Source organism: Equus quagga, chromosome 9, assembly GCF_021613505.1.
Source record: "Equus quagga isolate Etosha38 chromosome 9, UCLA_HA_Equagga_1.0, whole genome shotgun sequence".
NCBI lineage: Eukaryota > Metazoa > Chordata > Mammalia > Perissodactyla > Equidae > Equus > Equus quagga.
Window position 1 is genome coordinate 88,734,188 of NC_060275.1, and position 72,089 is coordinate 88,806,276.

The 72,089-nt window shown below is 39.6% G+C and overlaps 1 protein-coding gene and 1 long non-coding RNA gene across 3 annotated transcripts; one reads left to right on the forward strand and one right to left on the reverse strand.

Annotated features, from left to right (window-relative positions):
* Positions 1 to 2,864: 2,864 nt before the first annotated feature.
* LOC124245002 (uncharacterized) lies at positions 2,865 to 10,336 on the forward strand. Its single transcript, XR_006890160.1, has 3 exons — positions 2,865 to 2,956; positions 5,326 to 5,388; positions 10,316 to 10,336. It is a non-coding gene; the product is annotated as an uncharacterized LOC124245002 (long non-coding RNA).
* Positions 10,337 to 11,045: 709 nt separating this feature from the next.
* C7 (complement C7) lies at positions 11,046 to 60,609 on the reverse strand. Of its 2 annotated transcripts, XM_046672078.1 has the most exons (19): positions 60,431 to 60,609; positions 55,380 to 55,448; positions 55,009 to 55,064; positions 53,148 to 53,223; positions 49,901 to 50,042; positions 46,972 to 47,119; positions 45,784 to 45,922; positions 38,674 to 38,844; positions 37,155 to 37,398; positions 36,105 to 36,215; positions 31,647 to 31,813; positions 28,395 to 28,623; positions 25,860 to 26,031; positions 23,772 to 23,859; positions 21,459 to 21,591; positions 20,634 to 20,825; positions 16,368 to 16,458; positions 13,759 to 13,943; positions 11,046 to 12,299 (listed from the first exon to the last, which is right to left on the reverse strand). In XM_046672078.1, exons 1-19 carry the CDS (start codon positions 60,434 to 60,436, stop codon positions 12,118 to 12,120), a joined length of 2,601 nt encoding a protein of 866 aa, XP_046528034.1. In that variant the 5' UTR covers positions 60,437 to 60,609; the 3' UTR covers positions 11,046 to 12,117. The 2 variants fall into 2 exon arrangements, with proteins under 2 accessions (XP_046528034.1, XP_046528035.1); XM_046672079.1 differs by lacking the exon at positions 55,380 to 55,448 and having other exon boundaries at positions 60,431 to 60,608.
* Positions 60,610 to 72,089: the final 11,480 nt, after the last annotated feature.

Below are 72,089 nucleotides of genomic sequence, written 5' to 3' on the forward strand. Positions count from 1 at the left end.
ATGGCCATTTTCCTGTCTGTAACATTTTCTAGAGGATAGAATGAAGCCCCATCTGACTATAGCAAAAAGGGTTTAATAAGAGATAGAGATGACTAAATAGCAAAGGGCCAAATATTGAATGACAAATCAAGTTACACTGTATCTAGAAGACAGTGGGTAGCCAAAGGAGGTTCTTGATCAAGATAGTGAAATGATAAAATCAGTACTTTAGCATGTGATTAACAGAGTAGATAAACCAGTAAATCAGACAATAGGTGACGGGCTTTTTGGACTAAGGAAATATTATAAGAAGAAATGACAGGGCCAGAAAGGAGATTGAATCAGTAAGCAAAAACCTCCCAAGAAACAAAAGTCCAGGACCACATGGCTTCAGTGGTGAATTCTACCAAACAATTAAAGAGTTAATACCAATCTTTCTCAAACTCTTCCAAAAAATAGAAGAGGGAACTCTTCCAAACTCATTTTACGAGGTCAGCATTACCCTGATAGCAAAACCAGACAAGGATGCCACAATAAAAGAAAATTATAGACCAATATCCCTGCTGAACAGAGATGCAAAAATCATCAACAAAATAGTAGCAAACCAAATGCAAACAGTACATTAAAAGGATCATACACCACGATCAAGTGGGATTTATGTCATAATTTAGTTCACAGAGATCTTGATTACCTTTCCCTTTTACAAGATATCACACTGACTTGTATTGAGGACATGATGCTGATTGGACTGAGTGAGCAAAAAGTAGCAACTATTCTAGACTTATTGGTAAGACATTTGCATGCCAGAGATTGGGAAACAAATCTGATGAAATTCAGGGGCTTCTACCTCAGTGAAATTTCTAGGGGCCCAGTGGTGTGGAGGCATGTCAAAATATCACATCTAAGCTGAAGGACAAGTTGTTCTTCTGGTCCTTCCTACAATCAAGAAAGGCACAACAGCTGGTGGGCCTCTTTGGGTTTTAGAGGCAATGCATTTCTCATTTGGGTGTGTTACTCCAGTCCATTTACCAACTCACTCAAAAGCTGCTAGTTTTGAGTGGCGCCCAGAAGAGAAGGCTCTGCAAGAGATCCAGGCTGCTTTGCAAGCTTCTCTACCACTTAAGCCCCGTGATCCAGCAAATCCAATGGTATTTGAACTGTTGATGGCCGATAGGGGTGCTGCTCAGAGCCTCTGGCAGGTCCCTATAGGGGAATGACAGTGCAACGCCTTAGAATTTTGGAGCAAAGCCCTGTCATCCTCCACAGATAACTTTTCTCCTTTTGAGCTCTTGGCCTGCTACTGGGCCTTAGTAGAGACTGACACTTAATCGCAGGTCATCAAGTTACCATGTGATCTGAGCTGCCCATCATGAACTGGCTGTTATATGACACACCAAGCCATAAATTTGGGTCTGCACAGTAGCACTCCATCATCAAATAGAAATAATGTATGTGTGATCAGGGCTGAGCAGGTGAAGGCACAAGTAAATTATATGAAGAATTGACCCAAATGCCCATTATCCCTACTCCTGCTACATTGCCTTCTCTCTCCCAGTGTACATGTATGGCCTCATGGGAAATTCCCTATGAACAGTTGACAGAGAAAGAGAAAACTAGGGCCTAGTTTACAGATGATTCTGCACAATATGCAGGTACCACCCATAAATAAAGAGCTCTGTAACTACAGTCCCTTTCTGGGACATCACTGAAGGACAGCAGTGAAGGAAAATGCTCCCAGTGGGAAGAACTTTGAGCAGTGCACCTGGTTGTTTACTTTGCTTGGAAAGAGAAATGGCCAGACATGTGATTATGTACTGATCCATGGGCTGTGTCCAACGAGTTGGCCAAAAGGTCAGGGACTTGGAAGGAACACGATTGGAAAATTGGTGACAAGGAAATTTGAGAAAGAGGTACATGGATAGACCTCTCTGAATTTGCAAAAAATATGAAGATATTTGTATCCCGTGTAAATGCTCACCAAAATGTGACCTCAGACTTTTAATAATCAAGGGGATAAGATGGCCCATTTTGTAGACACCAGTTATCCTCTCTCCCCAGACACTCTTGTAATAGCCCAATGGGCTCATGAACAAAGTTGTCGTGGTGGCAGAGATGGAGGTTATGCATGGACTCAGCAACATGGAGTTCCACGCACCAAAGCTGGCTAAGGCCGCGGCTGAGTGCCCAATCTGCCAGTAGCAGAGACCAACACTGAGTTCTCATTAAGGCACATTCCCAGAATGATCAGCCCAGTAGCTACCTGTTAACAGGTTGATTACATTGGAGGGCTTCTATTATGGAAGGGACAATGTTTTATTCTTACTGCAATAGACACCTCAGATATGGATTTGCCTTCTCTGCACCCAATTCTTCTGGCAAAACTACCACCTGTGGACTTACAGAATGTCTTATCCACTGTCACAGTATTCCATACAGCATTGCTTCCAATCAAGGAACTCACTTCATAGCAAAAGAAGTTCTGCAATGGGCTCAAGCTCATAGAATTCACTGGGCTTACTATGTTTCCCACCATCCTCTAGCAGCTGGCTTGATAGAATCATAGACTGGCCTTTTGAACACTCAGTTACAGTGTCAGCTCGGTGGCAATATCTTGCAGGCTTGGGGGAAAAGGGCTATATATGCTCTGAATCAGCATCCAATATATGGTGTTGTTTCTCCCATAGCCAGAATTCAGAGATCCAAGAATCAAGGGATGGAAATGAGAGTGGCATCACTCACTCACTGACATCACGTCACTCACTCACTGGCATCATTCACTGTTACTCCTAGTAAATCATTAGCAAAATTGTTGCCTCCTATTCCTGAGATCTTATGCTTTGCTAGCCTGGAAGTCTTAGTTCCAGAGGGACGAATACTTCCACCAGGAGACACATCAGTGATTCCACTGAACTGGAAGTTAAGGCTGCCACCTGGCCACTTTGGGCTCCTCATGCATCTGAATCAACAGGCAAAGAAGGTAGTAATTGTGTTGGGTGGGGTGATTGATTCTGACTACCAATGGGAAGTTGGACCACTACTCCACAATGGAGGCAAGGAAGAGTATGTCTGGAATACAGGAGATCCCTTAGGGTACATCATAGTATTACCATGCCTTGTGATTAAGGTCAATGGAAAACTACAACAACCCAATCCAGGCAGGACTACTAATGACCCAGACCCTTCAGGAATGAAGTTGTGGATCACTCCATCACGTAAAGAACCACAACTTGCTGAGGTGTTTGCTGAAGGGAAAGGGAGTACAGATTGGGTAGTGGAAGAAAGAAGTTATAAACGCCAGCTGCAAACACATGACTAGTTACAGAAATGAGGACTATAATTGACATGAGTATTTTCTACTTATTTTGTTATGAAAATGTGTATTTTGTGTATTAAGCAAATATCATTTTTTTCTTTCATCTCCTTATCATGCAACATGAGATCATTTACTTTATATCATAGCATTTAAGTATTGTTGATTTTATATCATAGTATCTAAGTTATGGGATGTCAAGGAGAAGAATAAACACCACTCAAGCTCTTTACCTTTCTTCTTGAGAAGGAGTGAGTAGTTTTCAGTTGTATGTAGAATAGCTGTATCATGTTAGGTGGAATTATGACCTTGTTATTGTCTTTATTTGGAGATTAAGTATGGTTTATAGAGATGTGTATGGGTGTCAGGATAACAAGGGGGTGGACTTACGATGGTTAATTTTTTATGTCAACTTGAGTGGGCCACAAGATGTCCAGATACCTAGTTGAACATTTTTTTCTGAGTATGTCTGTGAATATGTTTCCAGAAGAGATTGGCATTTAAATTGGTGGACCGAGTAAAGCAGATTGCTGTCCCCAATGTTGGTGGGGATCATCCAACCCACTGAGGGCCCGAATAGAACAATAGAACAAAAAGGCAGAAGAAGGTTGAATTCTTTCTCTCTACCTGATTGCTTGAGCTGAGATATTGGTCTTCTCCTGCCCTTGGAGACTTCTTAGCCTCCATAGTTACATGAGCAAATTCCTTATGATAAATTTTATATATTTTATATATACATACATACATACATATTCATATCCTGTTTCTCTGGTAAGTCCTGACTAATACACTCTACTTGTATATACACCACTTATATATACTACTTCTATACTAGTCAAAGCAAAATTGGAATAGCTATGTTAGTACCAGTCTAAGTAGACTTCAAAACAAAGTCTTTATCATAGAAAAAGAAATTTTATGGCAATAAATGGGTCAATTCATCAAAAAGACATAACAATCCTAACAGTTTATGCACCTAATAACGTAACTTCAAAATAGATGAAGCAAATACTGATAAAATTGAAGGAGAAATAGATAAATCCACATGTATAGTTGGAGATTTCAAGACTCTCAATAATTGATAGAACAAGCTGACTGAACATCAATAAGGATATAGAAGACTTGAACAACACTATTAACCAACTTGATGTTATTGACATGTACAGAACATTCCACTGAACAACAACAACAGAATGCAACTTCTTTTCAAGTGTACAGGAAACAGTCACCAAAACAGACCATATTCTTGGCTGTAAAACAAATCTCTGTAAATTTAAAAGGATTGAAATCATACAAAGTGTGTTCTCTAACCACAATAGAATTGAACTAGAAGTTAATAACAGAAAGACATCTTGAAATCTCCAAAATATTTAGAAAATCAAGTATTGTTTAATAAAACAAGCCAGTGTTTATTAAAGTGCAATATCCTCAAGACCAAACCTTTCTACTGTCATCGCCAGGTGGGTGAACCCCTAGACTCATTCAAACACAAACACACACACAGACACACACACAGAGTATAGATTCGTGCAGCACGAGAGTTCCAAAAACTTTCAATTCATTTTAAAAGATCATTTTGAGAAATTCATCATTTTTATATAGCTGAATCTTTTTGAAAAGAGCTACAAAAGTTTAACTACTGTGTTTTTATTTCAGTAGCCAAATATTATCCTGAATCTTGGCTTATTTTGACCAAAGATAGCAAAAATTTTAGAACCTGTTAAGGTCTTCTGAGAAGTGCTATTACTGTCTACAACGTATCAGAATAGTGGTTAAGAACACGGTTTTCTGAACCAAAGGGCTTGGATTTGAATTCTGGTCCTCCATTTGCCATCCGTGTGCAGTCAGATAAGTTTCTTAGCTTCTCTACGCCTCCATTTCCTCATTTATTAAATGAGGCTAATTATAGTAATTATTCACGGTGTTGTTGGGCTGATTAAGTGAGCTGATGTATGTAAAGTGCTCACAGCAGGGACTGGCACTTGATAAGCCCCATAGAAGATTTGGGTTTAAATATTAATGCTGCTCTTTTCCAGAATTGAGGTCTTTGCAGTCTACATCCCAAGACTGACTTCCAGTGTTTCTTCTCGGAAGAAATGGTACGTCCTAGCCTGAGTTCCTTAGGACTTGTTTTAGGCATTCAAAGCACTGCTATTATAACATAAGAGAAAAATGTCTCCTAGAATATGCTGAGAGAATATGTCAGTCTCCATAAATTTACCTTGATCTCTGCATTACTTGCCAAGATTGCTAAAGGGCAAGCTTGTAAGGCAGGATTCCTCACAAACCCAAATGAAGCAACAGGTTTGACCAATAAATCACAGCGGTATCTTCTACATGCTGAATGTGCCCCCTCAGAATTCATGTGTTGACATAGCATTGGAGATTGGACTGGTGGTTACCATTGGGGAGGGGGGAGGGGGGAGGGCAAAAGGGGTGATTAGGGTCACATGTGAGGGGATGCACTATAATTAGTGTTCGGGTGGTGAACATGATGTAGTGTATACAGAATTCGAAATATGATGTACATCCGAAAAAAATAAAAATTAAAAAAAGAATTTCTGAAAAACAAAAAAAAAAAAAAAAAAAGAATTCATGTGTTGAAGCCTTAACCCCCATTGTGATGGTATTTGGAGGTGGAACCTTTGGGAGGTAATTAGGTTTAGATGAGGTCAGGGGTCATAAGGGCAGAGCCTCCATGATTGGATTAGTGTCCTTATAAGAAAAGGAAGAGAGCAGAGCTCCCTCTCTTTCCACCATGTGAGAACACAGCAAGAAGCAGCTGTCTGCAAACCAGGAAGAGGGCCCCCATCAGACACCCATCTGCTGGGACCTTGATCTTGGCCTTCCCAGCCTCTAAAACTGGGAGAAATAAATATTTGCTGTTTAAATCACCTAGTCTATGCTATTTTGTTATAGAACCCAGAACTGACTAAGACAGTCTTGTTCTTTCTCCTGCCAAAATGGAGAAGGATGTTCATCAGAGGATCATAATTCCCAGTCTGCATCCAAGGGAACTGTCTGCTCCAGCCACCTCCACAGTTAGAAGTCGGAGCAGCAGTCTCTTAATACGCCGGCATCCCAAGATCAACTTTCCCAGAACTTAAGCTTGTTTGTCAATATTGTTTAGATCTCAGGAATTTCTGTTTCCTCCTTAAGTCCTCTGCCTCATTCTCTACCACAATTCTCAGCAGCCAGCTTCCTCACCCTCAGTCAGTCCCCCACAGGAAAAGTGAGAGGAAATCTCCTATCTATATTCAAAAGAAAGAAGGAGGAGAATTAGGAGGGACATAGTTCCACGGCACAAAAGATAAAGCAAACCTATTTGAGTCTAAGTTAGTATTTCAGAGTACCAGCCCTAGAGGTGTAGCAAGAGACCACACCCACACAGCTCATTAACTCCACCCCTGTCTGGCAAGACACAAATCAAACATAACATCCACATGTCTACAAGACAGTAAAGAGATGTAGGGTAAGTAGGTAGTTTCCTGAGCCGGGGAGACGGTAAAGAGGCCAGCACTGTGTGAAAAAGGATGAGTACTACCTGGGAGGAAGAAGAGCCATTTCTAGACTAGGTCTTCTGCTAACTAGCTATATGACTATGGAAAAGTGACTATGAAATGGACATTTTATTGAGCACATACAGCCAGTGTACTGAGCAACAGGGGGCACAGAACCGTATACGACCACCTCTACCCTCTCTACTCTCTACCCTCTAGAATCTACCCTCACAATCTAGAGGAGGTTTTGGAGCCAGATGTCTTCAAAGGCGCCTTTCTCTCACATTTAGTGAATCTGTGCACCATGTCCACGGTAAACAGCTAATCACTGTATTTTTAAGAGACTTAAGATTCTTTGGAAGGCTCCTTATCATCATACCAAAGTAGTTAATCCTACAGGGCTACAATCATCCAGTTAGTGGGCTTGGCCATAGTTTTACATCACACCTGACTTCAAGCGTTCCTCTTGGCGCTCAATATTTGTGCAGAGAAGAGTTCCTGCACTTAGAGTTCAGTTGGGGCTCTTTATTAAATATTGTCATAATACTTTATTAAATACTTGGGTTGCATATGGTCTAATAATACACCAATCCTGAGCCTTTCCCCTTACTCACTTTCTCCTGAGGATGTCTAGTAAACTTTCCTTTGATGAGAAAATTCCATTTCACTATTACAGAAAATTTCTCTGTTCCCAGCCCACTTGGTTAGCTCGTTATTACACAACAGACATTCATTTGGCAGCGTACATACTTTACTCTTCCAGTCAAGGCTTCCCTGTCTTGAACCTCATTGATCTGTTATGTACCTAAGGCCCATCTCCTAGAATTCAGTACAAGTCTCCCCTCATCAGGATGCATGGAAATAACAGTGATAACACAGCAGTTCTTTATGTTTGTCCTTTCACAGGAAATTGTCCTCAGCCTGTGAATCAAAAAGAACAGTTTATTGCTCTTTCTTCTCCTGCCCACCTTCTCACCTTCAGGCCCTATTCCTTCCGAAACAATGACCGTCTTTCCATCTGGTCTTGTTAACCCATGGCTGAAAAAAGCAAATTTTCTTGTGTGGTTGACACTTTGAGTGTAAATCTGGAGCTGTGCCTGACAGGAATAAATAAAAGACAAATTGTAGTTGCTGTGGTTGTCACAGGAGGGACTCCTATCATGCGATCAGCTTTCTTGTCCCCAAATGTGTGAACTGCCTGACAGACCAAGGTAATTGAAAGGCGTGCATATACCCTGGTTTTTCAGATATTAATGGAAATTGCTTCCTACTGCAGTTGCTTTCTGGCTCAGTGTTCTAAAAGAGAAACAGGTCATTTCATTTCCTGCAAAGTATTGAAGACACTTTAACCAGTCCATCAAGGAAGAAAAGTCTCAGTGGAGTGGTAGGTCGCAGGACTGACGTGGCTGCTCGGTTCTGCTAATCCTATACTAAGAATGGTCCAATCTCTCTCTCTCTCTCTCTCTGCTCTTCTTTTCATTTCTATTCTCTTCTCTTGTCTATACTCCCCCTCTCTCTCCTACTTCAGAGAGAGAAAGAGTAGTACATGCACCTGAAGACCACTTCACCTTGTACCCAAAGTATGTAGCATCTTAGTTTTATTATAGTTGCAAGGACCACCTCCACTAGCTATTATGCTCATCTTACAAATAATCCAAACTCCTATGATGAGTTATTGTGTGTGTGAGTATGTAGATATAAAAAACTTTGGTAGGTATAGAAAGAAAATGTAGAACAAATGTTAAACTATGGGGTTCAAAAATATTGATTAATATACAAATTAATCTTAACCAAAAGGAAAAGTTGATTAACCATTTATGTGCGGGCACATAATAAGCTGTTTCAGGGAATGCTGGGTAAACCAACTGCCCAGCAACTGCGTCTCTGAGCAGCTAGTTAGCATCAGGATGGGTTCACGATTCCCATATGAAGCTGAGATTACCCATGATCTGCTTGGCAGGGAGGGAGAGCCTGCAATCAAATTAGCCAGTTACCTGGCTAGTTGCTAGTAGCTCGGAGTTCCAGGGGTCATTTTTCAGATAGTCCTGCGTGCCACTCTGCAGCCCCGCCACACCCCATCTGAATATCAAGAACCTTCCCTTTGTTTTGAAGGAGATTATAAGCATCCTGGACTGTTGATGGTGGGGAGGGAGATTACGTGCAGACCAGTTTGGATGCGGCTCACTAAATCTCAGGGCATCGATAAGAAGCACTTCTGCCAGTCAATGTTAAGAAATGTGTGGTGTGTCACAAGAAGGTGCTGTCCAATGCAATTAGGGGATCTTCCAAAGTGGCTTCTCTGCCCAGGTGACTTACAGGGTCCACTTAAATTGTGAGTAATGGTTTGTAGGATGTGGCTTGGCTCCCATGTAGCTCCCTGAAGCTAGTGATGGTTAATGCACCAGACAATTCCTTCCTCTCCATGTTCCCCCCTAGGTCCAGATGACTTTAATCTCAGTACTTTCTGCCTTCTCCTCCAAGGTTATTTCTATCCTAGCCCAGGTGAACCTCACCTGGTCTGAAGCAGAGAGAAGGGCAGACAGAGGGAATTCTTACAGTCCCTTGGTTCTCTTTGCAATCAATTTTCACAGCACAAGTAGTCCTCCTAGCTTTCCTTAAAGCTTTCTATTTAAATGTTCCAGAACTTCTTTTGGAACTTTCAAAACATTTTGAAAGATTCAATGTTGAAAGTTACTTTCTCCTTGCAGACCTGCTGCAACAATCCTAATTCTCTCATAGACAATTGCAAATGTCTCTAACTAGAGGGAAGGTCAAGGATAAGGATGTTCAGAAAAGGAAAAAGAAGGCATGATACTTAGCATTTCACTACAGCATCTCTCTACAACGTCATTCACTGCTCACCTCCTTCTCCACCAACTGGTCATTAATCCCTTGCTTCTCCTTCGCTAACTCTGGGAAACTTCTTTCTCAAACCTCTTAGTTGTCAAATCTGCTAGTTTCCTTTTTTGGACCTCATTCTCTTATAGCATTTGCTAATGATGACCATATCCTCTGTGTTAGTTAGGAAAGGAGAGTGGTGGTACATAAGTAGTAGACATTTAACTCCATACTAACTTAAGAAAAGAGGAGAAATTATGGAAGGATCCTGATCTATCTCCTCCCAAACAAATTACTTGCTCAATTCTTTGTTTGGGGATCTGCATCTGGGCCCGGCATTTTCAAATCTACCCTCCACCCATGGTGGAAATTAACTCCATAATACCTCTAACAAACGCAGTTGGCCTCAAACATTTCTGAATATTATTGTTTCCAATCAATTTAAATCAGCCTCCTTGTAATTTCCACATATTATATCTGAATCTTCACTCAAGGGACAATTTGGCATACACATTTTTTCAGGTGAGAACATATTGGTACAGCCATTGTGGAAAACAGTACGGAGGTTCCTCAAAGAATTATAAATAAAATTACCATATGATTTAACAATTGCCACTACTGGGTATTTATCCAAAGGAATTAAAATCAGAATCTCAAAGAGATATCTGCACTCTTATGTTCATTGCAGCTTTATTCACAAAAGCCAAGATATGGAAACAACCTCACTGTCTATCCATGGATGAATGGATAAAGAAAATGTCGTATATACCTACAATGGAATGCTATTCAGCCTTAAAAGAAAAAAGAAAAGAAAAGAAAATCCTTCCATTTACAACAGTATGGATGGTCCTGGAGGACATTTATGCTGAGGGAAACAAGCCAGATAAAGAAAGAAATACTGTATGATCTCACTTACATGTGGAATCTGAAATAATCAAACTGTTAGAAGCAGAGAGTGGAATGATGGCTACCAAAGGCTGAGGAGAGGAAGAAATGTGGAGGTGATGGTCAAAGGGTACCAAGTTTCAGTTATGCAAGATGAATAAGTTTTGGAAATCCACCACACAGCATCACTATAGCTATGTGCTAACTATAGGACCTATAGCTAACAATACTGTAATATATGCTTAGAATTTCTAAGAAGGAAGAGCTTATGTTAAGTGTTCTTACCACAATAATAATAATAATATTGGGGGTGGGAGGAAACTTTGGGAGGTGATGGATATGTTTACGGCCTTTATGGGTGTATACTCTTCCCCAAACTCATCAATTTGTATACATTAAATATGTACAGCTTTTTACATGTCAATCATACCTCAATAAAATAGTTTACAAAATAAAACTATACTAAAAAAGAGCACATTAGCCATTATTCAAGGAAAGATTCTTTAAAATTAAACATAATACAGATCAAAAACTTCCAAAGAACAGTACCTTTAATGAGCTTTTTAATCATTTTAACTAAAATTTTGTTGAAATGCATCAATATCAAAAAATACAGAGATATTATTTGTATATAAAAGCATATTTTAAATTCCATTTAAGCCCACTCATTTCACCTCCCACAGCTGCTTTTTTCTTTCAATGGAAGATGAATAAAGAATAAATAGAAGGCCAGCGCTTCCAATTGATCTACCTAATAGCCCCCTGAAAACCCTAGGTATGTATCCACATTAGAGAAAACTGTTCTCTCACATCCACCATCGCTCAATCGCCCAGGCATGAACTGATGCTTCCTACAAGCGGAAAGGGGAGGCGAGGGGAGGAGCAAACTGCAGGTCTTGTGTTTGACACATACTAAAGAAAAACCCCAAAGAGAAGACTGAATTGTGTTTGGGCTCACATAAGAAGGCAGGAGGCGCCCCATGACCATAGCGTGATGAATCCCGCTCTGACATTTCAGTGGTTCAATCTCCGGACACACGTGGGGCTTGAGTCAACAAGGGGAAGGTGAGATTACTACTTGGGACGGAATCATTGCATCTGTCTTTTCCCATTATAGTCCCCTTCCTATTTGGTTTCACGGAGGGAGGTCAACCTCTCTGATGTTTCTGTTTCCCTAATCAATTTGTAGAGTGCATTCTGGCCCACAGAGAGGTCAGTTATACGTAAAAGAGTGGTAGGACTAAATGGAGCATTCGAGTTTCTCTGGTCTAATCATCTAATTTTCAGATTAAAAAGTCAAGGTCCAAAGAAGTTAGCAATTTTTCCAACACACCGTTAGCTCATGCAAAGATTCATGAATATTCTTCATCCTGACTGACATTTTAAAAAAAGAAGAAAGAGTATCCGGATTCAGGTTTGGGGGAACAAGGGGTTGTGTTCATGCAGGTGGCTGGAGCCGAGGACAGAAGCGGACACCGGAGCAGAAGGAATAAGACTGTGCCTCCACGCTGGGAAAGCTGTCTGAAGTGCCCCAGCTATGCAGATCTTTTAATTCGGCAACAGCGTGCTGCTGGATTCCGAGCAAGCCACGGGGCACCTGGGAGCCTACTGGGTTCCTGCCGCGCAGGGCGTTATACTGGTGACAGAGATGCTCTGCCCCCCGCATCGAAGGGTGCCAGCCTCACACTCCGTCATCGTCTGCTCCTGGCCGTTCACTTCCACACAGACGCTAAACCCTTCTTCCTCACACTCCGATGCTTCTCTGCAGACACATTTGCTGCTCTGGTCTGGAAAAATAAGTAAGAGAGGCTTAATGACCCATCGCGACGTCGGGCGAGCCCAGGCACATTATCTCGAAAGTCATGATGTGGTGATGAGAGAGCTACAGAAGCTCCTGCCTGGAGTAATGCAGTCAACCACCCCCGGGAAAGGCAGTAGGACCAGAAAAGCGACGCATTTTGCTCCGCTCAGCATAAACAGGTTTCGAGGTTGGTGCCAGGATTTCTATTGGGTGGACCGACTTGGGGTGGTTCTCTCTTCCATGCTGCTGCCCATGTGAACCAGAAACTGAGGGACGGAATGAGAAGACTTCCACAAAGAGCTGAGAGACAAGGCTCTGAGAAACAAAGAAAAAAGACTTCACCTAGCTTGGAGATAGAGGGCATGAAACGCAAAAGGCTACACTCCCATAAAAACAAATCAGAAATGAGTTAGGGAGGAAAGTTAGGGAGAAATGAGTGTGTGCAGAAGGTGAGAGGCTGTAATACCCAGCCAGGTGTCTCCAGAAGGAGAGAAACAAGGTCAGCCAGCTGACTGTGGTGACTGCCAAACCAGAACTGACCCAGACGTGGCTAGAGTTACATATGCCACCGTCCGCGCTGCAAACCATAAGACTAAGGGGAAAGGTGCCCGGCGGATACAGGCCAGCAGGAGGAGGGCCTGAAGAGCTGACAGAGACCTTACTGATCACGTAGTCCAGCTCCCAAATTTCCAGTTGGGGAAACTGAGGGCAGTGACTTGGCGCCACAACCCAGCGCCTCCCTCTTCATTCTACAGCGAAACCCTGGGAGGTGTGTCCTGGCAGTGGTGATGGTGTTCAAGATCACTGTGAGCGCTACTTGGACATAGCACTAGCAAATATTGACTCACAACTTGAGAAAGTAACTCTTTCCCCTATTCTCTTCAAATCCTTCTGATTACTTTTAGGAGGGTGTCGGCTTGGCACTGGTATGCTTTTAACACCCCTCTAACACTTGCTAAACTCCTTTATCCCAAAGAAACAGCATCCCTCAAGCTCCCAGCAGCATCTGGCTAGAATCTACCACCTTATTTTGTTTCATTATATGCATTTTTCTAGTTACCTAATATTTACGGCAAGTGATATTTCCTTTTAAGAAAGTGATATAAAGTTTCTTTTTTAAAAAGTTATTTTTATGGTCTATTTTTTAAAATGAGTACCTAACATGTATAGTATAAGGACAGAGCAAAAATCCTGAAGGTGGAATGGGGATCACTGAGGTTTGGGAGGACATTCAGACCATCAGGGATGGGTTCTTGTCCTCTTCTGTGCCTGATCCACCCTGCTCCCCACGGAGTGCAGGCGGGGAGGGCGGTTCGCGCTCACACCAGTCTGAGTCTCTCACATCTTCAGGGATCTGCTTTGATCTGGTGCTAAACTAGAAAACTACATTTTCAAAAACTACTACTTTGGCATTCTTATAGTTACAAATATGAAATGCCCCTTACCATCACATTTTCCCCATAGTGGACACACACCGCAAGCTTTCTCCGCGGAGGCAGGCAGAGAACAGCTCTCTCTACCTGTAAGAGTATAATTTCTGCCCTGACAGCGGAGAACATGCATCTTGCAAACTGTCAGAGGCAGTATCCTTTTGGTCTTCTCATCTCGAGCACATACATCCAAGGAGGATCTGAAACAAATTTTTTAAATTACATTATTTACAAAGTTTTCACTCTTAAAAGCTGAGGATGAGAAGTGAAAGGGGAGGTTCTGAGCTCAGTGCCTCAAATGGTATCACCCACAACAAAATGATAGAGCAAAAACTCAAATCCCCTTCATTCCTGGGGCCCAACCCCCTTAGATCTTCAAAATGAACCTATTTCAGTCTTTACGTGTTCACAAATTGTACAAGCTTGGATATCTAGTGTATATCCAGTTTTCTCTAGAATAGCTCAGATACAGCAAATTGGAAGAGAAGGCAAGGTCTGTTAGGGACAGCTGGTGGCTTGACAAAGAATGAGACAGAAAATCAGCAAAGATCAGACATTCAAATAGTTGAATGAGACCACTGACTGCAGGAGGAAGCGGCTCCTCGAAGCCCGGCAACCTTGAGAGTTCATGTCCATAATACAGCAATGACCAACAGTTGTGGGCTGAATTCTCAAGGGAAAATGAAACTGTGTTTTTCAATGCTATTTTTTAAAGTATCTATGTTTAGGGGCTAACCCAGTGGCACAGTGGTTAAGTTTGCACACTCTGCTTTGGCAGCCCCGGGTTCATGGGTTTGCATCCCCGGTGTGGACCCATACATGGCTCATTGTGCCATGCTGTGGAGGCATCCCACATACAAAATAGAGGAAGATTGGCACAGATGTTAGCTCAGGGCCAATCTTCTTCACCAAAAAAATTTATTTTTAAATCTATGTTTACAAAATAATTTAGAAATATTTCCATAAAAATTTTTGCTTTCTTAAGCATTGGTGCTAAAATGGTGAGATCCAGGTTTTCAGAAATGTTACTAATAAAAACAACCACATTTCTGAAAGCTGATGGATAAGGAAGGCATTACTGTACTGAAACCTTAGACAACAAGGTATTTTTATATAGTAGACAGTGTCTATTTTTATTTTTATATATATTTAGCTCTACTATTTTCTTCTCCAACCAAGAGCTAAATTTACTTGGAGTTATTTACATAACAAAAAGAAATCTTTGTACCTCTCTTTTATCTGCTTATTTAAACCTTAAATAGAAATACTCAAAACAGCTTAAACACAGAGACTTTACAAGGCCACCTTGTTATCAGTATCTGATATGGAAACTCACACCATGTCTATAAACAGCAGGCTGCAGACAAACTAAATGAATCTGGAGAAGTTAGAGGATTAAAGTGAATCAAAGTAAACAATGATAAATAGAAATTAACAGCACAGTCAGAATATTCTGGGCTGACGGCTATTGCCATTTACACTACTGAGTTGTATTATCCTTCTCACAAGAAGTTACTTCTTATAAGATCCCATCATAGTGACCATTACTCACTGTAGGTGTTCAAGGAGTTGGATATGTATTTTGATGACAATAACAATTAAAAGCCAAGTAATTGATCAGTAAATTTGTATTTTGATTCTTAACCTTAAAGATGACCAAAAAGTCTGGGGGCCAGGATGGCTCCCATTTGCCTCTCCACCTTCACTCTCCATTCTTCTCCACCCCACCTGGGAGGCTGACAGGTAGGGGCCATATCAATAGACTTCCTTGTCCTCTAGCTTCAGGTGGTTTGATCAAAGGGGAGCACTGGCAGGAGATTGGAGGGAGGGAAGAGAGTGCAGCTGGAGTGTTTATTCTCCTAGCTCACTCTTGGGGGATCTCTGAGGTCCCTAAAATGAGGACTCAGCTCCTCCTCAGCTGCCATCTCCACATAGCCTTCTCTGTCTTCAGTTTTCTTACATGCTCCTCCCCTCACTCCTTCAGGCCTGGGCATGGATACATACCCGAGCTGTCACCAGTCCAGAGTACCACCCTGTGACATGCAGCTTCCTTTACTTTGAACACTTGTGTAAATAGTCCCACCAATAAACCTCTTGTCCTAATTTAATCGTGCCATCTGTATCCCACTAGGACCACGACACAGACATCTGGTAACTACTTCAGATACCCACTTACAATGGAGTGATTTCACGTTGGGTGGCATTCCTGCAATGCAAATCTGGAGACGTGGATATTTCAAGAACCAGAAAAGCAGCTGCTTTTTGGTCTATCAGTATTGCTTTAAGAGTTTACGTCTCAAGGGAATTTCAGCCGTGATCCTCTCATGCTCTAAATCCTTAGGCAGCAGCTTTGTCATGTTGCCCCATTTTATATATGGAACAAGCAGTGCTCAAGTACTGCTTCAGCCTTCCTCACTAGCCAGTTTAGAACACTGCTTAATGCCACCAGTTGTCAGTCCTGGTGACGCAGGCAAGTAACAGGCAGCAGATAGGCCACATTAAAATGCAGAGAGCCTTAACTCTTGGTAAGCAACACCTTCAATCTAACAAAGACTAGCGTCTGAGAAATCATTTCATTTATCTCGAATAAAATAAAATGAGAAGTGAGCAAAGACAGAGCTTACCCACACTCATAGGGCATTTTACAAACACATCTTGAATTCTTTAGTTTCTCCCAGCGCTGACATGCAGGCACTGTGTGTGTCGAAGGGGCCCCTAAAAGAAAAGGATGAGGATGAGAAGAGGAGGCAATCATTAGGAGAAGAACTTCTTCATGGTAAACAAGGCATTATTCCAATTGTTGAATCAGGCTCTGTAATATTCTCAACTGCCACAAGTTTGTACAGTAAAAAAGTAAATCTTTAAAGCATTTTCCAAGAGAGAGAGCATTCTACAAATAATTTCACTGATCCTAATAGCTACCATTTCTGGAGCATTTTCTATTGGCCATGCACTTCTTATACAGTGTGATATTTAATCCTCCTCAACAAATGCCCATTTAAGAGATGAAGAAACTAAGGGTCACAAAAGTTAGGAAATTGGTGCTAGTTCACACATTTAACAAGTTGACCAAGCCAAGATTTAAGTCCATATTTGTCGGAATCCAAGGCCAGTAGAGCAGGCTCCCTTTTCTCAAGAAGCTGGTGCTGACAGACTGTTGTTTGGACCTCATTTTGCCCACTGTGCTTATAATGGGACAGGCAGCAGCAGCATAACTTGACTTATACATGGCAAACTCCATGGTATCCCGAGGAGATCCGTAGTAACCTCTTACATGTAAATGTCCAAGTGGTCTCCGCTCAACAGTGAGTAAATGCCTGGAGTTACTTACATTCATAAAATCCTTTCCACTGCTTTGTGTTTTCTACAAACTGATTAAAAGTCAATCAGCTGGAAAACACCTTGGTCCAGCTTACAAGAGCACACTCTGACTGCCATCTCTTCAGCTATACCTGATTACAATGTGAATGACCTAAAGCACTCCACTATGTCCACCTCCTGCCAGCTTCATTACAACAGAATCCAGTGGCATATACTTTCCCACCATAACACTATTACCTGTTGGATATATCTATAAAGGTAGTTTAGCAGAAAAACATGTTCTTATGGATGCACAAACTATGGATTACTTCCTTACTTTGGAAAACTTAAGAACTTTAGACATGAAGGTAAAATCTCATGAACAATTCATAAACCTGTAAAAATGGTAGCCATATGAAGCATGTCTGTCACGTCCAGCAATATCTGTAATGAGTATTCATTCTTTAAAGACTTCCCTTTAAAATGATATTATCCTAAATGGAGTGTAGTATCTTGAATTGGATCCTAGATCATATACAATATTAGTGAAAAAACTGGTGACATATGAATAAAGTCTGTAGTTTAGTCAATAGTATTGTACTAATATTAATGTCTTCATTTTAATCTATTAAATTATGTCAAGTCATGTGAGATGTTAATATTATGGGAAGATGGGAAAATTTGGAAAGATGGGTAAACTACAAGGAAACTATATTTGCAACTTTTCTTATTGCAAAATAAAATGTTTGTTAAAATGGTGTTACCTAGATCAGCACTTCTCAACCAGGGGCCATTTTGCCCTCCCCCCTCCCCCAGGGGACATTTAGTGATGTCTGGAGACATTTTTGGCTATTATAACTGGGTATGAGTTTTCTACTGGCATCCTAGTAGGGTTCTATAAGTGTCCTACTGGCATCTAGTGACAAGGACTAAACATCTTACAATGCACAGGACAGGCTCCCACAACAAAGAATTACCAGACCCAAAATTCCAATAGCATAGAAGTTGAGAAATTCTAATCTAAATGTGCCAAAACTAAAGTTCAATGACAAAGCTGTGTAACTTAGTTCTGCATTATGATTAGAAGTTTATTTGCTGGAAGCGGGGGCATGGGAGGGGACTTGGAGGAAAGTAATCACAGGGTACAACGTTCCAGTTCTGAGACAGATGGGTACCAGGGAGGCAATGATCATTACGATCACTGTGCTAACACTGCCGCATTGTGCACAGGAAGGTTGCTGGGAGGGTGGATCTGAAGAGTTCTCATCACAAGGAGAAATTTTTTTTCTTTTCTTCTTACTGTATTTTTGTGAGATGATAGATGTTAACTAGACCTATTGTAATCATTTCACAATATACGTGAAGCAAACTATCACACTGTACACCTTGAACTTATACAGTGATGTATGTCGAATTATTCCTTAATAAAACTGGAAAAAATATTTTTAAAAAGAAGTTTATTTGCTTATCATTCATAAGGATGAAATTTTAGATTTTAAAAGTTATTATAATTTGTTTGTGCAAAATCACTGATGGAATTACCTGCAGACTTTTGCATTTGAGAAGAACATCGCTTGGTTATCTTCATAGCTCGGTTAACCAAATAAACATGCTCTTAGGGCCCACCTACAGTATCTGCCTTTACTGTCTCAAAACCAAATATCTTCACTTCAAGACCGAATACAGACGGGAGAAGGGAGAAATGAAGGGTTAGTGTTTAATGGGTACAGAGTGCCAGTTTGGGAACATGAAAAGGTCCTGGAGATGGATGGTGGTCATGGTTGCAAATAATGCGAATGGACTTAATGCCACTGAACTGTGCATTTAAAAATGGTTAAAATGGTACATTTTACGTTTTTTATATTTTACCACAATAAAAAAAAGACTAAATACTTTTACAACAGTATTTTGCAACATCACCTTTGGAGGATGACAAAGCTGGAATTTTTGGTTTGTTATAGGCTTATTTTCAGGGTAGTTATTATTGTTATCCGCATCTTTCGAAAAACACACAGGTCTGAAAAACATCCTTAACTAAAACTTTAATGGAATTTGCTCCTGAGTGGGAGAAAACTCATACCAAATTGTGCTATAAAGGGACTGAAGCAGACAATTTAGAAAGATAAGTATATGATCTCATTTGGAATAAAAGAGCAACCTCATCAACTGTACATTGTTCTCTTTAATTTTAGAATTACTGGTCCAGGTCCATTCCTTCAACTATCCCAAATAAATTCATATTTATGCGTCAGTGCATGTAGAAAACAAAGCACTTGTTTCTGATGTGGGCCTTTGACAGCTAAAGAGCACGTGGGCACTGGCATGGTGGGCACTGCGTTGGCCATGCTGCCCCCTCTCCTGAGGTCGATGATCATTCACCACCACGACCCCCGCCCACCGTCAGCCCCGGAGCGCCCTGCGCAGCCTGCTCTCTCTCCAGCTGTCACCACCTAATGCACCTGATAGTCCCACTCACAGAATCCAGCCGCTCGTCCTCACTATAAAAGACAGTTCCAGCACTGAATTAAAAATCTTACACTTGAGACATAAGAATACCATACAAAATAGAATGCAGGTGAGTTTTTCTCCTTTCCTCTTTTTAATTGTTACAAACATATATTTTCCATTTATTTTAAAAAATGTAAACAAAGAAGAAATAGGAGATTATTTTAAAAACAAATCCATCCCATCTTGAATATCTCTAAAAAGAAATCTTTTGGCTTTCTACATCTCTTCCTACCTTAGCTTCTTAAAAGGCCATTTTAATTTGCCTGGTGTTCAAAAATACCAGATTTTTGGATTTCCTCTATTAAGAACAACTTCACAAACCACAACACTTTTCCTTCAGTAATTTCTGCTTTGCAGTGCTAAGTGCAAATTCTTTCAAATTTTCGATTTCAGTAATACTAATAAACTCTGAGAGCCCAGAAATGAAACATACTAAATTTTATATAAATTATGATCTCAATTCTGTACTTAACAAAAGTACAATTAAAAAATCAGGATGAAACCAGAAATCAGCTCTTAAAAATTCTTTATTTTCGGGGCCAGTCCTGTGGCATAGTGGTTAAGTTTGGTCTGCTCCACTTTAGTGGCCCAGATCATGGGTTCAGATCCCAGACATGGACCTACACCACTCATCAGCCACGCTGTGGTGGCAACCCACATATAAAGTGGAGGAAGTTTGGCACAGATGTTAGCTCAGCACTAATCTTCCTCAAGCAAAAAGAAGAGGATGATTGGCAACAGATGTTAGCTCACGGCTAATATTCCTCAGCAAAAAAAACAAAAGAAAATTCTATTTTCTTGGCAACAAAACAGATATAAAGCTAATCTTTGAAATGAAGGATTTAAGTTAAAATTTCAGAATCCTTAGGGTTATTCTTGCCTTCTCTCGCATTCTATGACTCTACCTTTGCCATGTGAAAAAAGTCTGTTACCCAGTCTATGAACTGATCTCCTTCTTGTAGAGGGGCAGGGGTAGAGGGGATGAGTCACAGATATGGTGATTTGGTGCCATAAAGGATGGCCACAAGGCCTGTCACTTGCCTGAGTGCAGATGTCCTTGGACAGAACCAGGAGCTGCTCACCTTTTTGCACACACCGGACATTCTTTATCTCAGGACTCCACTTAAGGCTGGATCCACAGAGAAATGCTGAAGGGCCTTCTAAGGACATGCCACCTGAACAGGAAAAGGTCACCTTCTCGCCAATTGTGTAGAAAGGTTTGTGGGGATGACTCTGTATGCCATCCGTCAGAGCAGGTAGAACACAGGCAATTTCTAAAGATAGAGGAGAGCAGAACACAAGGGTCATTGCTTTCCTAAGCCATCTTTTTAAAGAATAACAGCCTTGAATGGTGCTGGTACACTTGCTCTGCCTTATCACATTTGAGGACAAGGAGGAAGAGATGAGTTCACTCTTAGGGTGCCTGAAAGACATGTCCCACAATGCCTGGCATGTAATGACCAATGAATGACTGAAAATCAAAACTGTTCCCACCCTCCCACCCTGGCTGTCAAAGCAATGTGACAACTTAAAATGAATAAGCCTTATAAACAGAACCGGATCCAAAGCATTTAAAGAAGTAGATTGATTGTGGTGGACCTCTAGAAATTGAACTCTAAAGAATGTCCTGATAGTCTTAGCCAGAACTGAGCACCTGGCCTATTCTAATTAGCACTAGAAACTTGAAAATTGCAATAAAATGTGCCTTGCCTAACAGAGGCACTATCAACTAGAGACTGCTGAGGGCTTTTTCAAGACACAACCGGAACCAGGACAAGATCATATGAGCCTTTCAGGAAAGTGAGGTCAAGACATGGGGCATAGGGTGAGCAGTTATTTATCTTGATTCATTCTCTCCCACATTATTCTCTCATCTTAAATTATATACTACAACCAAAGCAACTCACTCTGACAATGCATTTTCCCAACAAGCCACTGTAAATCTTCTCCACATCTGGCAACAGGGTCTCCAACAAGAGAGTATCCTTCATTGCAAGTATACACTATGTTTTTCCCAACAGGAAACATGGCACCTTCATCCTAAACAGAAATAAAAGATGGAAGAGAAAGAGTATGTCTATTTTGCATTAACAAAATGTTTCTTTAGATATATTTGGCCTATAAATAATGCGTTCTTTTAATCATCAGGCAACATACATTGAAATCACTGATTTGGAAAATTGTCTATAAAAATGTTTTCCCTTTATAGTCCTAGCCAACAACACTGGTACCACCATTAATTGAAATAAACATTAATGCCACTATAATTTGTTGATTGTTCCCAAAGTACCAAGCACTATACTTAGCATTTTACCAAAATTACTTTAGTGCCCGAGTAACTTCTTTCCCTTATACTTTCAGGAAAAGGCAGTTTGTTATCAGATTTTGGAAATGTCCTTGTCAGTCAAGTGTTCATAATAATGTGTTATGGGCTATTCATTGGCAGTACTGCCTAATAAATGCCAGTATGGAAAATGCTCAAATGCAATCAGCATGTTCTTGAAAGCTTAAGTTTCTCACTGAAGACTTTTAGGGGAAATTCCATGTTGATTTTCTCCCACCCCACCGTCCAACCCCCGCCCTGTAAGGGAAGTACTGCTGCAGCTGGGTCAGATTCAAGGACATGTCATTAGCCTAGATTGCCAGCGAGTGAGCTTTCATGGGAGCAAGGAAGAATTTGAAGCATGAGCCTTGAGGGGGTAATCATGCTCGTTTGAGATCTCTCTTGGTTCTTTCCCTTGTCCTTTTGGTTCTCTGCCACCCAAGATGATAGTGAAGAAAATCGGCCTTGGAGAGAACTTGGAGCTGGACCAGATCTGCTGTAGGCATACGAACAAAATTCTGTGGTGCCTCCTTTCCTCACTGTCAGTCCTGGCTCAGCCTGGCTCCATCGTGGGAGTTGGTAGGAAGCAGAGGGCCCAGGTTGACATGGAGGTTTGAAGAAAATAGGGAAAGCCACTTGATCTGCTTTGGTTCTAGCCCCTAGGCCTTCCTCTGCCTTGCAAAAGGGACTTCTGCATGGGGAAGTCAACTCAACAGTGTCCAAAACCACTAGTAGCAATTAAAAAAAGAAAAAAAGGAAAGACTCTCAGGATCTACCATAAACCTACAGAATGAGAAAAAATGGAGGACGAGGGGCAAACGGCAATCTCTATTGTTAAGTTCCCTGGGTGACTGTGACGAAGCCCCTGCATGGAGCAGTGTTGGGAATCCCTGGCGCCTCAGACAACACCACGTGCACTGAAGCTTGAGACAGCAGCTTCATGGTTTGCTGAAGTATGTGAGTTTGTTTGGCCTCATTCTCCAAAAATATGTTTCCTTCAGGAACTTCATGGATTGTGGTGACTGCAGTGGGACAGTATGAGTGTTAGAGATGCTAGGTTCACCCTCTCTCTCTCTCTCTCTTTACACACACACACACACACACATACACACCTCTTCCATCTCCCAACAGTACCTACATTTGGGGAACCTTCAGCAAAATCTCAGTGTGTGTTCAAGGGCCTGGAATTTGAGAGGCAAAATCCTTTGTGGAGAAAGCAAGGCTGGCAGCACTGAGAGAGTCCTGATGAACAATATCTCCTATGTGCGCCATGAGGAGACTTCACTGGGGCTTCAGGCCAAAGCCTCATCATAACAAAGGGTGAAAAGAGCACAAATTCATATGACCCCAAAGCCAAGAAAATTGCCTAGAATGACAAGGGCACATGACTTGTGTTCCTTCCCAAACAAGAAAATTGCTCCAAGCACAATGACCCATATCTCACCAACACTGGCTAAATGTCTTATCAGTTCCGAGAATAAAGCTAATACTTCATCCCAAACCCCATATTTATGAAAAATGAAAAAGAACTTCTTTCAGTGGCAAGAATAGGGAAAGTACTCTGTGTTGAGGAACGTGCTTATAGAGTCCTATGTTAGTGTTCAGAACAGAAATGTTCAGCAGCCCTCTGGCATGACTACATTTCTAATTCACTAAGCAACAGTATGGAGTCAGCTTACCACAGACGATATACTGCCTTCTGCAGAATTCTAATCACCTTCAGCCAAAGGAGAAAAGTCACAAATGAAAACCCTCACCACTAAAAGTGAAATGCACACTTACAATACTTTTAGCACTATTTCATCATGGAAGAAGGAAATAGATTATAACATCAGTAGTGAGATAACACTTGGAGCAAAGGGTATGAGTAAAGGAAAAAATATCTTTCATAACCAACTTGAACAAATCCATCTTTCAAGGCTGGAGGTGACGAACAGAATTCTGTCGGAACCAAAGACAAAGGAAAACAATGAGGTTCAAGCAATCTGAAAGGAAAAGGAAATAAAACTAAATTAATGTGATGGATTTCCACAGTGTAATAAACATTGTGTACCACAGTGAATTCTTCATTGGCATCTGAAGGGACTCCCTCCATGTATGTATTGATGTGATATTTTTGTTATTCTCAGAACCAAATATCTGATCACATCCTGTGACAGAAAATTCAAATGTAAACGCAAGCTTCCAAAGGATAGCTATAAGGTCAGTAGTATGAAAAACAGAAAGAAAAGGGAAAAAAAACTAAACTACTTTATGTGACTTCTAGAGGTCACCTTCTCAGACCTGCTTTTTCTCCTGCTGTTTGGTTCTGAAATTCCTTTAACAGAAAGTTAATTCTGTATTAAAAATAAGGTAATTAGAGCAAGTGATCCTGCGAGAGAGGTAACACAAAATAATTACTTCTGATTGAACATTACTATGTGCTAGGGACCTTGGCTCCACAAACGTGCTCTACAAATGTGCATTGTCTCCATTCACATTCATGGTAACCCTTTGAGATACGTGGAGAAATCAGGCTCAGAAAGTTTGAATAACTTGTCCAAGGTTATAAAGTAAAACATATCAGGGCTGGATTCATATCTAGTCAGTTAGGCTCCTCAAACCATGCTCTTTCTACCTCTCACAAGGCAATTTCTAGAGGGAGCTCACAGTCATGAGAATGATAACAGTGATATTCATCATTAAACAGTGGTTTCCAATAGCACCTCTGAGGTCAATATACCATCAGTATTATCTCCACTCAGGAGATGCGAAATCTGAGGAAAGCATCACAAATGGCCTGTGTGTCGCTCTTTCTCAGTTGAGTTCCTTATCCTCTTGCCACACTCTGAAGAAACCCAGAAATGTGAAGTATTGATCGTCACTTTCCTCCCTCATACTGAGGAGAAGGAGGATATTTCCCCTCCTCTGAGCACTAAGAGGAGCAAGAATTCCTTCAACACCTTCCTTAGGATGTTCCCTTCCCTCCAGCTTTCTGTCTAAAGCCGGGGGAAATACACCCACTGGGCAGCGGCCTCCTCAGAGACCCTCATCTTCCTAGAGGTGCATATCCTGAAGCCAGCATTCTCCTCCTACCATAATCTCATCTGCTTGCCAGTTGCCCCATCAAGAGATATTGCTTATTGTTAGATTACGAGGCACAGAAGATATAGGAGTAAGGCATCCCTCCTCCCTAGGCTCCCACCAGATACCCAAGCATCTCACATCTTTCTTCAACTCATAGGACCTTCAAACTATCTTACTACAACTTTTTGCCAATCCCTGATCTGAAGAGGTTAGTAAGGACAGTGTAGAACAGTGGAGCGTGGTGTAAAGAATTCTGACCCAGGGGTATGATTCATCAACTAAGCACTTTTGAGATAGTTTTTCCAAGGTTCTGGTAAATGGGAAATTGGTATCAGACAACTGAGCTAATCAGTCAAGATTTTAGCCATCTCAAGCATCTGGCTTTATGCTTAATCCTAAAGAAATAGATGAATGAATGAAGGAAGGAAGGAATGAGTGAGAGGGAGTGGTATATCTGAAAAGCAATGCAACTATTATCGAATGCTTACTATGTGCCAGGCTCTGAACTAATCCGTTTACATGCTTAATCTCATTCAATTCTGGCAACATCCTATTACCGTTTTATCTACTATTATTATAATGATTTTAGAGGTGTGGCAAGTAACTTGCCCAAGGTCACACAGCAAGTAGGTGGCAGATCTGCTTGATGCCAAAGCTGCTGCTCATGTCCACTCAGCCAGACTGCTCCCAGTTACCTAGTCTTTTGTAACATGTGTCAGGAAACTCGAAACACACATGCGCAAGTGGGGCACACCACGCCTCCCTCCTTCAATTGGCCCCAGTGCTAAGGGCAAAGCAGTCACTGATAAAAATTCCCATTTAACTTTTAAACCTTTTAATAGCAGCAATCACGTATTCCATGCTTACTGCAGAGGGCACTGTGTTCTAGGTGATTGCCAGGAGGTCTGGTCTCCATTACCTAAAATGCTTCAGCTCCTCATCTTCACACTGCCTGCTTTCCGACGTTTCTCCAATACAGGATTTCCCACCCCGACTGGGAGGCGGGTTATTGCATTCTCGGCGCCTTGTTTTCTTCCCTTGAACACAGGGGCCCCAAGAGGACCAGCAACTCCAATCTCCATCAACCCCTCCTGCAAGAAAAGAGAGAGGCTGTTCAGAAAGTATGTGGAGAGGAAGATTTCAGAGTTTGGGGCTAAGCTTCCTGCTCATGTGGTTATTGGGGGAGGGGATGATCTGGGGCTTTATTACCTTCATTCTGTTCACTGAGGTCTTCAACAAGGGCCAGAACGTCTCCACACTGACTAGCATTGTGCATATTAAGGCTGCATTAACAAACTTCTTGCAATAATATATTAAACTTATTATTTTACAAGCACATAAAGCATGTTCTTTTAAAGCATGTACATTATATCATTCATTTACTTCTCACAAGAATGAATCCAAGTGGGCAGAGGTCTGTTACCTTTCTTATTTGATAGGCGTGGAATCTAAAACAAAGTGGTTAAATGCCGTTCCCAATGCTGTAATGGCTGCCAAAGTCTAATGGCTGAGTCCGGGCTCTTTTCATGACCCCACAGTCTCTCAATAAGGCAAATAAGTTCCTATTGTTAAAGCAGTGCTTGGGCATGAGAAGGACATAAGCTACTGGGTATTCCAGGCTGCCAACCCCAGAGCTGGCATTGTATAAAACGAGAAAATGAGTAAGTAGGAGAAATGCTTTTATTTCCTGTCAGCATCCTTCTCATTCAGTCTACAGGCACTTCCTCAACCCACTCTGGCCACCCTCCATCTCAGGGCCAATTCATGACTCACAGTTCTTTTGGTATTTTCCCCCAACATACTCTTTGGGAGAGGCAAGAGAGAACTGATACCATATTCTAAGAGCTTTGCTTTCCTAGTTAGAAACTGATCTCAGAAACCATTCCCTGAAGCATTCTTTCTTGTGACAAGAGATTTTCACATATTGGGGTGTATGGGCTAACTTCTGGTTCAAAATTGATTCATTCTGAGCTAAAGAAGCCTGACTTCTGGCCTGTCAAACATACATTGCACAACTGTTTTATCCAGTAAAGTAAAGAATGCACTCTCTTAAGAACACATACTCCCCCTCCTATGCCAGTATCTGTAACACCCTATCGGTAATGCCCATACTAGTCCTTTTCTTGGACACTAGGTTCACATTGATTTGCAACTGAATACCTCTTTGAAACTTTGACGAATATGTATCCTGGCATGTTGAATGCATGTTCTTTGTTCCAAAAAGGTATAAGACTGTACTGAAACCCAGAATGCTTTCTTGCTCTGTGGAATGCTTTCTTGCTCTGTGGAAACTGCCTTCCAGGGTTATAAGCCTCACTCCGGCTCAAGCAAAACTCATCTTATCTCTCTTATCTATAGAATGGTTACTGGCTATTTTGCATCGATACTTGATACTAGATGGGTGTGTTTACTACTCTTTAGCTATTTCTGCTGTGCAACTTACACCCCTCTTTGTCTCCTACCCCACACCCACTCCTCGGTATCACAAGCACCGAAACTAAACTAGTTTGTATGATATTTTCCCATTATCTTCCTTATGTTTTCTTCCATAATTAGAAATCGAGTTAATAAAGTAATCCTCAGAGTATATTAATACGGGGTAGTAGTAGCTTAATACACTATGATTGCTACCCCGTTCCTTACCAGCAGGAATCACCCCATTCCACAGAGGAATGAAATCACAGTGGTAGAATTTCAAATTACCAGGACTGGCCCACTTGGGGAGACATTTGGAGGTAACGATGCCTTCCTGATGCTTGTCTGTAAGCGACTGTGGTTTAGTGCTGTGTTTATTCATTTATCAAACATTTACTAAGTGGCTTCCATGAATCAAGCTCTATGTTAGGCTCTGAGAATAAAAAAAGGAATCAAACAGTCCTGATGTTAAGGAATGAGCTTTCTGGAGGAGAGAGACATAGAAATAAATATAAAAACAGATGTAGATAAATTGACTCATATTTTGCCTCCTCATAAAGTCAACTTCACATAGCCCTGTACTATAGTGCTTTTAGCACCAAGCACACTTTTGAGCACACAGCAGATGTTCAACAAACACTTGTGAATAATTAATAGATGGGACATAATACGAAATTACAAATAGAGATGTTTTGAAGAACTTGCCGTCAGAAAGATTAAGCAAACAAGCTCCACAGACCCACGTTAAGACAAAACCTTAGTGAGATGGAAGGATGGAAGGTGTTTCAGTCATCAATCTATTTTAATGGAGAACAGGGAATGGAGGGCACCACCGTGTTAATTCAGACAGGAACATGGAGACAGCAAAGGACCTTGACTGCAGTAGCTGTAATCTGGAAGTGGAATAGGGAGGGAGACACTAAATCAAAATGCCTGGTGACACTTCCATACGCAAAGAAGCACCGTCTCAGGGGCCAGAGGGAAAGGGTACTTCTCTTCCCCATGTGTCCAGCATCACTAGAGACAATTCAGCACTGACCTGCTTGATCCCCTACGAGGACTCCTTGCTCACACGCCACACCAAATGTGTGTGGTTTGCAATGGCACTGACACTGGGTCCCCTCAACAGTGGCGATGCCACCATTTTGACAAGGCTGGCAATGGCAGGGGTCAAATTCATCCAAATATTCCTCAAGAGCCCGTTTCAGGTAGAGTCTCTTCACAGAGGCACAGGGGACTTCCTTTACCAGCTCATACAAAGGTGTCAGCTATACAGATAAAGACATCATGGTCAGCAATCAGGGTTTTAGGCAAGAATACTTTCCTTTTGGCCTTCAGGCTCAATCCCCACTAAAACAAAATCAAAAGTCACTCTTAGGTTAATTCCAATTATTTCTTGTTCAAATAAAAAGAGAAAGCAATTCACTTTCTTTGCAAGACAAACCTAGGGGAAACTAGCAAGAGATAAGGAAGGAATATTTTTTGTATCTGGTATGCATGCATAAATTTTTTAAAAACCAATAAGACTTTCATTTTCTAGTTTTTGAAAGATTATTTTGAAAATAATACATTTCCACCCCTGCAGAGGACAGAAGAAAAGAAAATACACTTAAATTAGAGCCAAGAAGCAAGTGCAATTAAATTTAAGATTAAATTTCCTGACTCTGAGAGACTTATTGTGTCACTCGAGGGAAGACAATGACTCTTTCTCCCTGGAGAAGTTTAAAACAGGTAGATATTATCACTCTGTGTTTGATGTCAGATGAAAAGCAACTTCGAGATCACATGTGTTAGCTAAGCTTTAACAATCTGTTCTCCCAGGAACAAAAAGTCTCTGATTTGCAGTGTTTGCCAATTTCTGCAGCATAGCTACTCTAACCGTGGCTGGTCTCCGGCTGCCACCACGATGTCACAGAGCACAGAGCTGGGGACAGATATGCACCATTGGCTCTTGAGAAAGTCAAGGAGAGCTGGCTGCAGCGTACCCTGTGAGTATGGAGATTAACGCAGATCTGTAGCCACCCCTGATGCAGGAAGGGTTAATAATCAATGGAAAAGGCTTGCCAACAAACTGGGACCCAGAGGTGAGAAGGCCGGTCAGCCAATGATGGGTAAGACCTCCAGGGCAGGGCAACCTAAGACAGGCGCAGTCGCCTGGGGGCACAGATGGAGACACAATATCGATCTTAGGAGCAGGAGGGGCTGTTGCCTAGGAGATCTTGCCTGCTCCAAGATAAAAATATGAGAGCACAGCAATAACATGATAATATCAAAACAGAGGCTGAGGGAGGGCTCCTTGAGAAATCACTAAGAATTCTTGGCATCTGCTAATTACTTCATCCAGAACACCTGTGTATGTTTAACAGCTGTAAACTATGTATATATTGAAACGCTGGTTATAATAAACTCAGAGTGGCCATCAGCCCTCTCTGCATCTATCCTGATGTATACATTGGATTGCGACACCGACAAGATCAGGTACATTTCCCTCCATCTCTGCCCAGGCTCTTTCAAACTGCTTGGCATTGCATGGTCATACAGGTAAAATGTCTCTTCTTTGCCTGTGCCTTTCCTGCCCAGCTAATCAATTAGCAAAGCTGTGATAATTCCAGTCCCGCGTGGAAAAGAGCGTAGTTGAGAATGAGAGACAATGTCTGTTTTTCCGTAATCAACAATTTAAGATTTTTAAAGATTTGTGTGGAAGACCAGCCATGAAAATGGGCCATTTTGAGTACTAACAGATGGCACTTTAGAACAAGACTTCCCTGGAAAAACCCTCCTGCCACTGTCACCCTTGTTTAGAGGTGAGTAGGTGCAGTATGGTGTCAGGAGGGCACTTGAGGAGCTATTGTAATGTTTGAGTTTACAAAACGTGTCCAGGTTTCTTAATCTCCGAAAGTCATTTCACCTGGGATGTTGCTTGATTCCCAAGACAGGGAACAGATCATGGAATCACTTCTGCTATAGCATTTGTTTTGAAAACGTGAATTTGTTCCATTAAGGGACAATATGCTATATTAAGGAATAATATGATGTATCACAAATTTTGTGTTTTCCTACATGTAATTTCGTCCACGAGAAACACCAGGAGAAACAGAAAACTGGACACAATTGAACCAAGCTGCGTAAGAATACACAACACTTGCACGTACACACATACACCTCGAACATCCGTCTGGTTCACTGTGTGTGTAATAAACTACACCCACCCACAGCCGGTGTCAGAGCTGCCATTTCTGATTGCTCTCCTACCATGTCACAGTAATTCACAAGCTATAACTCCTCCTTCACCCAGCAAGTTTCAGGGTTTTTCTAGGTAAAATGCCACATTTATTGTAACACATATGCATTTCTTAACAATTTTAACATAAAATTCTGCTACTATTTTTATTGATGCCTATTTTTTAATTTTTATTTATTTTTTTTTAGGAAGATGAGCCCTGAGCTAACATCTGCTGCCAATCCTCCTCTTTTTGCTGAGGAAGCCTGGCCCTGAGCTAACATCCATGCCCATCTTCCTCTACTTTATATGTGGGACGCCTACCACAGCATGGTTTGCCAAGCTGTGCAATGTCGCACCTGGGATCTGAACCGGCAAACCCCAGGCCCCCAAAGCAGAATGTGTGAACTTAACCACTGCGCCACAGGGCTGGCCCCTGATGCCTATTTTTTTTTAAAATGAGTGTCAAAGATCAAATTTTTAAGTGCTGTGTCCCTACCCCCATTTTTCCCATAAGCCCTGTGGTCTTTATTGTGCAATTTTGCCTGGCTCTCTGACTTTTAGGAACATACATGTTGCAATATAAAAGAAGTGACTGTATCAATAAAACATCCTAAAATTCTGCCAGCCAAATCAGTTCTATCTTAATTTACATAACTCCCAGAGCCTCTAATCCAATCCGTGGCTGCAGGAAGAATGGTGATCTTACAGATATAACAGTAGACAAGCCTAAATGCCTTCTTCTTGCGAAAATCTATAACTCCTCTGAATTAGAGACCAAGAAAAATATAATCAAATTTAGGTCAAAAGCTTAAAATGTAAATTTTGTCATTAATTTCTCTTGAGATTTACAAGACATTTAACCTTTCAAACTGAAATATGGACATAGAAGATAACAAACCTTCTGTTTCATCTTATAAGTTATGCATTTATTTTACTATGCAAAACATAACCGGGATACCGAAAATGCTAATTACAGCCTTCTCTATTTAACCACCTTGATTTAACCTAATTTCCCCAGTGCAAATAAACATGACTGCTTTCTGCTCCTGTCAACAGAGCATCGCATACCTTTTGTTTTATGACTTGGGGAAGATCAGTCACCGAACCTGCCCAGGAAGAATATCGGTTTTTGTTTCCAGCAGGATTGTCCAGCTCCAGGTAACTCAGGCCAGACACGAAGCCTGCACTTCCTCCTCTGACAAATGGCTTCCCTCGCAACACATTGCCCTCAGTTCCTACACAAGGGGAAAGCGAATGAAACAAGTCAGGATGCGCAAACAAAGTGAAAATGAGAACGTAAAAGTGAAAAGTCTATCAAGTATGAAAACACAACCCATCCAACTGTATGACCTTCTGGAAAAGGCAAAACTATGGAGACTGGAAAAAGATCAGTGTGCCAGGGTGGGGGATGGGAGGGATGAATCAATGGAGCACAGAGGATTTTTAGGGCAGTGAAATTGATCTTAATGATATTATAATGGTGGATACCTGTCATTACACATTTGTCCAAATCCACAGAATGTACAACAGCAAGAGTGAACCCTCATATAAAATATAGTCTTTGGGCAATAATAAAGGATCAACGTGGGTTGACTGATTGTAACAAATGTACTACTGTGGCACCGGAGTCTAACAGTGGGGGAGGCTGTGCCTGTGTGAGGACAGGGGAAGTACGGGAACTCTCTGTACTTTCTGCTCAATTGTGCTGCAATCCTGAAACTACTCTAAAAAGTAATATCCATCAAGGGTACAGCCCTACGGCTGAGTGGTTAAAGTTTCACATGCTCCACTTCAACAGCCAGGGTTCACAGATTCAGATCCCAGGCACAGACCTACTCCACTCACCAGCCATGCTGTGAAGGTGTCCTACACGCAAAAAAATAGAGGAAGATTGGCACAGATGTTAGCTCAGAGCTAATCTTCCTCAGCAAGAAAAAAAAATCCATTAAAAGAAAAAAGAAAAGAAAAACATAATCATTACCTGACAGTAGATGATATTAGGGAATTATTGTTCATATTTTTAATGTTCTTAGTTTAGTAAAAGTTATTATGTTATTGAGGAGACTTTCTTCTAGAAAGTACATGTATATTTAGGGATGAAGCATCATGATGTCTAAAATTTGCTTCCAAATGGTTCAGCAAATATTAAAAATATTTTAAATATACAATATTTATGTATTGCTAAATAGTCCATATTATAAATATCATATGTAGATATACATAGCAAAATGTCAAAATAATTGTTACATATATAAGCTGGGTACATGGGCATTTATTACTACATTTTTTTCAACTTTGCCATACGTTTGCAAGTTTTCATAATAAAATATTGAGGGGAAAACAGTTCATTGCATCCAGAATACTAACAATAAGCAAAAAAGCTATTAATTAAAAAGCATACATTAAGTCATGAAAAGTGTTGTAAAAACTTTGAACACCAGTTGAACAATTTTTTCTATTTATGTGCCTCAATTACAAAAATAGTTTTGTTTTTTTTTTTTTTTTTAAAGATTTTATTTTTTCCTTTTTCTCCCCAAAGCCCCCCGGTACATAGTTGTATATTCTTCGTTGTGGGTCCTTCTAGTTGTGGCATGTGGGATGCTGCCTCAGCGTGGTCCGATGAGCAGTGCCATGTCCGCGCCCAGGATCCGAACTAACGACACACTGGGCCGCCTGCAGCGGAGCGCGCGAACTTAACCACTCGGCCACGGGGCCAGCCCCCAAAAATAGTCTTTAATATCTATTTGCAAGTGATTTTTACTCTGGTCTTGACTAGAAATTCCTAACTTGCAGATCAGATTTGGGGCAATTTTCCTTTTCTTGTAACTGTCTAAACTTTGCAATTTCATGAAATTTTGCAATTCAAAAAGTATACTTTTATTATCAGAAATTATGAAAGCTTAATATTTTTAATAAATTGGCTGAATGCTTCCTCATCTTTGTTACTTTTTTTTTCTTTTTGGTAAGGAAGATTGGCCCTGAGCTAACATCTGCACCAGTCTTCCTCTATTTTGTGTGTGGGACACCACCACAGCACAGCTTGATGAGCAGTGTGTAGGTCTGTACCCAGGACCCAAACCCATGAACCCCGGGCAGCTGAAGCAGAGCACACGAACTCAAACACTACGCCAATAGGCCAGCCCCTTATTTTTTTAATTTAGATATAATTGACATATAACATTACATATGTTTCAGGTATACAACATGATTCAATATTTGTATATATTGAGAAATGATCACCACAATAACTCTAGCTAATATCCATCACCATACATAGTTACAAAACTTTTTTCTTAGAGACTGGCCCTGAGCTAACATCTGTTGCCAATCTTCTTTTTTTTTCTTTTTCTTCTCCCCAAAACCCCCCAGTACATAGTTGTATATTCTAGTTGTAGGTCCTTCTAGTTCTTGTATGTTGGATGCCACCACAGTATGGCTTGATGAGTAGTGCTAGGTCTGCGCCCAGGATGCAAACCAGTGAAACCCTGGGCCGCTGAAGTGGAGTGCATGAACTTAACTGCTCGGCCACGGGGCCGGCCCCGTGATGAAAACTTTTAAGGTCTACTCTCTTAGAAAATTTCAAATATACAATATGGTATTATTAACTATAGTCCCCATGCATTATATGCCCATGTCTTGTTTATTTTATAGCTGGGAGTTCCTGTGTTTTTAATATCCAAATAGTCACCCTTTTAACGCAGTGTATCACAGAGTTTAGCCCCTGAACTGCCTGAATCAGAATCACCTGGTGTGACTGCAGATTTCTGAGACCTACAAGAGAATAGCTGAGAGAATGAGCCTTGGAACCAGCATTTTAACAGGCTTCCCCAGCTAATCCTTGTGCATACTAAAGTTTAAGAATCACTGCCTTGGGGCCAACCCCATGGCATAGTGGTTAAAGTTCAGCACCCTCTGCTTTGGCAGGCTGGGTTCTCAGGTTTGGGTCCCAGACACAGACCTACAACACTTGTCAGCCACGCTGGGGCAGTAACCCACATACAAAATAGGGGAATATTGGTATGGATCTTTGCTCAGGTTAGCTCAGGGCTAGTCTTCCTCCAGCAAAAAAGGAGGAAGATTGGCAACAGATGTTAGCACACAGTGAATCTTACTCAGGAAAACAAAACAAAAAAATCACTGCCTTAACTGGCACACCTGTTTAAGAACTGCAGATTCTAAGAAATCAGTTTTTATGTTTATTTTTTAGCCTCTAGCCAGCCTATCACATGCCAGTGAGCTCTCTGCTCCCACTAGCGCTTTACCCCTAGACAATCAGCCTCGTGCAAGAGAGAAGAGCCTAGATTGTGAAGCCAGATTTCATGTATTCGAAGCGCTTGTCTGATGCTTATCAACTGTGATCTTGGGCAAGCTTTCTGTCCCTCAGTGTTCCTGTCTGTAAAATGATAGTATGAATAATACTTAACTTTTACATAAGAGGAGTACATTGGTTAACTTTTGTAAATCACTTAACATTGTGCTTGGCACATAGTAAGTGCTACGTGTTTGTTAAATACAAAATAAAATAAAACTGGGGAGCAGCTTCCAATTGCCAGCCCCACTGATAACTGATGTCAGTATGTTCCCAAAGCTCCCGCTTCCACTTCTGTTTCCAGATCATCCTTTTTCCATCTTGTTCAAAAGCTCATCCTCCTCCTTTGTCGTATCTGCTCCATGAAGACAGGCACTTTGTCTGACATATTCACTGCTATATCCCCAAGACCTCGAACAATTCCTGGGACATACCGCAGGCTCCATAAATAGTTGATGAATAAAGTAAGTGAACGAGTAAATAAACCTGCTTTTACTACTCTGTCTCCCTCCTTCTTGCAGCCATCCACCAATATCCCAAGAATTCCCAGTTCCTCGCTGAGAGAAATGCTTCTCCTTTACTTCCCATATTTCTGATCTTTTCTGGTTTTTATCCTATAAGATTATTCCTTCACAGTCCCTCTTCTTTCTCTACAACTTTACTTTTGTAATCTTTCATTTAATCACTCCCTGTATTAAATCCTTTAATGGCACCCTTGTCATCAGGATGAAATCCAAACACCTTCACGTGGGATCTCAGATACAGTCTAAATCCGCTTACCCTTCCAATTCTTTCTTCAATCACTCAAAGACTAACACGCTACCTTCCCCACCCTCTCTACCACCACCACTACCACCAACACCACCACCACCAGTGTGCACCAAAAACTTTAACTGCACTGAGCAGCCATGTCACAGAGTGGAACTGAACCTTCTGCTGATGTCATTTTCCTAGACTTCTTTGCCAACCATCATCATAAGGGAGAAAGGTGGTGTACACTGAGGACGTATTTACATACACAGGAGATACCCACTAAACTTTCCACTCTGCGTGATGCCTCACTGCCATGACATAGGAAAGAGAGTTCAGAGGCAAAAATAAAGAAATATATGAAAAACATAAAATAAAACACCTGCTGACATTTCAAAGGCCCTTGGAGACCAAGAATTAACCACAAGAGAGAGGGATGGAGGTCAAGCTTGTAACTTCTCATTTACCTGCAGCTGATTTTAAGGCCTCTTTCAGTGCCTGGCATTTGTGTTTTGATGATTTAAAAATAAGATTGACATCTGACGAAGTACATTCCATCTCATCTGCTGAACTAATACCTAGGGAAAAAATTTAAAAGGTGCTTAATTTCCACATTTATTGAAGACCTCCTTTGAGATGCAACCAGGTGTGAGAGTGGGGATGAAAGGTTGTTTCCTACCACTGTGGCCATCCAATCAAGAGTGATGTAATATGTACATTTTCAAGCGTTCTAGAAGGATCAAGGGTCATAAAAAGGGATATTTGATTTTTGTTATTAAACAAAATAGTAGATACATAGATAATAGATTCCAACAAAAATCAGGCAATTTTGCAGCAACATAGCATAAGGAAAAAGCTCAGCTGACTCTGGAGCTAGTTAGACCTCCTTATAATCTATATCCCCTTGGATGAGTCTTATCATGGCACCGAGTCTCCATTTCTCAGGATGCAGAAGAGGAATTATAGTGGTCATCTCACTGGGTAGTAGTGAGGATCATTGCTAACACGTGTAACACACCTGTTGTGAGGAAGGAATCCAATAAATGTAAGCTATTGTTGCAAGTATTAGGTAGTAAACAAACTTGTGTATCCAGAGCAGATTTTTTTAAAGCAATGTGAGTGGTAACAAACAGAGGTGAATAAAATACTTCTTTAAAACATTTTGACTTCTGCAATATCAGTAAATTCCGCATTAGTTTTCCTCGAGGGATATTATTTAATCTGAGAAATGGGAAAGGTTAAAAAGTATTCTAAAAAATCCAGTGAACACCCTCTGGAGATAGCCAATAATAATAATGGCTTAACTCACGTGTCAGGGTACTATCCAAAAGAGTAGGCTGGCTTTTTTTAAAGACTGCAAGATTTTGAGTTGAATGGATTCTCACAATTTTGGATTCCTTTGCAATTTCATCTCTGTTTGTCATACTTTGAAGCTCTAAAGTTTAAGTTAACTATATGTATTTCCCCCATTAAAATCCCCACAATGCTTTTATACAATAATGTTTTTAATACTCTACCGCTTTGTTTCATTTTCTCTGAGTCCACATAAAATAGAACTTTGTATTCTCCTCCTAAGGACCCAGACTGCAGATAATGTGTCCCATACCGGTCGATTAATCTTCTGTAGGCACTGTAATCATACAGAGAGGGAAGGTAGGAGAGTTCCTTCCAGAATGGCTCAGCAAGTTGTAAAAATTCCGGATTGTTATTGATAAACTGAGCCACTTCAACAGTGTTCTGAATAACCAATAATTGATAACTCTATAGGAAGAAGAAAGAGTAAAAGAGTTTTAGATTGAAGATAAAAAGGCAATGGAAATGGTTTTCTGTCCAATATGTCTATAAACGGTCACCTCCAATCAATGCAGACTATACAAATTTTTATTTTTGATGCATAATGGGCCCACCCACTTAAAGTAATCGCAGGAATTTTTGGAATCCCAATAGGAATAATATCTGAGTGATGTCAGGGTAATTTCTTTTATACATGACTTTTAAAACCATATGACCAAGTCGTTACACCCTCCTCAACTAGAAAAAGAGAATCAACTTCATTAACTGGTAAATAAACTCACAAATAAGTATATAAAATAATGTGTGCCTAGGGTCCACATCTTGATGATAACCTATAGTTAGGGTGACCATATAATTTATCTCCCATACGGGGGCATTTCCACGGTAAGCCACTTTATAATGAGGTCTTTTAAATATTTCCTAAGTATCTTTTAATAATGTTCAAGACAGATCTACCTTACAACAAATCTTCACTTATGTAAACAGTATAATATGGAGATAATAAATGTCTTCACAGCTCGTATTTCCACGGTCAGCTTCTTAGTCATAAAACAGATAAAATCAATATTCCTTTATACCTCCTTTGTGTGATTTATTAATCAAGTTACTGACTTTAAGAATGAGAAAAATAGGCAGATTGTGACTGATGATCAACCAGAAAAATTCATCAGCAGTAAGTGTATATCAAATAGTACAATCCATCGCAACTGTTCAGGTTGCCCAAGATGAGAGTTTCAGTATCTGAAAACAACAAAGTATCTGAAAACAAGTCTTGTAGCTTCCTCGGAAGAAAATTTTGGTATCTCAAAAATAATAAAGTTTTAAAATCTTTTAGTTTCATTCACCTTCTAAAAAAGACTCTGGTATTAGTGTTTAGGAAGCACATAAATTGGATACTAAAAATAATACTGTAAAATACTATAAAATAGCATCAATAATCATGAACTAGAAACCTAGGATAGTTTTAACTAGAAGATTTGAAAGTAATATTTTTTATTTAAGATTTTCAAGTAAGAACAAATACTTTAATGAGATGATAAAAAGTATAAATAAACATATTATCAAGAGAATTCATAAGACAAGATCATACCTTTTAAAGAAACATTTTCTATTTTCTTTTTGAAGAAGATATTATTGCCTTAAAAAATGAAAGCTGATCCTTTTGGTAAATACACTTCTGTTAATGTTAGAAATACTTAAACCAGTAAAATATGAAAAAGTTAACTAATATTTCATACTAACCTTTTTGTTATGGATTTCATCTTTATGTGAAGTATAACTGTGCGAAGAAGATGATGAAGAGCTAAAAAAGAATCTCCTCCTGCTAGATGATGTACGTTCTGTCGATGTATGTTTTACATAAGACCAGCTACTGTTGTAAAATTCATAATTAAAATCATTATCTATTTTCACCTATAAAGAACATGAAAAGTTTTGTTGTGACCAGGTTAAGGCCTTGGATATAACCAAGAACCTTTTTTCACAGCTCCTTTAACACAGATACTTTATTCATACAATCTCCTCCAAAAGACAAAGCTCTTCATTGACACAAAACTGGGACTCTCATTAAGACCAGGGCTGTACGAGTACAAAGAATAGAGTTCCTCCTATAATTACTTTTTGTTAAGCAGGAGGCATGGTATCAATAATGGCAATCTCAAGAGATTCACAAAATCCATTTGTGTACAAACATCTTTTATTTTCCTTTAATTTCAAAATTTAGTCCAGAAGTGAGCAAATTAACAAAGCTACACTAACAGAGAACTACAAAGCATTTGGCTTTTGACTTTTTATCCAATAGAGGGGAATTGAGATGCAAATAGGTGATATGAAGCAATGAGATCTTTTGGACTTTGTTTTGGATTGTTCCTTGTGATCCAGTAGTAGATTTAACTTCCTACTTCTGTTTGACTTGAACAAATGCTAAAATTGGAATTTTTTTCCCTATGCTGGATGGTAGAGGAAAATGCCACCCCAAAGAATTTTGAAAAAGACAACAGGATAGTCATATGTATCATATGTCATATGTGATAGTCATATGTGGCTAACTGAGAACTTACAGCTCCAACATTCAGAGAGAAGACAATCATTTATATATCCTTTATGTTCTCCAGATCAAGTGTCAAAATGAAATGTCTACAGTGTGCTGGCAAGTAATATAAATGTCAGAAGCATCTAGAGGAAGGGAAGATGATGAAGAGGTGAGGACACACCCTGTCTAAGGGACACCCAACACTCGAATCCATCAGATAGTCGCCATATGTAATTACAGGTTCTAGCATTGACAGATTGTCTGATTTTTCAAGAAAAGAGATAAATCTGAATCTTTAAGTAAAAATCTCTAGAGTTTTAAAAGTCATAGGAAAGTAATTTGTTAAAAATGTCAATCACCATGAGAATTAAACAAAACATGCAATACGATGCCCTCTCACAGTGTCTGCTCTGTATAAATGCTCAAATCAGTAACTCTCCTTTCACAAGCATTTGTGTTATTATATATCCATTCATATCTGCATTTGAGATCAAAGTATAAATAAGCACAGAAAAAGTTGAAATGATGAATATAATACACTTTAAAAACAAAACTGAAAGGAAAGAAAGTGACAGAATGTTATGCAGCCATCTTAAATGATTTTTATGAAGACAAAATATGCATGTTAAATGAGAAAGCAGGTATAAATGTAATAATTCTATTAACTACAACCTTGCAAGTATATGCCCAGTCAAAAAAAGACTATAAAGAAATTCAGCAAAATGCCAAAAAATATTATGCTACTTTTATCACTACCCATGTTAAAAACTAGGCATGCATGCTAAAAATACATCAGAAAATAAGATAGATTTTATCATATATTTTTTTTCCTGCTTTTTCTCTCCCCAAATCCCCCCAGTATATAGTTGTATATTTTAATTGTGGGTCCTTCTAGTTGTGGCACGTGGGACGCCGCCTCACGGTGGCTTAATGAGTGGTGCCATGTCCACGCCCAGGATCCAAACCAGCGAAACCCTGGGCCGCCCAAGCGCAGCACGCGAACTTAACCACTAGGCCACGGGACCGGCCCCCATATCTTTTATTAGAGCATTATTTTCATTGTATTATGAAATTATTTTGTTTAAAAGTCAAATGCAAAAATTCAGCCTCAAGATGAAATGGAGAATATATGTATTATTATTGACTACAAAGAGAATATTATTAAAATTGCGATTAGAGATTTCTACAATCATTAGACAGTGTCTCAGTCCTGTTTGGTTTTGGATAGACACAGAATTTAAGTTTTTATGTCTCTTCAGAAAGAGAGGTTATCTACCTCCTTTTCAATGCAAAAAGAAAAAAAGGCCTATTTTCCCTCGTTTTCAGATCCACAATTCAAATACTTGATTTATGATTTATGCAAATAAGCCTCTTAGCTGCTTTAGTTCAGCATCTCCTCACTCCATCTACCCTACACATAGCTGCAAGAATCATCTTTTTCAAAGTAGTATGATCTTAAATTGTTTTCATACCTTCTTTCTTCCAGCTTAGACCTTAAATTCCTCCACACTGATCCTCCGAAATCACAAATTCAAACATACTACACTCTGCCATCTCTTACTCTTTTGACTCTCATTCTATCATTGCCATATTGAGTATTCAACTTTGGAGAGACAAAATAAGACAATTTATTTTCCCATCACTCTCCCTATCAGCACCTTCATTTTTTTACGCCCCTCCTGTTGCAATTAGGCTTTGTGGTCCATGACTTCAACCATTTTCTTGCCAGTGAACTTAACTTCCTTGCCTAGATATGTCCCACCATCAAATTTGCCCGGAAAAAAACCCAACCCTGGTTCAATGCTTACAGCCAGGCTGCTTAGTGCTATTATGCAAAACTCACACAACTATAGATTGGTGCCACTATAAATCCATTCTTGATTTCCAACCTCAGTGGAACCTTCAATATATTCTAGCAATCCTGTATTTCTCTAGCCAATTCTCACTCTCTCCCATTCTCTATAGTATCAATTTCAAAACTTATACCCCTACTTCAATTCCCCAATCTTACAACCACTTCCTTCACCCTCAGAAGATGACTCAACCTCTTTCTTTACCAACACTCCTCCTATCACAGAGTCCTCTTAAACTTCTGGCTAATTAATCTACAATCTTCTTAACATTTCTTCTCTTCCTTTCCTCCACAAGTGTCCCTCCTCCCTATCTAGGGTTAATTTCTCTGTCTCTTCTCTGTATGGCATTCCCTCTCGCCTCTTCAAAGGATTTATTAACTTGATTGATTATTCCCTCTTCTACAGCTTCAATTTTTCTTTCTCCATTGGCTCATTCCTATCAATACCTATACATATTCTAACCCCACCAAAGTCTAGTCCACTGCAAGGGCTCTAGACTCACACTTCTAGGGTCCAGATCCCAGGTTTGTCATCTACTTCCTCTATGATCGTGGGTAAGTTATTCAGCATTTCTTTGCCTCAGTTTCCTCATCTGTAACAATAGAGATGACACCTTCTTGGGTTATTATAAAGAAAAAATATCCATGTAAAGCACTTGAAATAGTGCTTTGCATATAAAAGGTTTTTATTATATGTGAGCTATTTTTAACATCATTCAAATTGTTCTTGGTTAACAAGGTAGATTTAGAAATCTCAGATATCTAGACTGATACCAACAGAGGGAGCAGAGGATCAGATCATTAAGCGTTAGTTAAAATTGCCTTTAGAATACGTTTTTGTTATTTATTTGACAGGCATATAGGATCTTCAAACACTAAAGTCAAGTACATTCAAGACCAAATACAGGAGGATCCAGGAAGTTGTTAATTGTTCCATCTTAATCTTTACTCACTCTCATTTGCAACTCATTACATGCTGAGAATAAACCCGACAGTCTTCAGCTGTCTCCCAGGCTGAACTAAACAAAGGGACACCTTCCCAAAGAAACCATGTTGCAGAAATGTGTTTGTTTCAAAGGTTTCCTTGTGGTATGAAAAATATGAGGAAACAGAGAATGCACGTGGCATCAAAGTAAGTGGTTTACTCAGTAAGAAACCAGGTTTGCCCTGGATAAACTACCATGCTGATAACCCAGAGACTGTAAGAGAGATTGACTGATTCTGTTTTATGTTTATTTACTAATATTTATGGTCCAAGTCACCTTCCACCTCGTAGATATCTGAATCCCAGTGGCCGCAGATCAATCTATTTGAACTGTGAAGGACATTCACAGCCTCCACAGCCGCACCTGGGTTTAGCACCTCAGTGATTGACTCTCTGCCTATTGCTTCCACCTCACTTCCCTCAGGCTGGATCTTCAAGACATCTCTATTCTTCACTCAATAACAGGCTATAATTTCCCTCTCTTTCTGACAAACACCTTCAAATTCAGTGACTGGAAAGGCATTTCAGATGTCAATCCACAAACCACGCCATGCTGAGGAAAACGAATGTCAGGATTATGCTGTTATTAAACTATTCCTCTTTTTCAGAAGCTGCAGACTTCCAGCATGTCTACCTTCCAACTATGTCAGAAATTCTCTTCCTTATTATTTTCTCTGCTCTGTAACTTTCTAAATTTGACCCAAATACATATTATAAAACTCCCCTTATAATTATGAAAGAATTATCAATATATCCTCCTAGGAATAGAAGCAGAAAACGAATTCTGTGCAAATGCCTATTTCACATTCTCCCTTCTGGACAAAAGTTAAATTACAATTCACATTACTCGCTATGTAGAATTTAGAGTTGAACAGCAATGAAATACCATACACTGGGAGAGTGAAATACAGTAGAAAAATAAAGGGCTGTGAAATCTGACAAACTGGATCCAAGTTCTGCTACTCATTAATTTGGTGACTCGGAACAAATTAGCTGAAGTCCTGTAAGCCTCGATTTCTACATATATAAATATAGGAAAATATTGCTTACCTTCCACACATATTGTGAGGATTAATCATATAAAAATTGCCTAAAATGACTCAGATGCCACAGTAGATATTCAAAAATTGGCAGCTATGATCATTTTTCAGATCAGGTTCACTTTCCATTTTCAAGATTTGATAACTCTTAAATGTAACTTATTCCATTGTAAATTGGAAGATGGAATTTGCTGTTCATAATCAAAACTGCTTTCTGGAGTTGTATGAGTTCTTTATATATTTTGAAGATCAACCCCTTGTCTGATAAATGATTTGCAAATATGTTCTCCCAGTTGGTGGGTTGTCTTTCTGTTTTGTTCATGGTTTCCTTTGCTTCGCAGAAGATTTTTAGTCTGATGTAGTCCCATTTGTTAACTTTTTCTTTTGTTTCTCTTGCCGGAGTAGACATGTTATTCAAAAAGACATTGCTAAGACCAATGTCAAAGAGAGTACTGTCTATATTTTCTTCTGGGAGTTTTATGGTTCAGGTCTTACATCCAAATTTTAAATCCATATTGAGTTAATTTTTGTGAATGAATAAAGAAGATGTGGTATATATATATATACAATAGAATACTACTCAGCCGTAAAAAAAAAAAAAAGACAAAATGGTCCCATTTGCAACAACACGGATGGACCTGGAGGGTGTGATGTTAAGTGAAATAAGCCAGACAGAGAAAGACAAATACCGCATGACTTCCCTCATATGTGGAAGATAACAAATACATGGATAAAGAGAACAGATTAGTGGTTACCAGAGGGGCAGGGGGCTGGGGGTGAGCAAAAGGGACAAAGGGGCACATGTGTATGGTGATGGGTAAAAATTAGACTATTGGGGGTGAGCACAATGAAGTATATTCAGGAAGTGATAAACAATAATGTACACCCGAAATTACATAATGCTATAAACCATTATAATCCAAATAAAATTACTTAAAAACAAAAAAAACCCTCTGCTTTCTGGAGAAGGTTAATTTGGGTAAGCAAAAGGCCCTTCCGTCTGAACATCCTAACAGTTTGGGTTTACAAATTTTGGAGTAATAGATAAGGAGCACTGAATCAGAAATTTTGGGAAGTTCTGGGAAGAAGGGGGGAAGGGAGTGAGAAAGGAGATCTTGGAAAAGACAGCAAGAAAGAGGCTAAAACAAGATGAGACCAGAAACTTCATTTTGTTGAGGTTGTGGAAGGATGGACGTTTTAAGATGGAGGATGCCAACTGTTTTTGTTGAATGTTTTTGCACTACTGCAACAGGAAATCTCTCCTCTATAGTCCCTCCAAATCTTCAAGAATGTCCCCCAAAGCCATAACATTTTTGTATGCATAGATTTGGAGTTGAAATCAAGGAACAGGATGAGTTTAAGCATGTATGACAGAAACAGCATTCGAGAAACAGAATCCTGGGAACAGAGGAGATCCTGAGACCATAAGCAAAATTAAAAAGTCAGGCAATACAGATGTTGGCAAGTATGTGGAGCACAGACCACTCTTCCACACAGCTAGTGGGGGTATAAATTGATACATCCGTTTCGGAAACTTTACCTAGTAAAGTGTCACATATACAAGGCAGCAATTTGATTCCGGGTGTGTGTCCTAGAGAAACTCTAGCTCATTTGCATGGAAACTCATGCACAGGAATGTTCAAGGCATTTTTGTAAGAAAAATTGGTAACAGTAATAAAAATGCCACCTACATCAGCAGGTATAAATTTCAAAATCATAATTTTGAGTAAAAAAGCAAGTCATGAAAGAATATATACTATAAGATTTATTTATATAAATGGCCAAAAACAGTCAAAACTAAATCACAAATTTTTGATTTAGGGACAAAGACATATGGGATAAACATATACAGAAGAACAAGAAAATGATTAAAACAAAATATAAGATAGTGGTTGCGCAGGGAGTGGGGATGAGGGGGATGTGAGCAGAGCGGGGTAAATGGGAAGCTTTTAAGACCCTGACAATGTTTTGTTTCTTAAGGTGGGTGGTGGGCATACATGGGTATTTGGTTTATTAGTTTTCTTTAAACTGCATGTATATGTTATTCACTCTCATTTGTAGATATGAAATATTTCACAATTTAAAAATAAACGCATTTTTAAGTGAAGTGACACTGGGTCAGTGGTAAGGAGATCATCACAACCAGTCATGGCCAGGGCCTTGAGTTTTAGCACCCATACAGGGACAGACCATAAGGTCCCGGGCCCACTTGGAGCACAGAGTTGAAAATGAGGCAAAAGGATATTTCACCTTAAATGACACAAATTAAAAGTATCATTGCCCTGTAAGCCCGTATAAAACATTTATAAGATTTGACTACATATTAGACCACAAGTAAATTCTCAATAAACACCAAAAAATCAATATCACGTAAATAACTGGCAACAGTTCTCTGGCAACAATTCACAGATTGGAAATAAGTTAAATCAACGTAATTAAGTACCTGGAATGTATAGGAGAGGATATTTCCACTCAATCTGTAGAAATCTTTTCTATCCCCACTAAACACCTTTCTGCATTGACCACCAAAACTTTTAGTGTTGATGACTCTGTTCTTAAACTGGCCAGTGAGTGCATTGTAGCTGTTTAAAAAAAAAAGAAAAAAAAGAATGGAGGACAGAAGAAAAGGCACTTAAAAACCAGAAATAGCACTTGCTGAAAACGGAGTCATTAGAGAACTCTAGAAATTCTTGAAATACTTTACCATTAAGCATCTCCTTGAGAGAACTGAGGTAAAGAGAACAGCATCCTAATTCATACTACACATTATCCACCTTCCCCTGCTTGGTATGATAGCTAAAACCAATAGCTGGGAAAATCCAACATCCTTTCAGCCTAAGAATATGTTTGGGAAACACAGCTCTTTTGTATCTATGGCAACAGCTGGTTTTGAATTGAATCTATAGATAAAACCAATACAATTAAGATTACTCTTGAGAGAGAGCACTCCACAATGACTTTCAACTAATTGCCTCTTAGTATGCTGAATGGTATACTCTTTAGAATAATTTTACCATTTCTCTGTTAATGAATTTTAAAATATTACAGAAAAATCACATCTAATGATCACTCTAAAATACGTTCTTTTAAAGCCTTGAAACTTTCATTTGAGTCTGACCCTTGAAAGTTCCTCTGGACTCTTTGTGAAAAAGCAAACACAAAATTGTCCCAACTTCCCTTAGAAGTGAAAATTCCCAGCTAGTTTAGGCAATTGCTTCTCAGCCTGAGTATCCCAACCCACTGCTGGCTGTCTTCCTTCCCTGCTCTCATTCTGCTTTCTCTTCATCTTCTTGAGTATCCACACATCACTGAAATCATGGAATCAGTTCTCTCCCTCCTTCCCGTAGGGTGACCGACTATCCGGGTTTTCCCAGGTCTGAGGGGCTTCCCTGGATACAGGACTTTCAGTGCTAAAAGCTGGACAGCCCAGGGACAATTGACCGCTCTACGTTTTACCACATATCATTATAAGTACACAGGCATGAATTAAAAATATGTTTCAGGATGTGGCAAAGAGCTCTGGGCCAAAGGCTTGGCTATTAGGTGATTTGTCATTAGACTTATCAAACCATAAAATAAAACAAAACAAAATGAAAAACTACAACCTACCGAAGGCTGCCCGGCACCTTACCCATTTCCGGTAAGTTCTATGTTGGGAGGAGGTTTATCAAGGTCACAGGAAGGTCTGCTTTCTGAGTCCTCGCATCTGTCTTCATCAGCGCTATCTTCTTCGCAGTCAGAATCCCCATTGCAAACCAAAGATTTGCTGATGCACTGACCTGTACGCAACAAAAGCCCCCACAAAAAATGAAAGAGGGAAGAAGGGAGGCACTACCTGGGATTAAAAAGGTTTTGTCCCCAACCACCAACATTGCACTTATAATCTAACATGAATTTGAGATAAATCCTCAGTGTCAAGGGAAAGACTGGTGATTATTTTGGTCCTCATTTTGCAACACACAAAACTGATTCTGACCTCAGCTGGACACAAAAGTGAAAATAGAATCTGAATTCAAATTCCAGGCTCTCACTCACAATCATCACACAGTTTGTCTGAATCCCCCACATTCATACAATATCAACCACTGGAAAGCTAGATCGACCTCCTGCCCTTCAGTTTTCTATTTCTTTTTTATAATCATTGACCAACATGCCAAAGTCCTGCTTTTCTTGATGATTTAGATATATAAGCTTTGAGAGCCTGGGAACTGGGTCAAAAGATTAAAACCAAACATTTCTTTAGCACCTACCCTGTGCAAGACACTCCTCCAGGTGTTGGGGTACAAATATGAATAAATAGGTATTTGTTGGGCTTTTCATATACTTTACAATCTAATAGGAAAGACTATGAAGACATAGATCATTATAACTCAGCAACACAATTGTTATGATAGACATAAGCCCAGGGTACCAAGGAAGCACTGGAGGGTACCAGATGATCTAGCCCCTGTGTGCCTCCCCAGTATCATCTCTAGCCAATCTCCCTACCAGCTTCCTACGCCCGAGTCATACTGGATCACTTGCATAAATAAAAGGCCAGGCTTGCTGTCATCTCCACTGACCTTGCACTTACAGTTCTCTCAGGCTAGAAGGGTTTTCTCTTCCTATCACTTACTTGTCCTTCAAGAATTAAATTAAACATCATCTCCTCTCAGAAATCCTCCCTACCCCACAGGCTACAATGCATGTCCTTCTCCTGTGTCCTCAGAGTATGCATCGCACACACTGTCCTGATAGTACAGCATGCACCTCACTATGCTCTCAATCTAATGCAACAAACATTTGTTGAGTCTACTATGTACCAGGCACTCCAAATGCAAAATGAAAGAAATATAATCCGTATCTTCAAGGAATTCACAGTCTACCAAGAGAGACATCCTGGCCAACAACTACTCCCGATTGCAGGTGGTGTTAACACCACCTAAATAGCTAAGATAAACACAGCCAATGGTTAACAGGTTAGCGTAAGGGGAGCCATCTTATAGAGGGGAACCGTGTTAGGACTATAAATGACCCTGACCCACAAGACACCCCCTTTTCCTTGTTATCGATGCTTTAGCTTGCACGTAGCTTAGAGAAGTACACATCTGCTTGTGAGAAATATGCAGGCTCTGCTAATTTTGTAGCCTTGGCTTATACATAGACCTCCCCATTCCAATAAGGCAATAACTTTGTTCTTTGAGCTTTTCCAGGGTTATTACGACCTTTGGGGAAAATCTCTCTGCTGGTATCTGTCACCAGTGACGAGAAAGCGATCCCCTGTAGTCTCAAGGACTATAACACCATTTGGTCAACATTCCGAGACCACTCCCTTCAGCGAGTTTGTCCTGTATAACGGCTTCAAAATCTTGTAGTTTTAGGATGGTTCTTTAGGACACTAGTCCACCGTCCTCCCCCTTGCTGAAAAGCTGTGGTAAAAAGACTGTTTCCCTCCTACCATCTTGCCCCTTGACTGTTGGCTTGTGTCGCGGCAAGCAGAAGACCCCTGTTGGCATTTACAGTGGTACAATGTACGTAGGGAAGACAGAGAAGTGATTTGTGAATTAGCTCTATCACTTGGGGGTTTAGGGAAGGCTTCCCAAAGGAGGTGTCATCCGATTTGGGTTTTGAAAGTAAAATACGAATTTGACAGGTATTTTTGAGGACTACTTTTTTTTTTTTTTTCTGAGGAGGACCAGCCCTGAGCTAACATCTGCTGTCAATCCTCCTCTTTTTGTTGAGGAAGACTGGCCCTGAGCTAACATCCACTCCCATCTTCCTCCCCTTTATATGTGGGACGCCCACCACAGCATGGCTTGCCAAGCAGTGCCGTGTCCACACCCGGGATGCGAACCGCCGAACCCCGGGGCCGCCGAAGCGGAATGTGCACACTTAACCGCTGCCCTACTGGGCTAACCCCAGGGACGACTTCTAACACAGGCATCATTTATGTATTATTTTACCCGTAAAACTTTATTATTTTTGAGAGAAGAGGGTATGTGTTTCATTTCTGTATTCACAACCTTCATCACAATATCTGGAACATAATAAGAATAATAAATGTTTGCTAAAGGTGGTTGAATTAATCTGACTGTACAATTGCAACGTAGACAATAGGTCAAATAAGACTCAGGGCCAAAACTATGCTTCAATCACCACATGCATGGGGTGACCTGTATTGCTCCTTGGCTAGCTAATTAGACTTGCCTTTCTTATAAACATAATAATACTTTGGACAGTAAAGTCGTTTTTGCCCAATCTCAGTGTACATAGCAGACTTACTCTACATCTTCACCAAAAATGCAACATCAAGAACTGTTTGGGTCTGTCCACAGTCATATCTCTTCTCAGAGAGGCAAAGAGTATCCCCAACTTTATTACCAGATGCCTCCCCTTGCATTTGAAAGAATGATAGCTGAGTGTGTGATTAATATGCCAAGAAAAATCCTACTGATATTTAGGGAAAATTAATTTTTAGGCCAGTATAAATTCAGTAAAATTCAACAAATACATACTGAGCAAGTGAACCAAATAGCATTTGAATGCACACTCTGCATGCCAAGGCTGCGGAAAATAAATACCTGAGAAACACCTGAAACGCTCTCCACATCCCTCTTCCGTTGGACATCCTCGGGTAGGTTCACACGATTGCGTCTCAAAAGCGCTTCCGACACAAGGATGGCCCGCATACTGCCCATAAACAGCAATGGACCGCCTGCGAGTCTAAACACAAAACAAGCAGTGCTTTGTCATAGCTCCAGCTTCCTTTACCTGAGAAATGAAATCTGAGAGAAATTAATACAGTTGGAGAAGCAATGTTCAGGAAATTGTCCTCGTGTCCTACAGAAGTAAAACCTCCAAAATCAATAAACCCACAGACCCGCTTGTCCTTGAGTCCAGTAACACTTGACTTATTATTTACAGAGCACTCCCACCCATATATTTATTCTCAGGGTTGGGCACAAAAAAAAAAAATTAGTGAATCTTTAAGAAAGGAATTTGACAGAGTTAGCTGGCAAATATGCAAATAAGTTACAACATAGAATGATGAGTATTTTTGCCAAAGCTGTGTACCAAGAGCCAATTAGAAAAGTCAAAATGAATTTTGCCGGAGGGAGGGAAGGGTACTGGGGGGCGAGGGGGTGTTTGAGAGGAAGTGGAATTAGGGAAACCTTTAGAAAATGATTTGAGTGCTGGATGGTAAGCCTTCTTCAGGAAGGCAAGGCAAGGCAAGGCAAAACAATCCTGAGAGAGAGAAATATGCTAACACGGAAGTCAAATTCACAAAACAGAAGCCTAGGTACAGCTACCCAGGTGAAGGGACATCTACAATGGAATTTCACTAGACAATCTAAATCCTTGAACTCTGAAATGGGAAATATGTCAAAGGCTAACTTCTCGGTGGGGGGGGGGGGGGGGGGGGGGGGAATACAGGAGAATTGAGGAAATCATCAAGCTAAATGAAAAACAACTAATTCGTCCTAAAATTCACTTAATCAATATAAAGACATGTATCTAATATTTAAGCAAAAAGAAAGATTTACAAAATCCTTTTCTCCCCAACGGCAACCAAAGGAGCATCTTTAAACCTCTTCCTGCACTCATCTCTTCCCCATTAATAAAAATGAATGAAATCTGAGACTCCAGAGAATTTAAACCTTGAACAAAGACTAACAGGGTAGACTAGATATACAAACCAATGTTGATCTATTCATCCATCCTAAATTAGGTTAGAAGTGGGGATTCCTTGGGACAAGGGGTCACAGTAATGAAATCTGAACTCTGAGCAGTTCTGCATCAGCCCGGGCCTGGTTCCAGCACCATTCATTGTGTCTCAGCCGAGGAGCCATGGAGGAATATGAATAGGAAATGAAACTTAGTGCAGTTTCTTGATAAGTTCTTAGTTTCCATATTTAATTTATGAAAACATCTCTCATATGTGGCTTGTTAATTTGTCCTTTTCTGAAGTTCTAAAGCACAGATTGTGTTGTTGGTATAAATAATGTTGTCCTTCTCCATATGCCAGGATGACCTTGATGGCTGCCTGCTCTCAGTGGTCTCATTCTCACCTGTCAAATTCTGATCTTATGACTGCTTTTTCATTTTCACTTGTCTCTTTCTGGATGAAAATTTTGTTTTATAATCTAGGGATGTACTCATTGCATGATGACCTTCACTCAAAGAAAAAAATTACTGATAGGAAAAATACCTTCTATCTACTTCTATTCATTACTCTTTCTTAACTTCTTTCAATTTATAAAAATGTTTTCTGGGGGCCAGCCTGTGACATAATGGTTAAGTTTGATGCACTCTGCTTTGGCAACCTGGGTTTGCGGGTTTGGATCCCAGGCACAGATATACACCACTCGTTAGCCATGCTAAGGTGGTGACCCACATACAAAATAGAGGAAGATTGGCACAGATGTTAGCTCAGTGACAATCTTCCTCAAACAAAAAGAGATTAGCTCGGCACTAATCTTCCTCAGTAAAAAAAATTGTTTTCTGTGGTTTAGTGTTTGTTTGACTTTTGCCTCGTTATTCATGTAGCTGTGTGCCTGTAATAAGAGTTATCATCTATTATGTTTGCCAGAAACCAAATTCTGCATTTGTCACTTGTTTTGTAAACACCATTCATGTAGGTTCTCAATAAATGCTTGATGAAAATGATGATGCTTCAAAACAAAAATTACCTTCTGTAATATGGTTCTGTTATTGTAATAATTAAAAAATGATTTTTAAATACACATTTTTATCGTAAGTGAAAAAATATTTTATAAATATGGAATCATGTTGTACACCTGAAACTAATATAATGTCATATTTCAATTATATATGAATACGAAAATATTGAACAACTCAGAAGTTCAGAACCTTTAAAACAAACATTATATTTTTGGAATTTATCCTAAGAAAATTATCAGAAAAGAAGACAGATATCTATGTACAAAAATGTTCATTAAAGTTTTATGTATAATAACAAAGAGTGTAAATAACCTAAATCTCAAACAATAGCAAAGCAGATAAACAAGCCTGGCATATCCATATAATGGAACATAATATAGCTATTAAAATTCATGCTGATAGTATAATGTTAGGTTAAAATAGTAGAATACAAAACTATGGTCAAATAATTCTATTTTTAAAAAATCACAAACACACAGAAAATAAATTGAAAGAATAAATACCAAAATGCTGTTATACTGGTTTCTTCTAAATGGTGGAATTATAAGTAGTGTTTTCTTTATTTATACTTTTCTATGTTTTCTCCAATGAACAAATTTGTAATAAGGAAAAAAGCAGACACGTTTTAGAAGTACTCTAGAAAATCCAGATCAATCTCATATTTTATTTGTATTATTCAAGAAATAAACTTTAAAACTTTGCAAATGTTTGACTTTTCTTGGTCATTCACTATTTGTTAGGTAGAACAAAGCAGCCATTTTGCTACTTGTTATCGTTTGTTTCAAATAAGAAAAGAAGTTGAACTCAGTAAATATGAAACAGATCTTGAATTATCTATGAACGTCATTTCATGCTATTCTTGTTTCTCTAACAGTTAAAGAATTAGTGAGTTGCTTTTAACTTTTATCCTTTGTATATTTCTAGGCTCAACATAAGATTCAGAAAAGTCCTGCAAGAAAAATGAGAATGCAAAAATTACTTTATTACAATATTAATTGTTAAACAAGTCATACTTTTCTCCCTTCAAAATTACTAATTTTATTTTTGAGAAACATAAAAAATAACATTCAAAAGTTAATGCCATTTTGTCCAGACCTAAGCTGCTTCTGTAACTAAATCGTAAACAAAGTTTTTGCATGGTCCTACCTGAGTCTTGGTACAACCACTGCATTCTGACCAAGGGCCGTAGGAAGCCCACTGGCAATTGACTGGAGAGGAGGCACTGTCAAATTGTCATAGAGCAGGTGGAAAAATGAGAGAGAGAAAACACAAAGAATAGTCAAAAATTGTAAAAACTTGCTTCACAATTTTTTTCTAAGAAGTACCAAAGGTATCCAAAATATATACAAATATATATGGAAGAGACCCACATTTTTTAGAAATTAACGTTTATTAAACATCTATAATGTAGCAGGCACTTTTTAGACACTAGAGTTGTAAACATAATGAAAGAGATAGGTCACCAACCGTTGATAGAGGGGAGGACAAAGACACAGGTGTGTAAACAAATAATCATAATTCCATAATATAATCACAATCCATAACACAATATATCTAATTTGGTAGATTTCAAAACAGAAATGTATACAGTATAATGTGTTATGGAAATATAAATAAAGGAGTGTTCAGAGTTGGGACAATAAGTAAGAACATATAAGAGGTAGATATTGTGACCCTTGAAAGGATTCAAATGATGAATTGAAGAGTTATACAGAAACTCTTAACAGGGAGACAAGAAGCTCTAAAAAGACCCTATGAGAAGTGGGCACTAAAAATTACCATAGGCTAAATGGACAGGAGTTTACTTTTAAATGTTCCCCCTGTTCATTTAGGCTACTTCTCAAGCACACACCCAAGCAGGGCCAATTTGAGCCTGAACAATTCCACTCAAATAAAACACATGTGCAGAATAGATAGTTGGCTCTCATACAATGCTTCACTCCGGCTGTGTCGAGGAGGTCACATGGCTTAGTCCTATGAGATTAAGGGAGCCCAGCCTACAAGCACGTTTTACAAGGGAGAAAGGATTGAAGACTCCTGGTTTCTGGATTTGCAGTACCTTCCTAGCCTCCAAGACTTCTTGAGTCAAGGTGATTCGTGCTTATCTTAAGCCTGTCAGGTGACTCTGCAAGTGAGGAGTCCCCTTCTGTAGGGTGTGCCTCAGGTGCTTTTATGGGGCCAACCTTGCTAACCTGTAGCCTCAACATGGCACCAATGATCCAAATGCCTTAGCATCTTTGACCCATACACAATCTAAACTTGCTGTTTTTCTATTTTGTGAACCAGGGACAGGCAGAGGTCTTCCCCAAACACCGAGGCTTAGGTAGGGAAGCTCACTTGGCCTCATGCCCTCTGTGCTCCCACAGTACACTGTGCAAGCCTCTCCCAGAACCCTTAGCACATTTGTATTGAAATCAGCTGTTTTGAGACCGGAATCACCCCTTGACTCTCAATGCTGTCTTGGTGCTCTTTGTACCCTGTCATCACCAGCAGAGCTCCTGACACATGTTCTGATAGCCCGATAAAGTGTACTGACCTGGTCCCATCCCATCAAACTGACATGGAAAGCAAAACAAGGCCATGGGCAGATGATGCTGGCTTTGTTCCAGGTCTCAAGAGCCAATAAAACTATTTTCTTAAAAAGCTCTCAACCTTTAAAATCCAAAGAATATTTTGCGACGGCTGCATTTAAAGATCAAATTCTGCTCTAAGATGTGTAGGCTGTCTGCAATTCTCTGAATTACAGGTAAAACCATGGTGCTGGGACAGGCGGAAACCCTTGAGGTATTTTTAGTCTTCACATTTCTTCCTTACAGGGAATAAAATAAGATTAAAAATAAAATAAGCTGTTGCTATCATTGCCTTTTCTCAAAGCATGGAAAGATAAAGTGTTGAAGGGATAAGTATGCTCAGGCTGCAATGTAAAATTCAGGCCACACTAAAGAATGTCCTAAGAATAAAAAAGTAATTTTTAATGATTTCCACACACAATCCAAACAATTCTTACCTTGAAAAGACTTGGAACTCTCCTATAAATCCCACCAAGATGAGTAAACTTATTGCCTGGGTGAAAAAAAAAAAACAATAAAACATGATTTTAGTTTGCATTTCTTTAATGAGTTGAAACTGAATACATTGGTACCAATCAAGATTTGTGAGTTGGGAAGATAAACAGTGAAGAACCATGGAGAATGTTCGATGACTCTATTTGTCTTTTAAGTTTCCATTTTAAATAAAGGTTTATTATAATTCTGCTGAGCTCACCTCCTACTATTCATTTCTGTAAAGACAACTAGGGGCGGGCGATGTCATGGACTAACAAATTGAAAATGTTCTCTAGAGTTAAATGGTTGCAAGCATTTCTTAGAGTCCCATCACCTTTAAATTCCTTTCTCCACTGTCTCCTCTAACTTCAGCGCCCATGAGGACATCCCGAGGGGAGAAAGCCTGCAAGAAAGAGCAGAGCCAAGAGCTGAAGAGTTAAAAGGGAAATAAGCTTCATAAATGAAGAATCGAAAGGTGAAGCACATCCCTCGCCGCGGGGGTGGTGAAGCTCCTGTACTCCTTAGTTCTGTGGGTGGCTCCTCAGTTTTAAAACACCTCTGAGGCCTTTCATAATCATCGCTACATGATAGCACCATCCTAAATACTGAGGATCTGACAGGTTACAAAATTATACATAAAATGTGGTTACATTTTGTTTGAAAAATCAAACATGCACTGAAAACAAATCTAGAAAGAAATATAACAAAGGATAATAGTTCATTTCTGGCTGTGAAATTATACATGATTTCTTTTATTTTTACTTTTATGTGTTTTTCTACTTTGACAACTGAAGTGGGGGAATACAATTCAAATCTTTCGTAGAGACTCTCTAAGATAACAAATGCATTTGATTCATAGCCCAGTGTAAAAGTCCTTAAAATCATCTCACCCTACATTTTAACAGGTCAGTATTCTTTCTCTTCCCCCTGACCTGCCCAAACCTCTTTTGTCTCAATGTAGCTGTGGAGTGGCTTCCCAACTTTTTTTCCAGACTCTTCTACTAGCCATTCTAGATCACCCATCCTCTTATTAGGTATCTTTCTTTCAGTTGTAAAATCCTAGTTGCCTCCTTCTGCTTTTTACAGTTCTTAAAATCTTTTACTCTATTATTCTGATTAGTTTAACCAAAAGGGCAGAGAGGTACCCACAGCTATGAGCACCCTGGAAATGAGTGAAAAATGCTGGGGGATGCCATGAATGCTTTTCTGACTTTTCAACAAATATATGAAGCACATACTGTAAAGCAATACCTTTTAAAGGTTTTTTTTTTTTTAATTATAAACTTCGTGTTTTTTTTCTTTTTCAACAGCATGTCTTTACTCTGTGCTATGTCAACTTGTTTCTCTTGCCCCTGGGAAATCCTATCTCATAGCTTTACTAGTTACTCACAGGCATTAACAGTCACATTTTCAGAAAATAAAAATTTTGGGGACCGGCCTGGTGGCACAGTGGTTAAGCACGCACATTCCACTTCAGCAGCCTGGGGTTCACTGGTTAGGATCCGGGTGCAGACATGGCACCGCTTGACAAGACATGCTGTGGTAGGCGTCCCACGTATAAAGCAGAGGAAGATGAGCACGGATGTTAGCTCAAGGCCAGTCTTCCTCAGCAAAAAGAGGAGGATTGGCAGCAGATGTTAGCTCAGGGCTAATCTTCCTCAAAAAAAAAAAAAATTTTGAAACAATCTAATAGTCAAATTTCGATTCATCATCCAATTTTAAATTTCTCTCCGACTCTCAGTTCCCAGATGTTTATAATACGGGAGGAATGGGGTCCACTTCAAAATCCTCACTGTGCTCTTCTGCATCTCTTCCTCACCTCCCCAAGCTGCCTCTGTCTTCTTCAAAGTCAGAGAGGGATGAGTGAGATGGACAAAAGCCAAAAAGGATATTGCTTGACTGATCCAGCTAGTCTGGTGATGGTAAATCAGGGTGTACTGGATGTTTGAATGTCAATTCTTTTTCTCTCACAGTGTTTTTGTGGCTCCTAGGGTATCCCCTCTGGGATCTACAGCCACTGTTCTCCGGCACAAATGATTCATCTCTTTGTTCATCACTCGTGCCTCTCACCAGTGCCTGCTTCCTGGGAGTCCTTTCCATACTGATGCTATCTGTTAGGGTTGCTTCATCCTGCATGCAGTCTCTCACGCAGAGCCTCTGACAACCCAAGTCTGGCTCCTTTCCAAAGGTCCACTTCTGGTCCATGGGATACCTGCACACATCCTTGGCCTGTCAAATTCTGAATGCCAAGGATGTAATCAATAATGTTGTGTTGATTTCCTCCATTAAAGGCAGGCCAGTCACCAGCCTGTGCCTTTAGAATGCCTCAAACGTGGGTCAGGTATCATTCTCCATATCCCTCATACTCCAAAGGATATGATCTTGCATACTCTTGGGGAATGGGATGGCCAAAAGGTCACCAGACAGGTTTAGGGCTATTCTTCTTGTAATACTGAATTGAATGTCCAACACCTCACTTTAAAATGTGGGGGTACTGACCACTTACTGTTCTTGGCCTTTGACCCTCAGTCAAAACAAGCATGAGGAAAAATCCATTTTTAACCTTCTATTACATGTGTTTTAAAAGACTGCCAATCAAGTTTTAGGGAATATACTTTTCTTCACCAGGAGTGCCTTTGCCACCTCCTTCCTCACATACAGCCTCCTTATTGTAACCCATGAAGATACACATAGTACAAGGTCAGGTCTGTTCATGAGTTACACAAGCTGAATCTATTAACCAAAAGAATTTCTTGAATATGTGCTAGCTGAGGACCTAGAAAGGAAGCAGTTATCATTCCTTGCCTTTGGAAAGAGTATCTCATCAAACGGACATGATAGAACAATCCCACATCAATAAACAGTCACATTAATGACAGAGATAGGTATACATCTAAGGTGACTCTATGAAAGAATTGTTTAGTTGAAAGGATATGCAACCTTTGTCCTGTGTAATGTAGCTAACCTGGAACTACATCTCCCAGAATTCTCTTCTCTTCTTTCTTATCACCAAATGAGCATGAGCTCTACCTCCTTCCTCTAACGTGTTCCAGCTACAAACATTATCTCTATGCTTCCAATTTCTCCAAGTTTGGTCATTTGTGTCTGTCTACTTAACCATGAGTCCTTTTAGGGTAAAAAACAAAGTATTAATTTCTGTAGTATACCCTGGATTCCACATACCTAAATTCCAAAAAATAGTATGGAAAAATCAAATCTAATTCATCATGTCCTAATTAATATCTTGACCAAAAATTTAGAACATAGGGCATTCTCCAGATGAATAAGGAAGATTTTAAAATCAGCTTACTTACATTTTTATTAGAAATAAACATCAATTTGCAACACTTCTAATAATAAAGAAATGCTAAACGGCACAATAATATGATTGAGCGTTTCATAGCCGTCAGAAGCATGTTATAGATTGTCCAAAGAACATATCCATATGATATAATGAGTAAAAAGACCCAGATCCAATTTGATAACAATTTAGTGAAATATATTTTGTACATATTCATTTAAAAATCTGAAAAGAAATAGATTAAAACATTAACAACAGTTATCTCTGGGTGGAAAAATAATAGATATTTTCTTCTTTTTGAACTTACATTTGCCAATAAGGTAGCATCTGAATCTGGAAAAGAACATTTTTTTAAAGGCTCAAACAACAACACAGTACAATTGGTAGAAGACAGCTGATAACATCAGATCAGCTCTAGGTGTGGTAAGGAAGCAGAGAGGACTTGAGCTAGGACATCCCTGTGTCTGACCACATCCCAGCCCATGGGAATGATGCCTTATGTTGGCAAATCCCAGGTTCATCTCACAGGGAGGGGGGAATAAAAGGCTAGGCCACAGCCAGCTCAGAGAGAAGCCCCTTCCACTCTGAATCCTATGCAAAGGATACCAAGAGAACCAAGGGGATTCTGGGACTACCTCTCTGAATTTAGTTCATGTGAATAATGGGAGAAGGAGACAAAAGAATACTCCCCCTTAAAAGGCCAGACCTGAAAGTCATTTGTGGCTGTGTCTTCATAGGCCAAGTTTTCCTTCTCTGAAATGTATCACAAAAGCATGCCCTTCAGGTTTACTGTAAAAGTGTGACTACCTGCTTCAAATATAGGTGAGAACTCTGCATGCAACTTGCAGGAAAATAATTTCTTTATTTGTTGATATCGTATCAGCCAATAGACAGAGAAAAGTATATTTATTATCACAAAAGAAAAATACCATAATAATCAATGATTGTGAACATATTTTTAAGCACAAAACAATTATTAAGATGTCTCATAAAATAAATAGGGAAATTCATTGATGATTAATACAAATATTAGAAGAAAGAATGCTAATTAGATGATTCAGAAAAGCACCATATTCTTTTTGAGCTAACAAATTTTCTAAAGTTCTAAATAAAAATACAAGACAGAGTAATAGAGATTAGATTAGATTATAATCCTAACTTTGTAGGGTTAGTTGATATTCTAACATCATAACATTAAACAAATTAACTTTGTGATTTGTGTTTAATTTTTAATTATTTAATGCCATGTAATTTCACGCATGAGTTATTCAGGACCTGTATATGGCTCCTGCTCCAACCCCATTGGAAAATGAGCACAGATTCAGTATTGCAAATGGATGGCACAGTGACCACAAAAGCAATCGAGCAGTTGACAGGGCTCAGAAATTACTGTTCCAGTCTTATAATGCAAAATTTTTAAAGTTTAAATGCCAAAATTTGCAGTAATAAAATTGTAGTAGCAATTTCATCTTATTTTTGCATACTAGAAGTCTAGTCTATGATAGTTATTTCTGCCTTTGGCCATATCTTTGGTTGAATAGTACTTTTTTTAAACATTTAGCCATTTTGCATGCGACCAACATGTGTGTTTGGTAAACCTTTAGTTTCATTCCTTATATCTGTATCTTCTACTCTCACAATCCTGACGCTTTCATCCAGGATTCTAAGTTCTGAAGTTCCAAGTGTCTAAATTCACTTTTCCATAAAACTCTTAGATAAGTCAAATCACCAGGGGCTCATTGCATGGCTCCAAATCAAACAAAATCCACTGGAGGAAGTTTTTCCCTAAGAAATAACAATAGTACTATTGTATTTCTTAACGGCTTTCTCAGGGCTTTCATAAACATTGTCTCCACTCTCTGATTCCCAGACTTCTGAACCAATATTTTAACTGCAAGACAAAAAAAAGGAATTCACCCTGGCTGAACTGTTAAATACATTAAGTAAGGATTTTTTAAAAGTCACCCTTAGATCTTTCTCTTTCTTTCTTTCCCACATGTTTTCCTTATTTGAGTTCTTTCAGTTAAGTCTCTTTCCCTGTTGAGAAAGCTTAGTTTACAAAAGTAATTAAATTGTTATCTTACCTTCATGTTTGGGAAAACACTCAGGGCAGAAGAGAGGAAGAAAATCTCCAGTTTGTGTCCCCCATGAATTTCACCATCAGGAAGAACCCAGCAGTCTGCTCCCTCCCTGTCTCTCCCTGCTGGGGGTTAATTTGGCACCGATATATACAGCAAGTGGTTCTGAGACTCAGCTCCTACCCCAATCAGATTCTCCGGAAGAGTCTGCGCCTGTACTCAGTCTGTGTCTTGAAGCCAGATGCATCTTATCAATTTACACAGGCCTTAGATTCAGCCAGCTGGGGCTGTTTGGAAGTGTAGTTCTGAGAAAACATCAGTAAATCAAGAAAAGGAGCAAATATTGTCAGTTCCATGTTTAAGTGATTTTTCAACCAAATAACACTCTGTAAGGCCAGGGGTAAGCCTCCTTCCTGTTTCAGTCTACTGAACTAAGCAGCTATTGTCATATTCTCTTAAAGGATGTTGTACATCAGACTGAGATTAAACACTTTGCGGGAGAAAAGGTCTAAATGCAGTTATGTCACTCAAAATGTAAATGGAACATTCTGGAGTGGAATTTCTCCCCACCCCTCCCCCCAAAAAATATATATAGCCTAACACACTATAATATCTATCTCTTCATGCTTGACTTCTGCAGAAGGATCAAAAAGAGCATCATTTTTTTGTTGAGGTTATGACAGTTTACAACATTGTGAAATTTCAGTTGTACATTATTATTTGTCACTCAGCCTATATATGTGCCTCTGCACCCTTTGTGTCCACCTCCCACCCTCCTTCCCCCTGGTAACCACTAAATAGTTCTTATTTTCCCCGTGTTTATTTGTCTTCCACATATGAGTGAAGTCATACAGTGTTTGTCTTTCTCTCTCTGGCTTATTTTGTTTAACATAATACTGTTAAGTTCCATCTATGTTGTTGCTAATGGGATGATTTTGTCATTTTTTCTGGCTGAGTAGTATTCCATTGTGTATATATATGCCATATCGTTTTTATCCAATCATCAGTTGATGGGCACTTAGGTTGCTTCCACATCTTGGCTATTGTGAATAATGCTTCAATGAACATAGGGGTGCATAAGTCTCTTTGAATTGCTGTTTTCAAGTTCTTTGGCTAGATACCCAGTAGTGTGATAGCTGGATTGTATGGTAGTTCTATTTTTCACTTTTTGAGGAATCTCCATAGTGTTTTCCATAGTGGCTGCACCAGTTTGCATTCCCGCCAGCAGTGTATGAGGGTTCCCTTTTCTCCACAAGCTCTCCAACATTTGTTATTTTTTGTCTTGGTTGTTATAGCCATTCTGATGGGTGTAATGTGGTATCTCAGTTTAGATTTCATTTGCATATCCCTGATGATCAGTGATGTTGAGCATCTTTTCATGCACCTATTGGCCATCTACATATCTCCTTTGGAGAAACATCTGTTCATATCTTCTGCCCATTTTTTGATCAGACTATTAAGAGCATCATTTTTTGCAAACATATTTAAAGGCATCACTAATTTTCTGAAGAACTTCCCTTAATCTTTTGCTATTCAGATAATTCTGTTGGAAACTTCTCATCATGGTAGCCATCAACGTCCATTTTCTCTTCTTCAGTTGTTGCCTTGTTTTACTCTGCCAGATCTCCTTTTCCACGGCTTTGCATTGATTCTAACAGTTCTCCAACATCACTTTCATAGATTTCATGAAACGCTGCATTTTTTGTCAGATTTCAGATTTTTTATTTAAGTTGAGCTACAGTTTTATGTGCATGGTTTGGCCAAATGTTCTGATGCTTGCTACTAAGCCAATATGGGTAGGAGAACCCCAAGTGTTAGGTAGGAAAGGAAATTTGAGTTGAGAGTAATTTTATGAGTAAACATTCCATTAGTGAATATTTTCCAGTTTTAATGATTTTTGTCTTTCTGTATCTAAAGACCTTGAACAATAGAGACCTACCCCTCCCCTCCCCTCATAAACTGAGTGTGGTCTTCCAGGGACAAAGCTTCCACACCTTTTGTTCAAACCATCAGTGGTTTGTGTGGAAGAAATTTGCCACAGAGAAGATGACCCCTGATTCCTGAGAAATGTTTTTTTTATTCAACTCCAAGTGCATGAATTCCAGATGTCAGGGCTTATCTTAAGTACTCAATGTGGAATTCTACATTCAATGGCTGTCTTAGTTTGGGTTCCACCGGAAGTAGATTCTGAGACAAGAATTCAATTGCAAGCAGGCTTTTTTTTGCGTTTTGGGTTTTGGTTTTTGTTGGTTTTGAGGGGGAGTTTCTTGAAGGGAGTTGTTGTTGTTGTGTTGTTTTGTTTTGCTTTTGAGAAGCGATCCTAGAAAGCACTGCTGAGAGGTGGGAAAGAGATTGGGGAGGAAAGAAATCAGTAAAACGCACTTTATCATGCAAGATACGATTGTGGCAATTAGAGCTCAGTCTAATGAGGAAATCTGAGAGACACTGCAGAGCACATCTCAGAGTTATCCCAACTAAAGGGTAAGCAAACTGAGCAAGGGGCTGGTCCCATGGCTGAGTGGCTGAGTTCGCGACTACGCTTTAGTGGCATGGGTTCTGCCAGTTTGGATCCTGGGCGAGGACCTAGCACTGCTCATCAAGCCATGCTGGAGTGGTGACCCACATAGCAGACCCAGAAGGACCTACAGCTCAAATATACAACTATGTACTGGGGGAGATTTGAGGAGAAGACCAAAAAGAGGAAAATTGGCAACAGATTTTGGCTCAGGGCCAATCTTTAAAAAAAGAAAACCAGGCAATATATCTACCAACACTCTGTCTGTTGTGGGTTGAGGGTGGCTCTGGACTTATCAACTTTCTGACACTTTCAGCTTGCCCTGGGGGTAGGCTGAGCACATATCTGTAGCCAGAACAAAAAGGCCTTCAAGTAGAGAGTTGCAGGTGTTTGCAGTACTCTCCAATATTTGCCTGTCACGTAGAGGCGAGTGCTGAGGGCACAGAGGCAGGACACCAAGAGCACCTGCTACAGCAGCTTTTCCTGCAGGCGTGCATGCATTCATTTGTTCATTCTACATTCAACAAATACTTACTGAGGATGCAGAATATGATAAACTCTGGGCTTTGATAGACAGAAGCCTTGAGCCATATCCTTCTTTATTTTCATTCTTTACGTATTATATAGATCATATTAGCCTGTTTATAGAGTAACCATAGGCTAGAGGATGGATCACATGCAAACACATGTACCTATGATAATTTAGGACTTGACTTCTTCAGTTCCCAGAGATTGTATTCCAGAGGTTATTTAACTCTAAAAAGTTTACAAATACTTCCTTTCCCCGAATGCTTTGCAGTCTTACATATTTGTGCTTGTGTGAACAGTATTTCTTCTGTCTGGAATTTCAATGGAGAAGCCATTGGAAGAAGGCATTAAGTAGAAGTGGGAGCCACACTTTGGGAAATGTGACTGCCAGCATAAGTTGCATGGACTTTATTCAAGGGACAATGGGAACTCACACACTGGAAGTTTATTTCTTTTTTCCTATGTTGCCAATCTTCTTCTGTTTGATGGAGGAAGAGAGGCCCTGAGCTAACATTCCTGCCAATCCCCCTCCACTTCATATGTGGGATGCCACCACAGTGTGGCCTGACGAGTGGTGCAGTGTGCAGGTCCGCACCCGGGATCTGAACTCAAGAACCCCAGGCAGCTGAACTTGAGGGCGCGAACTTAACCACTATACCACCAGGCCAGCCCCATCAAGTTTTTAGGAAGTTTTAAGGAAAGAATAAAAGTGGTGCTTTAGGATGACTGAAACAATAGTAGTGTGCAAACTACATGGAAGAGGTAAGGCGGGGAGGCAGGAAGTGTGATTCAGAATTGATTTCAGCAGTCAGACAAGGGCAATCAAGGCCTCACTTAGAAGGAGCAAAGAACCAGAGAATTCACAAGGCTTTGCGGTTAAACATGATTTCATGTCTGATTGACTGAGAAAATTGGAAGAATTTAAGAACAAATTAATGAAGGAGAGAAATAGGAAGTTGAAGAGCAAGAGCTGGCTTTGAAGAGGCGACATTTTTATTTTGGAGAAAACGTCCGTCCCGTAACTGGAAACGTAGATCTCTTTGGAAAGAAATACCTTTGATAGGGCCCTAGGCAGAGCCACTGGCGTGAGGGTAAAGAACTGAAGCCACGGGAGACTGACCACAGTGACGCACAAAACCAGACGGAACGCTGCTGTGTGGAGAGCAGGAAGAAAGAGAAAAGCCAAAGAGGAGAAAGGTTACGGAAAGAGAAGGAAAACCAAAATAATGCAGTGTCAGGCCAATTCAGGAGGATTTCAAGGAGAGGTCAGTCAACAAAGACAAGTGCCATATGGAGATCAAAGCGAAGGAGTATTGAGGGAAGACCACACCACTCAGCAGTTAAGCCACAATTAAAGCACTGTGGATAAACTTAGAACAGAGTTTCCCAACATATTTTCCACTCTGGTACTTCAGGAAAAAATAATTACTTTTGTGGTTAAGCACATGTAAGAAACTGTGTATATTACAGAGCAGGGTTTCCTCAACCTGTGAATTACTGACCTTTTGTGCCTGATAATTCTTTGTTGGAGGGACTGGGGGAAGCTGTCCTGTGCATTGGAGGACGTTCAGCAGCATCCTTGATCTTGACCCACTAGATGCCAGTAACACCCTCCCCAGTCATGACAATCAAAAATGTCTCCAGACATTGCCAAATGTCCCCTGGAGGCAAAATCACTGTCTCTTCCATTGAGAACTACTATTATAGTTTCTACCCCCAGCAAATGCCCAGCCTTAGATTCACAAAGCACAGTGCAGAGCGCATCCTAAATTAAACGTTCTGGAAGTTCTACACCAAGTTAAACTTTTAAAAACTTTTTTCAAACCAGAATTTCACAAATTCATGTGACTCCAGAACTTGTATTTCTAACAGCCCCCTGTTCAAAACTGGTATATATGACACGCTTTGGCAAATGGTGTCTGAGCCAATACAGAATCAGTAGAGGGGAAGAGCAGATTTCTGCCAGACTGGGGAAGGGCCCACAAGGGCACAGCCCTCTCCCCATGTCCTACATGACACACTCCCTAATCCTCATTAGTCCTCGCTACCCTGGGTAGCATCTCAAAAACTGTTAACATCCTCAGACCCTAATGAAACTATTAGGCCTCTGATGATATCAAGAAGTTGTTCTGGTCCACCTCAGGGACATATTTGCAAACATTCAACAAGCCCATTTCACTTACGAGTCATTTTGTTTCTTTCTAAATTGTTCCAACAGATTCCTCTAACTCTGGAGGCATAAGAATGAATTCAGTGGGGAAGGATAAAGCCTCCTTTTCTCTCCTCTATTGAGACTGATAAGGTCAAAATGGAAACTTCCAGGGGTTGGAGCAAAGAATCACAGCACCCTCTAGTGGCAGGCATGTTCCTATCCCTTGAGTAAAAGAACAGCCTTCGGTTCTGGCCTTAAGGGACTTGGGGTAAGGGGAGAAATGTTGAATCTTCTTAAGCTCCCAGTCAAGTGCTTAAGCTAATAAGTACTCCAGGTGGTATCTCTTTCTCCATTAAAGTGTCACTGTGTGAATAGTTTGAGAGTGAAAAATGGCTGCTAGGCAATGCCTCATCCAAAGGAAGATTTTGGCAAAATAATGATTGTTAAATGTTTTATCATTACACATAATAAGATACTGCCCGTCTCCACTGGTAGCACTGCACTAAACTCTGTGATTAGTGCACTAATTTAAAGTGAGGTCGCTGGATTAGTATTCTCTTTTGGCATCCAGTCCTTGATAAGAATGTTGTTTAAGGTTTAAATAGATTAAGAAATATTTACAGGGCTTCACAATTCCCTTTGGACAAGACGTCATTGCCCTTTACAACACTGGACAAGCCTTTGCCCTGGTGGTCCTGCTGGCTGCAGATGGCAAGGGTCAAATTATAATCAGGAGGCAATAAGACATTCTGGCGTGATGGTTTTCAATAGTGGCAGGCTCTCGCTACGTTTAGAAGAAGGCCTGGGTTTGTTTGGGTTTCTAGCTGTCATCTGGGGTTTTCAGTTATCTGCAATGCGTGGCTGCAGCCTGCACATCCAAGATACATTTCATTTGGTTTACATTTGAATTAAGTCAAACAGCTTTGAGAAGGAAGATACGAAACGCAAAGATTTCTGTGGTTCTGTAACTGCATTATGCAAAGTCCTGCAGAGGAAAAGTGACTATCAAAAGACAAGGTCATCTATTCAATCCACACTTTAAACTTGTGGGGTCTACGCAGAAAAAGGTGGGATTTTTTTTTTAAGAACAAGAATTCAGCATATTATAGCTCTAAAATAAAAAGTAATCACTTTCAGAAAATGTCAATCTGTATCATAATTGTAAACTTTACCTCATTAAACTGTCTTTAAACAGACATATTTTAATATCAGATTCATCATTATATACTCCACAGACCAAGAAAGAATAAAGAATGAGTAGTAGAAGGAGAAAAATATGAATTGTACAAACTCTTCAGATGTTTGTGAAAAAATCTTAGAAACCAGTGGAGAACAGTCACAAATACATAACTAGAAACTTCTCCTTAAAAGTAGAAATTTTCTGAGGCTGGCTGCATGGCGTAATGGTTAAGTTCAGCGAGCTCTGCTTTGGTTGCCCAGGTTTGCGGGTTCAGATCCTGGGCTCAGACCTACACCACTCATTAGCCATACTGTGGTGACAACACACATATAAATCATAGGAAGATTGGCACAGGTGTTAGCTCAGGCCTAGTCTTCCTCAAGCAAAAGAAAAAGAAAAGAGGAAGATTGGCAACAGATATTAGCTCAGGGAAGAGCTTCCTCAGGAAAAAAAAAAAAAATAGAAATTTTGCTGAAAGCAATAAAGGGTACTAATTTGTGCTTCACTAGTACAAATATGCACTCTAAAGGCAGACGGTCTGGGTTCAAACCTCAGTCAAGTTGCCGAGCCCCTTTGATCCTCTTCCTTCCTTATCTGAAAAGTGGAAAACAATATTATCTAACTCGTAGGATTGTTATATTAAATGAATCCAAGTAAAACAATTAGCACTGCCCCTGGAATATAAATAAATATAAAGTAAGCTTAGTCCAATAAATGTGAGCTGGTCTGCAAAAGATCAGAAACAACCCAGACATTCATCAATAGTGAATTGATTAAGTAAATTATAGTACACATATAGAAGGGAATGTTACACAGCTATTTAAAAACTGAAGAAGTTCTTGATGCACTGATATGAAAAGATCTACAAAACATGCTGTTAAGGGAGAAAAAGGAAAGATACACAACAGTAAGTTACTTTGAAGTTGAAAGAGGGGAGGAGAATAAGAATATATATTTCTGTTTGTATTTGCATGAAGAATCTCTAGAAGGATACATAGGAAACAATAATCCTGTGAGAAGGGGACTAGTTGAAAAGACGGAAAAAGAAATGATAGAAAAAAAGATAAAACTAAGGCTTTTTACCTTATACTATTTTATATTTTTAATATATGAGTGAAGGTATTACCTATTCAAAAAAGAAATTTAAAATTGTTTAATTTGTTGTGTTAGTTACTATGATTTTCTTATTCATAGTGCCATAGAAGAAGCATCCTAACCATTCTCTGTCCTTTGCGTGCTTGTTTGTTCGTTCATTTGTTTGAAGGAGCTGGGGTATATTGTAATGATACTCACAGCAATGATAGAAACAGGAATCTTGCCAAAATGCTTCATGGGCACCAGGGCCAAAAGGATGGTAGATCTTGTGATTCATAGATCTTCACTTTAGTGCACCACTGACATATTTCCTTTTTTATGTGATTGTTATGTGACTATGTTCCCAAATGTATGCCCTTTCATAGTGAGCATATGAGTAAAGTGCACTGATCACATGTATTTAAATATAAATGAAAATTTAATATTACCCATATTCATAAAGACATTAGTTTCATTCTCTTCTTGCTCTTTCTTCAGCTTCTACTAGTGTGGGCCTGCTTCTGGGGAGAAAATGTGGCCTTCTAGAAAGAATATCAGACAAACTTTGTCATAAATTTAGACATTACCATTTGCTGTGTTATCCTCTCATGCCTCAATCTTCTTACTTTAAAAAAAGGATAATGAGGAGCCGGCCCCATGGCCGAGTGGTTAAGTTCGTGTGCACTGCTTCCGCGGCCTAGGGTTTCACCAGTTCAAATCCTGGGCGCGGACTACCACTCATCAAGCCATGCTGAGGCGGCATCCCACATGCCACAACTAGAAAGACCCACAACTAAAAAGATACAACTATGTACCGGGGGCTCTTTGGGAGAAAAAGGAAAAATAAAAGCTTTAAAAAAAAAAGAAAAAGGATAATGAAGTCTTCTTTATAGGGATGATGAAATTCAAAACACATAAAACACACATGGCAGCACTGTGAGCACATGCAGGTCTCCATACCCTTCACATCCATGAACAATAAATGAGTTTTTAAAATACATGAATCAGCAAATGTGAGCCAAAGAAAAATTTTAGCAAAACAGTTTAACCAAAGATATACTGGACATTCTGAAATTAGATGTAATTTCAATGATAGACAGTTTGAGTGCCAGACTTCCTAAGAACAATCAAATCAACTTGCAAAAACCCAGTCCAGAAGGAACCTAATCAATAATTACCAAGGAGATTACCAACTCTGTGACATTAAATTCTTTTGGGTCTGTGAAGAGAGTCATTGGGGTACCCAGGCCTATTTTACATGATCTAAAGTTACATGATCTAAAATGAAAATGTGCAGGCTTATCAAAGTATCAAGATCCTTTTCTTTAGATTGGAGTTATATCAACTAGCATTGTGATAGTGGTGGTACAGCTCACAATAAGCAGAAGGTCCAGTTGACAGCGGCATATATTACAACTTTGATTAAGCAAAAAGTGAAACCAATTATGTTAACAAATGCTTTGATTGTCAAGAAAGTCTTTCACAACACATGGCCCAATGCAGATGAAACAAAGAGGGCACCTCACTTGTGAAAAAGTCCAGAAGAACTCTGTAGGACCCATAGCACTTAATGTAGAGTCAATAGAGATCAGTGGCTTCCTCTTCTTTCATCAAGACTAAAATGAGGAAACCTCAGAATGGGAAACAGACTTTCAAAACTCTCTAAATACAGGAAGCAACCTCTCTGTTCACAGAGGAAATTGAGCAACACTCTGGAATTACATAAATCGGACCCATGAAAATGGACGTACTTGCTGATGTTTTATCCAAAGTGTGCCTAAAATTGCCGCTTAGTTCTCCTCCCTCAGAACAGACCCTATGTTTTTAGCCAGAGTAGGTTGAGGAGAATATGTTTTAATGGGATGGGAAAATACATGAATAAATCAATGGAATACAAGGTGATACATCACCTCAATTATTCTTGAACTTTTCCTCCTCACGGCCTCCTATACTCAATCAGTCAACAAGTTCTGTAGAATATTCTTCTGATTTATATACCCTTTCATTTGTTCTACTGACAGTGTACTAGTCAGCCTCTCCATATCATTTGCTCCCTTATCTCCTGTCTGGTACATTTGTTTACTGGGATATAGTTCACACCTCATAAAACTCACCCTTTTGAACCCTCATACACTGCCGGTGGGAATGCAAACTCTTGCAGCTACTATGGAAAACAGTATGGAGATTTCTCAAAAAATCAAAAATAGAAATACCATACAATCCAGCCATCCCACTACTGGGTATTTATCCAAAGAATATGAAATCAACAATGCAAAGAGATTTATGCACCCTTATGTTCACCACAGCATTATTCACAATAGCCAAGATGTGGAAGCAACTCAAGTGCCCGTTAACTGATGAATGTGGTATATTTACAATGGAATACTACTCAGCCATAAAAAAAAGACAAAATCGTGCCATTTGCAACAACATAGATGGACCTTGAGGGTATTATATTAAGTGAAATAAGCCAGACAGAGAAAGACAAACACCATATGATTTCACTCATATGTGGAAGATAAAGAAACACATGGACAAACAACAGATTAGTGGTTACCAGAGGGGAAGAGGGTAGGGGAGTGGGAGAAAGTGGTAAAGGGGCATGTACGTATGGTGACAGATTAAAACTAGACTATTGGGGGTGAGTATGATGCAGTCTATACAGATACTGATTTTTGATAACGTACACCTGAAATTACACAAGGTTGTAAATCAATATGACCTCAATAAACAAATTTTTTTTAAAGACTAAAAAAAACCTCACCCTTGTAAGTGTGTTGTTCAGCAGATTATTCACATGAGTGTAAATCCATCACCACTCTCTAATTCTAGAATATTTTCATCACCCCCGAAAGAAATCCCTTACCCATTAACAGTCACTCTCTATTGCCCACTACCTTCTAGCTCCTGGTAATCACTAACCTACTTTCTGTCTCTATGGATTTGTCTATTCTGGACATTTCATGTAAATGGAATCATACAAGATGTGGCTTTTTGTGTTTGGCTTCTTTCACTTGGCATAATGTCTTCAAGTTTCATCTATGTTGTAGCATGTATCAGTACTTGATTCCTTTTTATGGAGGAATAATATTCTGTGGATATATCATATTTTGTTCATCCACTCATCAGTTGATGGACTTTAGGTTGTTTCACTTTTTCGCTATTATATATCATGCTGCTATGAGCATTCATAGACCAGTTTTTGTATAGACCTATCTCTTCAGTTCATTTGAGAATATACCTGCGAGTATATATTACTGGGTCGTATGGTAACTCTTTGATGAACATTTTGAGGAACTACCAAACTGTTTTCAAAAGCAGCTGTACATTTTACATTCTCACCAACAATATATGAGAGTTTTAATTTTTCCACATCCTCACCAACACATCTTACTCTACATCTTTTTAATTATAGCCACCTGACAGTATACAAAATGGTATCTCATTGTGGCTTTGATTTTCATTTCTCTAATAACTAATAATGTTGAGCACCTTTTCATGTGCCTTTTGTACATTTATATTCCTTCTTTGGAGAAATGTTCTTCACCCACTTTTAAATTGGATTTTTTGTCTTTTTGTTATTGAATTATAAGAGTCCTTTATGTATTCTAGATGCTAGACCCTTATCAGATATAATTTGAAGCATTTTCTCCCATTCTGTAGGTTGTCTTTTCATTTTCTGGATAGTGTCCCTTCATAGATGAAAGTTTTTAATTTTGATGAAGTCCAACTTACCTAATTTTTTCAGTTCCTTATGCTTTTGGTATCATAATTAAGACTCCATTGCCAAATCCAAGGTCACGAAGGTTTAACCCTGTATCTTTTTGAAAGAGTTTCATAACTCTTTTTAGGTCTTCATTCATTTTGAGTTAATTTTCTATATGGTGTGAGGTATGGGTCCAACATCATTCTTTTGCATGTGGATATCCGGGTGTACCAGCACCATTTGTTAAAGAGACTTTTACTTATCCATTGATTGGTCTTGGCATCCTTATTGAAAGTCATTTGACTATAGATGTATAGGTTTATTTCTGGACTCTTAATTCTATTCCATTGATCTATATATCTATCTTTATGCCAGTACCACCCTGTTTTGATTACTGTAGCTATGTAGTAAGTTTTAAAATCAGGAGGTATAAGTCTTCCAACTATGTTCATCTTTTTCAAGATTATTTTGGTTATTTGGGGTCATTTTTAATTCCATGTGAATTTTAAG

Excerpts from the sequence above, each read along its gene's own strand:
- C7 (XM_046672078.1), bottom strand. Across the intron at positions 36,216-37,154 it reads AGAGAAAATGAAACAAAGCG|GTATTAGTTCAGCAGATGAG; the intron begins GTAGAGTATTAA and ends TTTTTTCCCTAG. Across the intron at positions 12,300-13,758 it reads ACTATGGGGAAAATGTGATG|ACCAGAGCAGCAAATGTGTC; the intron begins GTAAGGGGCATT and ends TTATTTTTCCAG.